This window comes from Suncus etruscus, chromosome 8 (genome assembly GCF_024139225.1).
Source record: "Suncus etruscus isolate mSunEtr1 chromosome 8, mSunEtr1.pri.cur, whole genome shotgun sequence".
Classification (NCBI taxonomy): Eukaryota; Metazoa; Chordata; class Mammalia; order Eulipotyphla; family Soricidae; genus Suncus; species Suncus etruscus.
The window spans coordinates 9,998,766-10,069,814 of NC_064855.1; the positions used below are offsets into that span (position 1 = coordinate 9,998,766).

General features: G+C 45.9%; 3 protein-coding genes across 3 annotated transcripts in view; 1 reads left to right on the forward strand and 2 right to left on the reverse strand.

Annotated features, from left to right (window-relative positions):
- The first annotated feature begins 12,407 nt into the window (after positions 1 to 12,407).
- On the forward strand, positions 12,408 to 28,499 carry ACRV1 (acrosomal vesicle protein 1). Its single transcript, XM_049778358.1, has 4 exons — positions 12,408 to 12,615; positions 23,690 to 24,232; positions 25,757 to 25,876; positions 28,375 to 28,499. The coding sequence occupies exons 1-4, from the start codon at positions 12,408 to 12,410 to the stop codon at positions 28,497 to 28,499; spliced, it is 996 nt and encodes a 331-aa protein (XP_049634315.1).
- A 7,787-nt stretch (positions 28,500 to 36,286) lies between these two features.
- Positions 36,287 to 55,123, reverse strand: CHEK1 (checkpoint kinase 1). The gene is made up of 12 exons (XM_049778565.1): positions 55,027 to 55,123; positions 53,052 to 53,275; positions 51,056 to 51,120; positions 50,901 to 50,970; positions 46,922 to 47,110; positions 45,758 to 45,862; positions 40,925 to 41,020; positions 39,182 to 39,290; positions 38,810 to 38,987; positions 38,117 to 38,248; positions 37,844 to 37,945; positions 36,287 to 36,382 (listed from the first exon to the last, which is right to left on the reverse strand). Exons 1-12 carry the CDS (start codon positions 55,089 to 55,091, stop codon positions 36,287 to 36,289), a joined length of 1,431 nt encoding a protein of 476 aa, XP_049634522.1. The 5' UTR covers positions 55,092 to 55,123.
- A 9,125-nt stretch (positions 55,124 to 64,248) lies between these two features.
- Positions 64,249 to 71,049, reverse strand: part of STT3A (STT3 oligosaccharyltransferase complex catalytic subunit A) — a 23,179-nt gene continuing 16,378 nt past the window's right edge. Inside the window, exons 12-18 of the mRNA XM_049778555.1 lie at positions 69,998 to 70,153; positions 69,503 to 69,691; positions 69,266 to 69,382; positions 69,061 to 69,163; positions 66,412 to 66,600; positions 65,436 to 65,551; positions 64,249 to 64,550 (exon numbers count right to left, since the gene is read on the reverse strand). Of these exons, the coding sequence (XP_049634512.1) occupies positions 64,512 to 64,550; positions 65,436 to 65,551; positions 66,412 to 66,600; positions 69,061 to 69,163; positions 69,266 to 69,382; positions 69,503 to 69,691; positions 69,998 to 70,153 (909 nt within the window). The 3' untranslated portion in view covers positions 64,249 to 64,511. The remainder of the gene's footprint in view (positions 64,551 to 65,435; positions 65,552 to 66,411; positions 66,601 to 69,060; positions 69,164 to 69,265; positions 69,383 to 69,502; positions 69,692 to 69,997; positions 70,154 to 71,049) is intronic.

Sequence of the window (71,049 nt, forward strand, 5' to 3'; positions counted from 1 at the left end):
GTTACTCCTAGCCCTGCACTTAGAAATTGCTCCTGGCAGGCTCAGGAGACCATATGGGATGCCAGGAATTGAACCCAGGTCTGGTCTGGCTGCAGGCAAAGCAAATGCCCTACTGCTGTGCTATCTCTCCGGCTCCTCCACCCAACTTTTTTCTAAGGAATGATGAGAAAGGCCTTAGAGACAATGTATGTGTGGGAACCCTGGCACTCTGGCAATGGTGTGGCAACAGTGACTCAGCACACCCAAAATATTCATGTCGAGACTGCTTTACGTCATGACAGCTCATTTTAAACTTATCTCCTAATTTATGGAGAGAGCTCAAAGGTCTGAGGCACATTCTCTGCATGCAAGAATTCGTGTTCTATCCCTGATTTCCCTCATGGAGCAGTCCACCATACATTGCCAGGAGTAAACTCCACACACCAAGCTGAGAGCAGATAGGTCCTGAGCTCCCCAAAGTGGCCCCAAACAAAACCAACTAATATGTGCCTAGGCTGGGAGCACACATGAGAGCTCATTTCCCTTGTTCCAAGTTGGTTTGCTGGTTTCAGAGCTGCTTCTCCCAACCCCAACCCACTAGGGTTTCCTAGGTGGGGGGCCTCGTGGGGATGATACCAGAAGGGATGGGAGCAGTTGAAGGTTTTTGGCTTCCTTTCCCAGCTTTGACCTTCCTTTAGGTCTTTGCTCCAGCTGCAACCTCTCTTATCAAGTCTTGGTTCCTTCTCAATTCCTGGCTGGTTGGTAGGTCCTGGTAGCCTTAGGCTAGTGACAAGAGCAATTTCTTCAAATTCCACCTCTTGGCCTTATTATGAACCTTTATTACATTGACATGGGGCTGCCCTTCCCTACCTACCTGCCAACTTCACTATGACACAGGTATTTTCCCAAGAATAAGAAACAATTCTCTTTTTTCCGGAGGAGGGGGGGCGCATACCCTGTGATGCTCTGGGGTTACTCCAAACTCCGCACTTAGAAATCACTCTTGGTGGGGCCGGAGCAGTGGTACAGGGCCTAAAGCATCTGCCTTGCACACGCTAGCCTAGGACATACTGTGATTTGATCCCCCCAGCATCCCCTGTGGTCCCCCAAGCCAGGAGCAATTTCTGAGTGCATAGCCAGGAGTAACCCCTGAGCGTCACCTGATTTGGCCCAAAAAACAAACAAAAAAAATCACTCTTGAAAAAGAAAAAAAATTACTCTTGTCAGGGCTGGGGGATCATATGGAAGGGGGATATTGTGGGCCAAACCTGGATCAGTCTCGGGCAAAGCTGCATTCTACTAATGCTTTATTCCCTGGAGACACAATTCACCAGAAAAAGTTCATCCAAAGATTTAGAGCAGTCATTTTCATAAGAATACAAAAGCTAAGTAACTATCTATTGGTGAATGGCTAGTGTTTGTCCACACTGAGTAAGAAAGAATTATCCAAGCAGTAACCTAAATACTAAATCCTTAAAAGAAACAAAATGGAGTGGCGAGAGAGAGACCTTTCAGGTTAGAATGAGCTATTGCTGTAACCCTTGTTTGCAACACCAGATGTGGCTTCTGAGCACAGAGCTATGAATGGTCCCTAAACATGATGGGTCTGTCCACAACCTCCAAATTAAACAAAATGGAGTCACTCATGCTAACCCCCATTTCTCCAGATTTTATAATATAGAATCAAAGGGCATTTTCATCCCCTCCAAGAACTGCAATCTTATCAGTTCTCTCAGGGGATCTGCGTGAAAAAGCCCCTGTCTTCTAAGGGAAGAAGCCTGGGCTAAAACTATCTGCATTTGCTTGTTCACCCCACCCCACTTCCTTGGCCTAGTAGTGCTTAGAAGCTCTTCAGCCCAGAAGTTATCTTTTCCCTTGCTGAAGGCTGGAGCAATAGTACAGCTAGCTGGGTGCTGGTTTGCTTTGTACGCAGCTAATCCTGGTTCAATCCAAGCACTCTATATGGTCCCCTAATACTGAGGAATGATACCTTGCACAGAACTAGGAGTAAATCCTGAGCACTGCAGGATGTAGCCCAAAACCCCTTGCTGAACTCTCCTCATAAAATCCTTCCACGTGAGTCAGGTATTGATTGAGCTGGAAGCACAGACTGGGCACAGAGGAGGCTGTTTCCATCCCTGGTACCACCTGGTCCCCTGAGTATCATGGAGAGATCACCATGAAAATGAGGGCCGGAGAGATGGCACGGAGGTAAGGTGTTTGCCTTGCATTCAGAAGGATAGTGGTTCAAATCCCAGCATCCCATATTGTCCCCCGAGCCTGCCAGGAGCGATTTCTGAGTGTAGAGCCAGGAGGAACCCCTGAGTGCTGTCAGGTGTGACCCAAAAACAAAAACAATAAAATGAGCATAACCTGCAGCCCCATGCCAGCTGTGACTGTCAAACCCATACCACAAACCCCCCAAAACACCTGTTTTGTTTTCAACTTCATGGGGCCTGTCTAACAACAAGGGGACTGCTTCCATCAATGCCTGGTTACAGACAGCACCAGTCCCCTTCAGTGCCTGGTGAATGTACTTATCAGCCCAGACCATTGGGCAGGAGCTGAGGCTCCTGGAACCTCTCCCAGCCCAAAATTACTGTTGGGAGCAGCCCTGGGGACTCCTGGGCATTGACCTGAGTGGTCACAGAATTCTCTGTGAGGTACTCTGAACCTCCTGCACACCCCTTGTAAGGCCACTCCCTACAAAAGACAAAAATCAGTAAAACATGGGAGGGTGGTACTTCGTAGGAATGCTGGCGAGCTGGAGGGTTAAATGCTTGGGGACACACCTTGGGGGGGATGAACAAGGGATGGATATAATGACTCAGTCTGAACTTGAGGCTTTGCATAGCAAAGGGCATGCCCTTCCACTTTGGGCTATGACCCTGAGTATGTCTGAATCTTTTGTCTTAGTGTTTGGGGGTGACATTTGGTGATGGTAAGGTGGCTCAGGGACCACTCAGGGGTACCGTAGGGGGAATATGTGATACAGGATTGTGCCTGTACCTTCCTCATGCAGTGTGCACACCAGTCCTTTGGGGGAGGCGTTTGGTGGGGGTGTTGGCCATGTGGTGATACTCAGAGCTTACTCCTGGCTCTATGCTCAGAGATCACTCTGGAGGGGCTAAGGGAATCATATGGGATGCTGGGGATCAAACCCGGGTTGGCTGCGTCAAGGTAAGCGCTCTACTTGCTGTGCTATCTCTCTGGATCATCGTCTTATTTTTAAGAAACTGAATAAAACCCAAAATGTACACAGAATTAAATTTTGTCATGCAATGTACTATAGTGTAATCACTAAAAAAGTCCTAGAAATAGGGGCTGGAGAGATAGCATGGAGATAGGGTGTTTGCCTTGCATGCAGAGGGATGGTGGTTCGAATCCCAGCATCCCATATGGTCTCCTGAGCCTGCCAAGAGTGATTTCTGAGTGCAGAGCCAGGAGTAACCCCTGAGCACTGCCAGGTGACCCCAAAACAGACAAACAAACAAAAAAATCCTAGAAATAAAATTGGGAAAATATTCATAAGTTGTATATTTTTTGTTTTTAACTTTCGGGGCCAGAATGATAGCACAGTGGTAGGGCGTTTGTCTTGCACTCAGTGGACCCAGGATGAACTTGGGTTTAATCCCCCCGGTGTTCCATATGATCCCCCAAGCCAGGAGTGATTTCTGAGTGCATAGCCAGGAGTAATCCCCTGAGCATCACCGATGTGGCCTAAAAACAAGCAAACAAAAAGCTTTTGTGGCCAGAGTGAAAGCACAGCAGGTAGGGAGTTTGCCTTGAACATGGCTGATCCAGGTTCAATCCCTGGCATCCCATGATCTCCCAAGCCTGCCAAGAGTAACTTCTGAATGCAGAACCAGGAGTATTGCCTGAGTATCGCTGGGTGTGGTCCCCCCAAAACAAAAAGTTTTTAACTTCCTATATGTAAGTGATACATATTTCTGTGTAAAAACTCATGAACACAGATGGCCTACTTCTGCTTTTTAAGTTTTGTTTTTGTCTTTAGGTCACACCTTGGCATGAACCCAGGCCTCCTGTATGCAAATGTAAACACACACACACACACACACATATATATATATATATATTTATTTATTTATTTATTTATTTATGGGCCACACTCAACAGTGCTCAGGGGACCCTGTGAGGTTTTGGATTGATCCAGGTCAGCCACAAGCAAGGCAAGTGTCCTCCTCACTGCACCATCACTCTGGTTCACTGCTGCTGGTTTTAAAGCCTTAGAAAAGGGTTAGGGGAGGAGCTGGAGAGATAGCATAGTGGCGTTTGCCTTGCAAGCAGCCGACCCAAGACCTGAGGTGATTGGTCCGAATCCCGGTGTCCCATATGGTCCCCCTGTGCCTGCCAGGAGCTATTTCTGAGCAGACAGCCAGGAGTAACCCCTGAGCGCCACCGAGTGTGGCCCACCCCCCCCCCAAAAGAAAAGGGTCAGGGGGTATAGCTCATAGTAGAACACATGGGAGAAACCCAGCATTTGATCCCCAGCCCCTCAAGATCTACCTTTTGATAATGTAAAATGACAAGTCATATCTCTTTCACCTGAATTCTATGCTTCTCTGAATTGAATATAGAGTTATTCATATAAAGTTAAACCATAAAAAATTCTAAGCCACACCAACATAAGATATGCAGAATTTATTCCGAACAAAGAGTGGGGATGGGAACAAAGGTGGGGTGGAGCAATCACATGTACATGTCAAATGGAGCAAGGGGTAAAGATGTCCCACATCCCTTGGACTTAAGAAAAGAGTTCAGCATGGCCTCCCATGGGCAGGACCAAGGCCACCGTATTCACTGTGGTATGAGCACCACCTAGCTGGAGTGACCACAGATAGTGACACTTGTGCAGGTGAGCAGGAGATATGGTGGTCATGGGTTAAATGCTTCCTAAATGCAGGACAAAACTGGTCATGGAATGGGAGGAGGGTGGCTCTAAAACCGGTTACAGAAGGAGGAGTCCTTGCAGCAGGAGAGATCCACCTGGGCTGTGGGCCTGAAGAAGTCGAGGGAAATGCACAAACTGCTGCAACCCTGCTGTGCGTACTGCATCCTGCCATCTGCAGCAAGAGACATGCCTGTCAGTACAGAGAGCACTAGCCCAGGAATCAGGGTCCAACTCCCCAGCCCTCCCCAGGTCTCCCACTCTCCATCCTCGCCCACTTCCTGTCTCCCCTGAGCTTTCCAGGGCCCCTCAAGAAGCAGATTCCACCCACAGCTTGTTTGATCAAGGAAGTGCCTGGCCAGTTCAGGCTTCCAGTTTGGGGGAGCCCCTGTAACCTTACCTTCGTAGACCTTCCTCAGAAAGCACTGCTGGTTTCCAGTGGCCTCGCAGGTGCTGACCTCAGTCTCGCAGACACCAGCCTCATTGACTCGTGGACATTCGTGGCAAGTGAGAGCTGCAAAGTCAGAGCAACACAGATCACCTTCAGGGTCAGGCTCTGGGCTGGCTGCTGGTCAAGGGGTACGTGGCCTCCAGCCCCCCTCTGCCCGAGGAGAAGCAGAAAGCAGGTGGCCCCAGCTTGACCTGAACCTGCCTCTACAAGTACTGCCAGGTAGGGGCTCACTTGACTCATGCAAAGGCCCAAAGTCAGGTCCACGCTGCAGCTTCAGGTACCCAGAAGGAATCCCCCGCCCCAGGGCTCAAACCTTTCCCAAGCAACCCACAGGCTATGTCCTCATTGCCCACAGAGAACCTCCCTGGCTCTGATTGACCTCCAAGTATGGGGTCTCAAGCAAGAGAGCTGAAGAGATTCTTGGGGTGAGAGAAAAGTGGGGGATCAGAGCAAAGACAACACACCCATTGCCTGCAGGAGACCCAGACTTTGTCCCTGGTGCCACACAGTTCCTAGAGTACCACCAGGAACAACCCTGTAGAAGAGCCAGGAGGAACCTCCAAGCACTAGTGGGTACCTCTGGGACCCCCCCCCAAAAAAAAAAAAAACAGAAAGACTATGTGCAAGGGGGAAGAAACAGGCTGCAGGAATGAGGAACAGGGGCCAGAAAGGCAGCCAAGGAGAAGCTAGTGGGAGAGGGCCATGTCTCAGCACTTATGAGGTGCAGGTGACAGAGTACCTCTAGTCCTTCCCTTGGAGAATCCCCCGCAGGACAGGCGCTTACTCACCTTGCACGAAGGCTGGCCACAAGCACAAGCCAAGCAGCAGCAGCAGCAGGACACGGGTATCCATGGTGGAGAGAGATGGACAGTTCAGGACAGTGTAGTGGACTCTGGGCCGTGGGCTTTATATCCCAGAGAGGAGGGGTGGGGAGCCAACACGGGATGGCTCGGGGCTAGGACACCTAGGACACCACAGGACAGGGCCTCCCTGCACCTGCCTTCCCCTCGGGCTCTCCCTCCGCCCTGACCCTCCTTGATCAGCACCTTCTAGGCTGGTGAAGGGGGCAACCGGGTCTGCCTCACTCAGCTCCATGCACAAAAGCTTCCTGAGATCCAGCTGAGTGGAGGGGCCCAGGGAGACAGGACTGCACCCCACTGTGCCTTCAGCACTCTCCTGAAATCTTAGTCCAGGGCAGATGGTCAGACTATTGCTAAACAAGACATTAAAATTAAAACTGCAATAGCAGATCTGGGTTTCTCTTGCAGGCACAGAGCAAAATCTAAGCAAATAGGAATTTGTTTGTCCTCCTTTTTTTTTTTTTTATGGGGGAGACCATACCTGGTGGTACTCAGGGCTTACACCAGACTCTGCGCTCAGGAATCATCATTCCTGGCGATGCTCTGGAGGACCATCAGGGATGCTGGGGATGGAACCTAGGTAGGCCACATGTGAGGCAAATGCCCTATTCACTGTGCTATTGCTCCAGCCCTTGGTGAGCCCATGTACCTCACATCTGTGAAGCCCAGGGTTCAAGTGAGCAACGCCAAACCAATCTACAAGCAAAGCAAGTGACTTAAACACGCAGATCCAGAGAGAAAGTTTTGGATCTGAAGCTTTGGATTCAGCCTCCTTCTGCCACCCTTGTTGCTTTTAGGGTGTGGGTGGTGGCAGTAGCGAGGAGGGACATGACTGAAAATATTGCTCCTGGGATAGCGTGCTAGCACAGTGGGGATGGCACTTGCCTTGCAAACAGCCAAACTGGGTTCAATATCCCCAGCCTCCCATATGGTCCCCCAGCCTGCCAGGAGTGATCCCTGAGAGCAGACTTAGGAGTAACTCCTGAATAATAAGGGGTATGGCTCTAAAAATCAACCCCCCCAAAAAAAATACCTCCTTAATGTGCTAATAAAGTTTTGGAGGACAGAGAAATGGTTCACAGAACTGGAGCACATGCTCTCCATGTGGGAAGCTCTGACTCCATCTCTGACACCTCCTGGTCCCCCAAATATGACCAGGAATGACCCCTAATCACTAAGCAAGGAGAAGGCCCTAAGCATTGTTAATGTAGCCCCAAACCAAGCCAACCACAAATAAGGTTTTTACATAAAGATTCTTTGGGATCTCCCATGTCACTGTAACCTAGCATGTTCTAGGGATTTTGTGGGGGGAGAACTGGAAGCCTGCTGGGGTCTTGGCTCATCTCCTAGGGTTTCTTCCCCATTTCTCCTGGAGGCCATAGTTGTCCTTGGCTCCTGTTCCAGTTTCTTCCTACAGGGAAAATGTGCTTAGGCACATCTGAAATGTGGGATGCTGGCTGTATAAGACACTGTGGCCAGGTGGAGGACATCAGAGGTGATGGGGAGTGAGTGCTGTCTTAGAAGACACAATGTTACAAGCGTCACATACTCATATTAGCCAAAAATGTAGGCCACACAGGGGATAGCACATTTTATTTGGGACCACAATTTGGTCATGTCAGGAACACAAATTCAGGTAGAAGCACAAACGGTGCTGTTGGGTAGAGCAGATGGCTGAGAGAAAGGTCACAAGTAAGAGCAGGTGCAAGGTCACTGTCTCGTGACACAAGATCATCCCATGATTTCTAGGAATGTGAGTGGCGTGGTCCCAGCTACCAAAGGCAAGTTTCTGATGCGACTGTTCTTTTTATTTTAGGTTTTTAAGTCACATCCAGTGACGCTCAGGGTCTTTGTTCAGAAATCGCTCCTGGCAGGTTCGGGGTACCATATGGGATGCTGGTAATCAAACTAGGGTCTGTTTGGGGTTGGCCGAGTGCAAATGCCCTACCACTGTGTTATCACTCCAGCCCTTGATGTGGCTGTTCTATAGAGCCAGAGAGCAAAGCCGGGACCTCATATCTATCAGGCAAGTGCATTCCCACTGAGCTACAAACACTACAGCCCCCTTCCCTAGACCCACTTCCAAAGGCCTCTGGGGCTGGAGCGATAGCACAGTTGTGAGGGCCCTTGCCTTGCCTGTGATTGACACGGGCTCCATCCCAGGCATCCCATAGGGTTCCGTGATCCCTGAATGCAGAACTAGGAGTAGCCCCTGAGCATTGCCTGGTGTGGCCCCCAAACAAACAAAAACAAGAAATATCTCCTGGGCCCACAGGAGACATCAAATAACAGAAACTCTGCTTTCTAAAAACTACTGAAGGGGCCCCTTAGGGTCTAGGGAGATCTCCCAAGTACGAGCGTGCAGAAGCCCTAGGTTGGAAGTGATGAGGGGAACTCGAAATCGTGTCGGTGGCATTGCAAACATCTGTGGACTCTAGGCTCACAGAAGGACAAACATGCCTCCAGAGATCTCCTGCATCCCTCCCTGGAGGAGAAGAAACATAAGAAGAAGCGTCTGGTTCAGAGTCCAAACTCCTATTTTCTAGATGTCAAATGTCCAGGTTGCTACAATTTCACCTGTTTTCTGCAGAAGGTTGTTCATTTAGAAGAAAGCAACACTAATGACCTACACAACTTCTTAAATTTGTGTTATATCCCAGGAAACCTTATCAGTTCAGTAATTCTAATTAATCTACTGAGATAATGGAATTACATTCAATTTTGTAAGGTATACCACAATGATCTCCTATTTGGGTGTCAATTTTTCAATAGTTTGGATTATGGACAAAAAAAAGTGATGAGGGGGCTAATCCAACATCCCTGGGAAGATTATACCAACCATCCAAATGCCAAAGATGCATGTCACTTACAGTAGAGCCCACTGACTGTGCCTCTCTAGATACATATAAACATGCACCCCTCACTCATTTGCTGCAGTCCTAAATCCCTCCAAAACCTCCATAGCCTAGTGTCCTTGATGAGCTTAAACCCTAATATTCCTTGGCTGCTTCAGTCTTCTGCCAGAGGATGGAGAGCAAGAATGGCCCAGGCAGTGGGCAGGCAGCATGACAGGGAAGGCGCTGCTCTGCATGCACTGACCATGGTTCTATTCCCCAAGTCCCCCCAGGAGGGGATCCCTGAGCACAAATCCAGGAGCATACCCTGAGCACCACCAGGTGTGACCCAAACTCAAAGGGGGAAAGGGCCTGTCATACAGGTGAACTCAATAAAACAAAATATACATTTATGTAGGCAATTAATGGTGACTAGAAAGGGGTTGGGGGGCCGAAGAGATAGCATGGAGGTAAGGCATTTGCCTTTCATGCAGGAGGTCATTGGTTCGAATCCCGGCGTCCCATATAGTCCCCCGTGCCTGCCAGGAGCAATTTCTGAGCCTGGAGCCAGGAATAACCCCTGAGCACTGCTGGGTGTGACCCAAAAACCACACCAAAAAAAAAAAAAAAAAAGGGTTGGATAAATTGTGGAAGACAATTTGTTTATTATTTTGGTTTGGGGGTCACAACTGGCAATGTTCAGAGATTAGTCCTGGCTCTACGCTCAGAAATCATTTATGGTGGGCTCAGGAGACTATAAGAGAATGCAGGAGATTGAACTCAGGTGAACTGTGCAAGGCAAGCACCCTCCTTGTGTGCTCCCCAATTCGTTCAGGATTTGTTTTAAGTGTCACATGTAGTGTGGTTCAGGGGCTACTCTTGGAATGATGTCAGGGATTGATTGATTTTAGGTCAAACACACACTCATTAGTCCTTTGAGTAGTCTCTTTGGTCCCTGTACTGCAATGTGACAGGCAAATTTCTAATTCAGGCCCTTTGTAAAATTCCTTCAGCTTTTAACAATAACATTTTCACGGGTCAGTTCAAGTGTCTCCAGCTGGATTGAAACAGGGCACAAAAGAGCTGACACATCCCAAGTGACTGACCTGGTGTCTCACCAGACTCACCAAGGAAAATGAGTTTTATTCCCTCCAAGTTCTGTGAAGAGAACACGGCAGACAGAAAGCATGCTTTGAAACCAAATATGTTCGCTGATAAAGAATAGAGGTCAGGAGAAAAGACGTGAGCAACTGAGAAAACCAAGTGAAAAAAAAAAAAAAAAGAAAAGAAAAGAAAAGAAAAAACAAGGACCAATGTTACTGCAGAGGTCGACTCTCCCCAAACATGGAAACGTCCCCACCTCATTTACAGTTCCCATTGATTCTGATAAAGAGGCTCTTTCAACAAATAGGACCTGGAACTCCGCATTCTTTTCTGTTTTTTTACTCTGTTGTTGTTGTTTTGGGGCCACAACTTAGAGTTTATGAAGGGAAGTTTTGCCTCTTGACTCACCACTGGAATATTCCTGGTATCTCCTAAGAGCAAACACAGTCTTGGGCTGGTCAAGACATCAGGGTGACCCCGAGCCCACCAAAAGACATGCCTTGGAACAGCGTTATCAATTTTGAGTGAAATTTTCCTTCCATCAGTGCATTGCAGAGTATGCTCTGAGCAGAGCCAGGCACCCAAACAAAACCAACAAACTAAAAAGAAATTTCTCTCCTAGTGTCGGTGAGTTTAAACTTCTGCTTTTAAAGGTGAAAGATCCGTGCACAGTGACTTCTTCAGGGCAGCCCTATAAGTTCAGAAAACTAAGGTTCTTTCTTGGGCCCGAAGTGCAAAATGAGTAGGGACTGGAGCGGATAGGGCGCTTACCTTGCACACAGCTGAATTGAATTTGGTCCTCAGCATCCCCTCTAAGCCTGCCAGGAATGATCCCAGAGCCCTGCTGGGTATGGCAATAAATGGGACAATAAATAAATACATTTATTATTTATATAATAAATATATAATAAATAAAATTTTAAATAATTTAAAAATATGTCAAGTGTAAATGAATGATCGACAGGAATAACTGACTGCATGGGTGAGACCATGAAAGACCATTTCACAGACACCAGCTCGCCCAGCTCAGCACTGTCACTGGGCCACAGGCAGTGTGGCCCTCCTGCCAGTCACAACCTGCTCTCTTCCCCACTGCTCAGCCTTGCTGGGTGAGGGGGCATCCATCCCCTGCCTGCTCTTTCACCTGGCTGAGTGTTTTGGTTTGGAGGAACACCTGGTGGTGCTCAGGGCCCACCGGGTTCCAGGAACTGATCCCTGGCCTCCTCCTTCGGGCATGCAAAGCATCTGAACTGTCTCCCCAACCCTGGCTAGGTGTTTTCACAGATCCTCAATCTCCTTCTAGTCTCCTCAAGTTTCTCACTTATGGCTGTAATGCTGACATGTGCAGTTTCTAAAGAACTTGTGTGAGCAACTAGGTTCCCCACTCCTCTGAGAGAAATTGGTGGCTTCTCTGTGTAAATGACAATGTGGGTCTCCCAGAGAGGCCCCGGGCTCCGTGCTCAGTGGAAATATTTCTTGCTCAGAGCTGACTGCAGGATCACAGCTGGCCAGACTGGGAGGACCATATAGGGTGCAGGGACTGAAATCAGGTTGGCCATATGCAAAGCAAATACCTTATCCCTATACCAGCGATGGCGAACCTATGGCACACGTGCCAGCTGTGGCACTCGAAAGCCTTGCAGCTGGCATGAGGGAAGGTCCACAATTAATAAATTTATAAAATTTATAAAGAGTTATTTTGGGGTCGGAGAGATAGCATGTAGGTAAGGCGTTTGTCTTGCATTCAGAAGGTTGGTGGTTCGAATCCCAGCATCCCATATGGTCCCTCGAGACTGCCAGGAGCGATTTCTGAGTGTGGAGTCAGGAGTGACCCCTGAGCGCTGCTGGATGTGACCCCAAAACTAAAAATAAATAAATAAGAATTTTTAGATACTAAAATCTTGTTATTAAGGTTTAATTGACATGCTGGCATTTTGAGAAAATTCTTTGGTTTTGTGCAGCAGTTTGAGCACTTGGGCTCAAAAAGGTTAGCCATCATTGGACCTATATTATCTCTCCAGCTCCAGCCAAACGTTCCTCGTTAAATGGTTTTGGAAAAAGCAGACACTGTGGAAGGGAAGACATAAATTTTAAACATTATGCCTCCGAATAACTATGACATTGAGACAGAGGTGGCTTGATGTTGGGCAAATAGTGCAGAGGGTGGAGGCAGATGTGATGTGTAGGCCTGGAGCTGAGAGGGGAACTGGGTGTTGGTTAAGGTCTGGGCATTCCAGGATAAAACCAGGTCATCTGAATGCCACGCCAAGATGTTGGTGCTGAGACAGGTGGGGCAGGAGCGTCCTGAGATTGCCCTGTCCTCGGGGAAGGTCAGGCTAAGCACACTTGTGAAGTCACCTGACCGGAGAGCAACCCAGAGCAAGAAGCAAACAGAGCTCACGGAAGCTGTGGGAAGATGGGCAAAGATGAAAGCCCCCAGAGTATTTTGCTGCCACAGAGCACCCCAGAGAGGCAGAAGTCAGACAGCTGAGAGAGAGAGAGAGAGAGCCCTATCTCTTCACAGCAGCCAACACACTTTCCTGGCCTTCCCCAGGCCTTGGCACCTGACCCACAGCTGGGAGGCAGATGCCCTAGGAATAGGAATGGGGCCGGGGAGATTCACTGTGAATTCTGGAAATTTCTCCAAAAGTTGGAAGTTGAGCTCCCATACGATCCAGCTCTACCACTCCTAGGGATGTACCCTAGGAACACAAAAATACAATACAAAAATCCCTTCCTCACACCTATATTCATTGCAGCAGTGTTTACAATAGCCAGATTCTGGAAACAACCTAGATGCCCCTCAATAGATGAATGGCTAAAGGAATGGAGCCCGAAGAGGGTGGCTCTGCTTGCCCAGATTGTTGGGTCACCATGAGGACCCCAAAGGCTTGGACACACCCACCCGTAGTGCTTTATGCCCCTATAGGAGCCATGGTCAAGAGCAGAGATTTGGAGTAACCTGAGTGCCACCGGGGTGGCAAAATAAAAAAAATAAAAAGTTGGGACCGGAGAAATAGCATGGAGGTAAGGCGTTTGCCTTGCATGCAGAAGGACGATGATTGGAATCCCAGCATCCCATATTGTCCCCGAGCCTGCCAGGAGCAATTTGAGTGAAGTGCCAGGAGTAACCCCTGAATGCAGCTGGGGGTGACCCAAAAAAAAAGGGGGGGGCTTTTTTGTTCTTGGCTTTGGGTCACTCCTGGCGATGCCCAGGGCTGACTTCTGGTCACTGCACTCAGCCAGGGATCAGTCCTGGCCTAGTGGACTATATGGAATGATGGGGATGGAACCCGGGGCAACCACGTGCACTATCTCTCTGTAGAGCTTTAACTTTGACCATCACATTCACTGTATATAAGAAAACTTGGTTTATCTAGTCACCAAGTTGAGAAAAACACATGAAAGAGAATGAGTTACTTGGAAAGCAGCTTGGTTTAAGGGGGGGTAAAGGAGAGAGAGAGAGAGAGAGAGAGAGAGAGAGACAGAGACAGAGAGAGAGAAACAGAGACAGAGACAGAGAGAGAGAAACAGAGACAGAGACAGAGAGGCAGAGAGAGACTAAGAGAAACAGAGAGAGAAAAGAGAGAAACAGAGAGACAGAGACAGAGAGAGCTATTTTGGTGTTCTTTGTCATGTCCTTCTTAGGACCTTTGTTCTGCTCTTCTGAGGCATAGCCTCTGCTAGGCTGGAGGTGCCCAGACTGGCAGCCTCAGTTCTCACGTTTCCAAGGGGTCCAGCTTTGTGCTTTTGGGCTGGTGAGGGAGTGACTTTGTATCATATCTTGGTTTTATTACTTTCCAAAACTATTGCCACCATCTCTTTATCTACCTCCTCCTGTTTCATGTCCTTGTGGCAAATTCAGAGTAGTTTTAGGTACCCAGTTCCTGTTCTGTGAGCCCCTCACACACATCCGGAGAGACGAAGCGTTGGTTCATCTTCACAGAAGGCCCCGTGTGATACTGCTTAAGATTAGGGCTGCTCTGGCTTTTGCTCCCACAGACCCAGAGCCTGTGGTCAGAAGGTGGCAGGTCTGTCTGTCCTCTGTGGTCTGTCCGCATGGACCCTGAGATGCCTCTCCAAAGGTGAGCAAATGTGTCTGGCTGTCCCGGTATATCTGTCCCTTTAGTGACAACTTGTCAAGACAGGGACCAGCTGAATGACAGCATCACTGACAACAGCAAAGTCTCATCTTCCCTGGACTATTGAGAGTGCACCTCTCCCTTCCTACCTGTTTCTGCTACTTTGGCCCAAAAATCCCTCATCCCTTAGGGCTGGAGAGATAGCACAGTGGGTAGAGAATTTGCTTTGCACGTGGCATATACAGGTTTGATTCGCGGCAATCCCGATGGTCCCTCTGAGCTTGCCAGGAGTGATCCTTGAGCATAGAGCCACACTGCTGGCTGTCTTCCCCAAACAAAAACACACACAAAAAAATCCTTCTCATCCTATATGTGAGAGCCTAGCATAACCCTGCAGTTGTCTACTGCACCCATTTGCTCATGCCTCTCAGCCTCACACCCACAAAGCCCAGTTTGTGTTCTGCCTCAGGCTAAGGAAGATAGCCCTCTCTCCGAATCTCTGAAGTGTGAACTGTGGTGTTCTTTTTTTTTTTTTTTTTTTTTGTTTGTTTTTGGTTTTTGGGCCACACCCTGTGGTGCTCAGGGGTTACTCCTGGCTATCTGCTCAGAAATCACCTCTGGCAGGCACGGGGTACCATATGGGATGCTGGGATTTGAACCAATAGCCTTCTGCATGAAAGGCAAATGCCTTACCTCCATGCTATCTCTCCGGCCCTGAACTGTGGTGTTCTTGAAACAGAATCTTCAGCCAGGGACCAGAGAGATAGCATGAAGGTAGGGCGTTTGCCTTGCATGCAGAAGGACGGTGGTTCGAATCCCGGCATCCCATACGGTCCCTCGAGCCTGCTAGGAGCAATTTCTGAGCATAGAACCAGGAGTAATCCCTGAGCACTGCCGGGTGTGACCCCCCCCAAAAAAATTAAAAAAATAAAGAATCTTCAGCCACACTAGATCTCCCTTTGCATGGAGAGAGAGACTAAGAAGGACAACGTAGTCAGACCTTCCATGAGGAAAGTCTGAAGTCCTGCTATGCCACAGGCATGCTGTGAAACACTGCAAGACACAGACAGCGATCTGGGCATGGGACCCTCTTCTCAAGAAGCCTGGAGTCTTACAGGAGAAGAAAACATTCCAGAGAGTTTCCAGAGCAGTGCCCAGGTGTAGTCTAGATCTAGCTATTCGGGCATGCTTGTAGCTATACAAGAGAATTAGCCAGGAAGAAGTCAAAATGGGCCTGCTTCCCCAATTCCTCAACATCTGGCTCAATTCCAGACTGTCCATCTCTTTTCAGCTTGTTTTTCCCCAACTCGGGCAGAGCTACTAACCACCACATTCTAGCCCATTCCTCTGTGTGAGACTCCTCGAGGTCCAACAGAGGGGTCATCGCTTTCTCTCTCAGGTCAATACACTTCACTACCAAGAACTCTTTAGAGCAGGAGTCTCAAACTCACGGCCCGTGGGTTGTTTGCGGCCCTCCATACAACATTTTGTGGCCCGTGGCCGGCCTTCAAATATGGCAGTATTCGCGATTATTCGCTTACCGAATAATCACAATAAAAATCGCATTAGTAAGAAAAAATCGCATTAAACATTTGCATACCCCGAGCAGTTCTGTTTGGGGTATGCAAATGTTTAATGCGATTTTTTGCGATTTTTTTCTTACTAATGCGATTTTTTATTGCAAATATTCGGTAAGCGAATAATCTTGAATACTTTGCGCCTAGCGCAGACATCGTTTCTGCTGTTCCTGCCCGCTGTCCCTTGCATTATCGGAGGCCTAAGGGAGAGAAGTTTATTACAGAATTATATTTTGTATACCTTCATCATGACTTCACCAAAGCCTGCAGTGGAGAGAATGATGACGAGCACAGACAATTTCAGAAAAAGTGGGAGACACAGTATTTCTTTGTTGAGCACAGGGGCATCCCCACATGTCTTATTTGCTCAGAGAAAGTTGCAGTGCACAAGGAATACAACTTGAAACGTCATTATCCAACTAAACATGCTGAGGAATGTGCAAAGTATCAAGGAAATGAGAGAGCCAAGCGGGTTGCCAGTCTTAAAGCATGTCTAATGAGGCAACAAGATTTCTTCAAGAAAGCAACCAGAGAGAATGTTGCATCAGTCAAAGCTAGTTACATGGTTAGTGAGATGATTGCTAAGGCAGGGAAACCATTCACAGGAGAGTTTGTTAAAAAAAAAAAATGCATGTTACAGGCTGCAAGTATTATCTGTCCGGAAAAGAAAGGTCAGTTTAGCAAAATCAGCCATTCTGCCAACACTGTGGCAGAGTGCATTTCTGACATGTCAAGTGACATTTATCATCAACTGTGTGAGAAAGCCAAATGTTTTGATGCATACTCAGTTCCTCTTGACGAGGGCACAGATATAACAGACACTGTGCAGCTCACAATTTATGTCCGTGGTGTTGATTGCAATTTTGAATTGACAGAGGAGCTGCTTACAATAATTCCAATGCATGGCCAGACCACCACTAATGAGATATTTCAGCATCTGTGTGATGCCATTGAGAATGCCATGGAAGTTTGCCATGGAAGAGGTTTGTTGGAATAATAACCGATGGAGTGCCATCGATGACAGGGAGGAAAAATGGACTGGTGGCACTTGTTCAAAAAAGACTTGAAGAGGAGGGTGTAGAGAAGGTCATTGCTCTTCACTGCATTATCCATCAGCAGGCCCTTTGCAGTAAATGCCTGCCGTGTGACAATGTGATGTCTGTTGTTGTGAGATGCATCAACCAAATCAGATCCAGGGGCTTAAAGCACAGGAGGTTCAGTGCTTTTTTAGAGGAAATGGAGTCAGAATATGGAGATGTGCTCTATTTTACCAAGGTATATTGGCTCAGCAGGGGAAATGCCCCGAAAAGATTTTTTGAGTTGAGAGAAGTGAAAACCTTCATGGAGAAGAATGGGAATGCTGTTTCTGAGTTGAGTGATCACAAATGGCTCATGGACTTAGCTTTTCTTGTTGACATCACATAAGCTGAATGTACTAAACAAGATGTTACAAGGCCTGGGGCAGCTTATCAGTGCTGCCTATGACAACGTGAGAGCATTCTCCACAAAACGTGTGTTTTGGGCCTGGAGAGATAGCACAGCGGCGTTTGCGTTGCAAGCAGCCGATCCAGGATCAAAGGTGGTTGGTTCGAATCCCGGTGTCCCATATGGTCCCCCGTGCCTGCCAGGAGCTATTTCTGAGCAGACAGTTTTTGGGTGTGACCCAAAAACCAAAAAAAAAAACAAAACAAAAAAAAAAAAAAAAAAACGTGTGTTATGGAAATCCCAGCTCTCAGACAACCTTTGCCATTTCCCAGCATGCAAGGAACTTGTGGATGCAGGCATACCATTCAGTGGTGAGAAATATGTTGATGCTATTTTTAAGCTAGAGAAGGAATTTGATCACAGATTTGCAGACTTCAAAAAGCACAGAGCCACTTTCCAAACTTTTGTGGACCCCTTTTCCTTTGATGTGCAAGATGCCCCTCCTGTGCTTCAAATGGAGCTCATTGGCCTGCAATGCAACTCTGATCTCAAAGCCAAGTTCAGGGAGATTAGTGGAAAAGCAGACATGCATGGGCAAATTTTGAGAGAATTGCCCCCCAGCTTCCCTGAGCTTTCCCGAATGTTCAAGTGCACCATGTGCCTTTTTGGGAGCACATATTTGTGTGAAAAGTTATTCTCCACATTGAACTTCAATAAGTCAAAGTACAGGTCTAGACTTAATGATGATCATCTTCAAGTCATACTGAGGGTCTCAACTGCTTCCTCTCTAAAGCCAAATATGGTTCAGATTTGTGAGAAGTGCTGTCAAGTCTCTGGCAGCAAGGAATAAGCAAAAGATGCCATGTTCAGAACTGTTCATGATCTTCACTCAATGTTCTATTCATGTTCAGAAGAAATAATTAAAACTGTTAATAATGACATTTGAGGACTTTTTTTTGTGAAATCCCTTATGCAGCCCTGCCTCACCCCGACTTTGCCTCCTGTGGCCCCCAGGTAAATTGAGTTTGAGAACCCTGCTTTAGAGAGTAGATCACTTTGAAACCCTTATTACAATTTGCATGTCATTTTGGCAGTGAGAAAAGCCTTTATTTTTTTTCCAGCAGGGGCAAGCCTCCCAAGCAGTGCTGAGGGCTATCAGATCCACCCTCAGGAGACCAGGGAACCCTGTCCTGGTAACTGAAGCTAAGGTCTGCATGCATATGCTGCAGCCTTTTATTTTTTTATTTTATTGGTGGGGGGGGGGGTTGGGTCACACCTGGCAGTGCTCAGGTTTCTGGCTCTACACTCAGAAAAAAAAACCCACTTTAAATTTGAGGTTAACTTAAGCTAATATGCCTGTACATGGAAATGTAAAAAATACTATGCCTCTAATGTTTAAGGAGTTACGTAAGTTTTATGGCTTTAGATTGCCTTGTGTGCTGTTAAGATATATTATAATGTGTTACAATCTCGGGACTTGAGGGACAAAGTAATTGTACATGGATTGTTTTATTTATCTTAATGTTCTTTGACTGAAAGTTCAAAGTTAAGATATCAGCAAGGGGACGACTTCTGAGAATTATGTTATGGGTGATTGTCCTTCCACTGTAACTTTACCTTGTCTTCTTTCGGTATTTTTTTTTTTTTGGGGCCACACCCGGCGGTGCTCAGGGGTTACTCCTGGCTGGCTGCTCAGAAATAGCTCCTAGCAGGCACGGGGGACCATATGGGACACCGGGATTCGAACCAACCACCTTTGGTCCTCGATCGGCGGCTTGCAAGGCAAACACCGCTGTGCTATCTCTCTGGGCCCACCTTGTCCTCTTTCTTTGCATCTTTGTTCTCATTATTAAAAATTAAAATAAAAATAAATCATATGGTAATTTACCATATAAACAGCATTGTTTTACCACGGTAACATGGTAAACATGGTAGCCTTATGTTATATTACATAAAATAGCTACCTTTTTCCAATGACCTGTCATAATATTTTTCTACTCAAAAGAAAGTTATTCCAAAAAAATATTTTAGAGCTGTTAGAAGTATGAGTTATCAAACCTGTACACGTGTATATCATCTTCTATCTACATTGATGGTTAATACAGTCATTTAAATGTATATTTTTCATGCACTGTATCTCTTGTTTCACAATATGCCAATCTTCCTTGCAACCACCTTTGGTCCTGGATCGGCTGCTTACAAGGCAAACGCCGCTGGGCTATCTCTCCAGGCCCAAGATAGAAAATTTTTAATTATAATTGAATCTTTCTTACATCTACAATTACCGCTTCAGTCACTTTTCTTATTTCCTTTCCTATATAAAATACTTTAAATTCTTCTCTACAGTCTGAGCCTGGCATTGGAGCTCTAGTTTAAATCCTCATTTGTTAACAAGGTTAATATAAATTCATCCTAATTTTCCTTTTATCTTTTAGTCCATATTTTTAAGCAGTGATCAAGATTAAGAATTTATTTATTTTTTTTTTTTGGTTTTTGGGCCACACCCGTTTGACGCTCAGGGGTTACTCCTGGCTATGTGCTCAGAAATCGCCCCTGGCTTGGGGGGACCATATGGGACGCCGGGGGATCGAACCGCGGTCCTTCCTTGGCTAGCGCTTGCAAGGCAGACACCTTACCTCCAGCGCCACCTACCCGGCCCAAGATTAAGAATTTTTATGGGCCCGGAGAGATAGCACAGTGGCATTTGCCTTGCAAGCAACTGATCCAGGACCAAAGGTGGTTGGTTTGAATCCCGGTGTCCCATATGATCCCCCGTGCCTGCCAGGAGCTATTTCTGAGCAGACAGCCAGGAGTAACCCCTGAGCAACGCCGGGTGTGGCCCAAAAAACAAACAAACAAAAAAGAATTATTAGGGGCCGGAGAGATAGCATGGAGGTAAGGCGTTTGCCTTTCATGCAGGAGGTCATCAAATCCCGGCGTCACATATGGTCCCCCGTACCTGCCAGGAGCAATTTCTGAGCCTGGAGCCAGGAATAACCCCTGAGCACTGCCGGGTGTGACCCAAAAACCAAAAAAAAAAAAAAAAAAAAGATTAAGAATTATTAAATTATATTACACACAGCAGCATTTGCCTTGCAAACAGCGATCCAGGACCAAAGGTGGTTGGTTCGAATCCTGGTGTCCCATATGGTCCCGAGTGCCTGCCAGGAGCTATTTCTGAGCAGACAGCCAGGAGTAACCCCTGAGCACCGCCGGGTGTGGCCCAAAAAACCAAAAAAAAAAAAAAAAAAAAAAAAAAAAAAGAAATTATATTACAAAGTCCAAACTTGATCCACCATTGTTGTTTTTTTTAATAAAGTTTTATTGGAACAACAACAACAAAAAAAATCACTCCTGGCAGGATTGGGGAACCATATGGGATGCCAGGAATAAAACCCAAGTTGATTGTGTACAAAGCAAGCAGCCTCCCCTCTGTGCTATCACTCTAGCCCATGTACCACCAGCCTTCTGAGTTAGCGCCTTAACCCAAAACTAGCCTTGGGTGAAAAGGACTAGAGCTATTTCTCTTTGATTCAGGGCTGGTGGGCTGGACCTGCCACTGGACATGGAAAAATGAACCTTCTCAGGCACGATCAGTCAGTGACAGAGTTGGCCTTCTCAATCCACTACATGAGAACCTCAGAGCACAGGCATTGTGAGGGAAGCCGGCTTCTTTCTGAGGTTCTAGAACTTCTTACTTCTTCTGACTCTTACTCAGCACTGGGAGCCTCCAGTCACGGTCTCCGTTCAAGTATAGATGAAGGTGGTTCTGATACTAGTGAGTCTCTTTTGGCTTGGATCCGCCAGAAGTGAGTCCTCTTCCTTGGCTGAGGGGGGTATTGCTGCCCTTGTAGGACAGTGTCTTGGTCCCCTCAACAGCTGGGTTCAGACTCGAGTCCTCTCCTAGGCCTGGCTTTTGGGTCCAGGTAGCCATGGCTTGGACAGGTGTTACTCTCAGGCATACAACAGGCATGCCAGATGCTCTGTAGGGTGATAAACTTAGGTCTAGGGGGTCTGTGGAGCTTTCATAAGGATTTGCCTCAGTGGACTGAGTCCTGAGGACTCGGGTGTTGTGGATAGGTCAGGAGAGGGGAATGCGAGGTGTCTAGAAAGCATCTCAGCACACAAAGCGGAAGTGGATCCAGGTGTGCAAGTGCCCCAGGTTTGCCACTCACAATGGCCATGCTCACTCCTTCCTTCCATGCCCCTGAGCTCAAGCTGTCAGTTTCATGACAAGACATCTTAGATTTTGGGCCCGGAGAGAGAGCACAGCGGTGTTTGCCTTGCAAGCAGCCGATCCAGGACCAAAGGTGGTTGGTTCGAATCCCGGTGTCCCATATGGTCCCCCGTGCCTGCCAGGAGCTATTTCTGAGCAGACAGCCAGGAGTAACCCCTGAGCACTGCCGGGTGTGGCCCAAAAACCAAAAAAAAAAAAAAAAAAAAAAAAGACATCTTAGATTTTGGGGCCAAACCTGGTGGTGCTCAGGGGTTACTCCTGGTGGTGCTTGGCAGGGACTATTTGGGATGCCAAGGATCGAATGCTATACTATGACTTCAGCCATATTAGAAATAATAGAAACAATGATTTTCTTAAAAATTAGAGCTAGATTTTGCTTTCCTAAGTGTCTACGTTTGGCTTGGGCTGCAGAGAGAGCACAAAGAGCATGTTTTTCATGAGAGGAATCCTGGGTTCGATCCGAAGAAACAGTGTCCCCAGGCACCACCAGGTGCAACAAACACTGAGTCACCACCTGCCAGGAGCCCCCTTCTCCCATATCACCCCAGGTGGCTGCCAAATGAAACCAAAGCTAAAGTGGATTTAGGGATGTCAATATACAGCTGCAGATAGGTAGGGTTGCCAGGGATGCTGAGGGCTGCAGACAAGTGAAGGAATGCCAGGGAGGCGGACAGACAGCTGCAGGTGGGGTAGGGAGCACCAGTCCTCTGTGGAAGAGTGAGTCAGAAATTGTCCAAGTAACTGTGAATTCAGACTTTTCAGGTCTCCTTCCCATAGCAGGAAAACCCTTCATTAAAACTCCTGCCAGGGGCTGGAGAGATAGCATGGAGGTAGGGCTTTGCCTTGCATGCAGAAGGTTGGTGGTTGGAATCCCGGCATCCCACATGGTCCCCTGAGCCTGCCAGAAGCCATTTCTGAGCAGAGCCAAAAGTAACCCTTGAGCACTGCTGGGTGTGACCCAAAAACAAACAAACAAACTAAAACTAAAACTCCTGCTGATAGTCAGGGAGCTATCCCTCCAACACGTTTTTGGTAACTTTTTTTTTCTTTTATTAAATCCTGAAAGTCTTACAAAATTTAAGTTGTGTGATATCATTCAAGTCTAACCCTGATGTTTGGGGAAGTCACCGACTGTCAAGAGACAGAGCACCTAGAGGAGGGGTCTCAAACTCAATTTACCTGGGGGCCGTAGGAGGCAGTCGGGGTGAGGCAGGGCCGCATAAGGAATTTCACCAAAAAAAAAAAAAAAAGTAATCGAATAATCGTGAATACTGCGATATTTGAAGGCCAGCCACGGGACACAAAATGTTGTATGGAGGGCCACAAATCGCCCTCGGGCTGCGAGTTTGAGACCCCTGACCTAGAGTATATTCCTGTGCAGGATTCTTAAGATTCTTAGGGACCTTGGTCCCCCTCCATCTCATTCCTCTCGGCTTTCTGTTTTTTGTTTTTTTTGTTTTTTTTTTTTTTTGGTTTTGGGGCCACACCCGGTGGTGCTCAGGGGTTACTCCTGGCTGTCTGCTCAGAAATAGCTCCTGGCAGGCACGGGGGATCATATGGGACACCGGGATTTGAACCAACCACCTTTGGTCCTGGACCGGCTGCTTGCAAAGCAAACGCCACTGTGCTATCTCTCCGGGCCCTCCTCTCGGCTTTCTGCTAGGACTAACAACTTAGTTTACCAACTTTCCCCCAATCTACTCTTGGATTAGCCGAGAGTCTAAAGAGGAATCGAATTGTTTGGTGCTACTATTCAATAAAAGGAAATCATGGCCAAGGAGATACTAAAGAAGAGAAGACCTTTGCTCTGCACAGGCCAACTCGGGTTCCATTTCCCCTAGCATTATATAAGGTTCCCAAACACCATTAGGGGCGATCCTTGAGCACCGCTGCGCTGCGTATTCCCAAATCAAAAGAAATACAATAGGCTGGAGCAATAGCACAGCAGTAGAGCGTTTGGCTTGCAAGTGGTGACCTGGGACAGACCTGGGTTCAATCCCAGCATCCCATATGGTCCCTCAAGCCTGCCAGGAGTGATTTCTGAGTGCTGAGCCCGGAGAAAACAAAAAGAAATACAATAAAGGCTCTATTTAGCACCTGTCTGCCTATCTATCAAGTCGTGGGTGTGATGCAGGAGACTGGCCCAGGGCTTTCTCTGCCTCTACTCTCAGAGCAATAGGCCCATCTGAATTTCGACTCAGTGTGGCTCCCTGTCTCACCCCGTCTTTCAGGTAAGTACATCCAACATGGAGATGTACTTGCAGACGCAGAGGCTCTCTATGAGACGTCCGCCAGCAAGGGTCTGATCAACGACCACACAGCAGGCGTGAGGCACCTGCGTGCCCTGGTGAAACACACGTCGGGCAAGCGCGCCTTGAGCGAGCACACACTGGGCGAGCACACTGTGGCCATTGATCAGACACCCAGCGATTTGTCAGCTGAGCAGTCCACTGAGAAGCCAAAGGCTGAGCAGTCTTCCATCGAGCCGGCTGTGAGCGAACCATCTTCTTCGGGTGACACACCAGCCAGTGGGGAACAGGCTTCAGGAGAAAAGAATTCTGCTGAAAAGCCTTCTGGGGACAAGCCACCTGGGGACAAACCTCCTGGGGACAAGCCTTCTGGGGACAAGCCTTCTGGGGACAAGCCACCTGGGGACAAGCCTCCTGGGGACAAGCCTTCTAGCGACAAGCCTTCTAGCGACAAGCCTTCTGGGGACCAGGCCCCTGGAGACAAAGGTGGGGCTGAAACAACTACAGTCAGCTCTACTGTAACGAGTAAGTCGGCCAGGACCCATCCTTGACCTCAGGTGCATAGAACACATAAAAGAGAACTGGGGTTGGGGTGGCCTTCCCACATCGGTTTCAGGGGACTCCGGGGTCTCTCCAGGTGGCACTGGTACTGGAAGCCACCAGGGCCTCCCCAAGTGCTCCTGCCAACTCAGGTAATTCAAGTGAGATATATAGAAGGAAAAATAGTGCTTGAACTGTTCTCTGAACAGAGTACAGCACTAGGAGGCAGGAATCAAGCTTCATGGGCTCTGGAAGTTAAAACAATCGGGGGCCTCTTTAAGAAATATAACACTGGGCTGGAGCGAGAGCACAGTGGGAAAGGCATTTGTCTTGCACGAAGTCAACCCAGGTTTGACCCCCAGCATCCCATAGCCCACCCCCCAAGTCTACCGAGAGAGTCTTGAGGCAGAGCCCTGAGTGAGACCAGAAACAAAGTAAACAGAAATGTTAACACAAATACAAAAACCACTCATCAGGGACCAGAGAGATAGCATGGAGGTAAGGCATTTGCCTTGCATGAAGAAAGACAGTGGTTCGAATCCCGGCATCCCATATGGTCCCCTGTGCCTACCAGGGGCAATTTCTGAACATAGAGCCATGAATAACCCCTGAGCACTGCTGGGTGTGACCCCAAACCCAAAAAAAAGAACCACTCATCCCTCTAACTCCATGCTTCACAGGATTGAATACCCAGAATTTCCAGGGGTCTCATGGAAGATTTACCTTTCATGAGCTTCATGCCAAAGCTACCCCTTAATATGTTTCCAGCTCTTTATATAGTTCATAAAGAGGTATTTGGCACAGTGGGGCCAAAGGGTTAGTATAGAGGGAAGGGAACTAGCTTTGCACAAAGCTAACCTGGGTTTGATCCCTGGCATTCCACATTTCACATCCCATGAACCCTACCAACAGTAAACCTGGAGTGCAGAGTCGGGTAACTTCTGAGCATCCCCAGTTGTAGCCCCCCAAACAAAAACGAGCAACCAAACAAAAAAAGAGGTATCTGGCTCTTAGGCTAGGCATTCTCCCTTGCTGGGTTTTGCTGAAATAGGGAAAGCAAAGGACATAAATGCTATCTGGTAGGTCCAGGAAAGCGCAATTCTGTATGTTTTCTTGAAGGTTATTTAGGGGGGCCGGCGAGGTGGCGCTAGAGGTAAGGTGTCTGCCTTGCAAGTGCTAGCCAAGGAAAGATTGTGAACGCAGTTCAATCCCCTGGTGTCCTATATGGTCCCCCCAAGCCAGGGACAATTTCTGAGCGCTTAGCCAGGAGTAACCCCTGAGCATCAAACGGGTGTGGCCTGAAAAAAAAAAAAGAGGTTATTTGGGGGGGGGGGGGCAAAAACACCAAGCCCTAGACTCCTAACAGAAACCCAGAGGTAAAAACATTTAGCGTCTCTAGGCTAAATTCTTCCCATCCCCTCCCAAGGTGGCTCCCACTCTCTTGAGCCACATGAAGACCTCACACCTGGTCTCGCAGGGAATCTCATCAGGTGTATCTTCCATTTTCAGACCCAGTGTTAAACTGTCACATATGCTCTTACATGAACGATCAGAAGAAATGTCTTCATGGAGAGGGCGTGTGCACCACCCAGAAATCTCAACAGTGCATGTTGAAGAAGATCTTTGAAGGTTTGTGGGACCTTGATGAGGCAGTTTTCTTTCTTTTTTTTTTTTTTTTTGGTTTTTGGGCCACACCCGGTGACGCTCAGGGGTTACTCCTGGCTATGCGCTCAGAAGTCGCTCCTGGCTTGGGGGACCATATGGGACGCCGGGGGATCGAACCGCGGTCCGTCTCCTAGGCTAGCGCAGGTAAGGCAGGCACCTTACCTCCAGCGCCACCGCCCGGCCCCTAAGAATCAGTCTTTTTTCTTTTTTCTTTCTTTTTTTTTTTTGGTTTTTTGGGCCACACCCATTTGATGCTCAGGGGTTACTCCTGGCTATGGGCTCAGAAATCGCTCCTGGCTTGGGGCGCCATATGGGATGCCGGAGATCGAACCAAGGTCCGTCCTACGCTAGTGCTTGCAAGGCAGACACCTTACCTCTAGCGCCACCTTCCCGGCCCCGATGAGGCAGTTTTCAACATCCGCCAATCTGAGTCCTCGTGGGGACCCATTTAAGTGGCTGGGGCCTAGGGAGGGATTGACGGTGATTCCCCAGGAACTTTATTTATTTATTTTTCCCCCAGAACTTTAAATTCAGGAGAAAATGAATCCTTTCAATAATTCAGAGTAAAGGGGCCAGAGTGATGGTGCAAGCAGTAGGGCATCTGCCTTGCATGCGCTAACCTAGGACGGATCACGGTTCCATCCCCCAGTGTCCCATATGGTCCCCCAAGTCAGAAGCAATTTCTGAGCGCATAGCCAGGAGTAACCCCTGAGTGTCAACAGATGTGGCCCAAAAACCAAATCAAATCAAATAAACCCAACCAAAGGAAAAAACAGTAAGTCAGAGGAGAATTCCAACTCTAGGTGGGGAGATAGACTGTTCTTCCTTAGCAGACCTGATTTCTTTTTTCTTTTTTCTTTCAACATGTACATTTACTTTGTCCCTCGAGCCCCCAGATTGTAGTACATTATAATATTTCTTACACAAAGCAATCCAAAGCCAAAAAATTTATGCAACTCCCGTAACATTAAAAGCTGTAGTATTGTTGACACAATTGAACATAATACAATAATTCATTAAGAATGAGTCAAAGGGGGGCTGGCGAGGTGGCACTAGAGGTAAGGTGTCTGCCTTGCAAGCACTAGCCAAAGATCAGGTGGTTTGATCCCCTGGCGTCCCATATGGCCCCCCCCAAGCCAGGGGCAATTTCTGAGCGCTTTGCCAGGAGTAACCTCTGAGCATCAAATGGGTGTGGCCCGAAAGACCAAAAAAAAGAATGAGTCAAAGAAGCACAGCAAAGACTGTGTTAGTGTGGAAATTGTTTGCATAGGCCCAGCAAAATATAGGGGACATGGAAAGAAAAAGCCTTGGCCTAAATACAAGAAGACCTTACCCCTGAAGTTTTCTGACATAAGACCAACTCTAGGCTGCAGGCATGTTAGGTTGTCCAGACGTGATATCTTTTTTTTTTTTTTTTTTTTTTTTTTTTGGTTTTTGGGTCACACCCGGTGGTGCTCAGGGGTTACTCCTGGCTGTCTGCTCAGAAATAGCTCCTGGCAGGCACGGGGGACCATATGGGACACCGGGATTTGAACCAACCACCTTTTGGTCCTGGATCGGCTGCTTGCAAGGCAAACGCCACTGTGCTATCTCTCCGGGCCCCAGACGTGATATCTTAAAAGGAGGCAGGGAGACCAGGCATGTCTTCCTAAGAACTGTGGAGTCCTGATTCCCTGAGGGACTAAGAGCGGTATCGATCTTGGTCCCCACTTTATATATTCCTTATACTTCACACAATGCTCAGGATGTGGTAGACATTTAGTAAGTAAATAGTAAAAAACTAATACTGTCCTTTGGAGCTGTATTTAGAGGCTGCCAGTTATATCTCACTTCTCTCTTGCTTCACATTCTCCCTCATCTCCCAAATGAAGGTGACGTGTTTTGTATTGTTTTTTTGAAGGGGGTCACACACGGCAGCACTCAGGAGTTACTCCTGGCTCTATGCTCAGAAATCACTCCTGGCAGGCTCGGGAGACCGTTTGGGACACCAGGAATCAAACCCAGGTCTGTCCTGGGTTAGCTGCATGCAATGCAAATGCTCTACATCTGTGCTATCTCTCTGGTCTCTGAAGGTTTCATCCCACAGCCAGAATTCCCTGGTATCCTCATTAGAGGGAGTGAGCAAGTGACAGGAAGGATGGAGGGTCAGGGAGGAAGGTTTCAGAAAGAGTAACAAACCGGGAGCCAGAGAGATAGCATGGAGGTAAGGCGTTTGTCTTCCATGCAGGACAATGGTGGTTCGATTCCTGGCATCCCATATGGTCCCCTGAGCCTGCCAGGAGTGATTTCTGAGCATAGAGCCAGGAGTAACCCCTGAGCGCTGCCAGGTGTGACCCAAAAGCCAAAAAAATAAATAAATAAATAACCGGAGGTGATGGCTGTGCCTGCTTAGGGGGTAAAAGATGAAGGTGAAGGCTAGAGGAAGAAGCCTGCCTAACTGGTCTCTTTCTTGCTCCTTCCAGGTGGAAAACTCCAGTATATGGTTCAGGCGTGCGAAAACATGTGCCCCTCCATGAACCTCTTCTCCCATGGGACCAGGATGCAAATCACGTGCTGTCACCACCAGTCTTTCTGCAACAAGGTCTAGGAAGCTGTGTCTTTGCTTCATACTGACAAGAATAGCAGAAACCTCCCTGTTGTTCTACCAGTTCAAATCCATTTTGTTTCTGCCCCTGCCAATGACATCTGCCTGTGGTAGGAAAGAAAGCACCAATAATATCTCTGCCTCAAATCTCTGTTCTCTCCTGCTCGTCTTCTCTTTTCTCTCTTAGCACTCTTGCCTGTCCTGTTTCTTGATCCCCTGCCCATGTCTTATGCTCTTCTAATAAAATCTGTACATTCAAAAATATAGTCCAGGGGGCCGGAGAGATAGCATGGAGGTAAGGCATTTGCCTGTCAAGCAGAAAGTCAGTGGTTCGAATCCCGGCATCCCATATGGTTCCCCGAGCCTGCCAGGAGATATTTCTGAGTGTAGAGTGATTTCTGAGTGTAGAGCCAGGAATAACCCCTGAGCCCATCCAGGTGTGACCCAAAAACAAACAAACAAACAAACACACAAATAATATATATATATATAATATATAAGCAAGACTTATTTTTATTTGGCTTGATTTTTGGGCCACCTGACCAGGCTCAGGAGTTACTCTTGGCTCTGTGCTCAGAAATCGCTCCTGGCAGGCTCGGGGGACCATATGGGATGCTGGGGGATTGCACCTGGGTCTGTCCCAGGTCTTCTACGTGCAAGGCAAATGCCCTACCACTGTGCTATTGCTCTGGCTCCTAAACTTATTGTTTTATTTTTTTGGAGGGACCCACACCCAGCGGTACTCAGGGCTTACTCCTGTTTGCACTAAGGGGATCACTCCTGGAGGGGCTAGTGTAATCATATGGGGTACCAGGAATGAAGCACGGGTTGGAACTGTGCAAGGTAAGTGCCCTACCTGCTATACTCTCTCCCAAACTCAAAGATTTTTACATTCACATTCATGTAAGGGATTTTTGTGGTGAAAGAAATATTATGGACTTTTATCAGTGTTAATAATTGTTATATTAACATCATAATTTCACAAAAGCAACCATGAAATTAAACTAGGGCCAGAGAGATAGTACAGTGGGTAGGGCACTTGCCTTGCACATAGCAGGCATGGGTTTGATCCCTGATATCCCATATAGTCCCCTGAGCACTGGGAGGAATGATTCCTGAGTGCAGAGGTAGGATTAATCCCTGAGCATTGTCTAGTGTGGCCCTAAAAGCAATAAGAAAAAAAATCCCAAGAAACTAAGTAAATACACAGAATTCAGGGACTTGAGGGATAGTGCTATATGGTGCGTCTGCCTGGCAGGTCTGAGAGCAGAGACTAGATCCCTGATGCCACCTGAATGCCAAGCAGGGTCAGTCACACACACTGTTGTTGGGATCCTTGAGGCCACATCAAGTGTTGAACTGTCCTATACATGTATGTGTGGCATCCTCATCCTGTGCATAAAGAAAAAAGGGGGGGGCCGGAGAGATAGCATGGAGGTAAGGCGTTTGCCTTTCATGCAGAAGGTCATTGGTTCGAATCCCGGCGTCCCATATGGTCCCCTGTGCCTGCCAGGAGCAATTTCTGAGCATGGAGCTAGGAGTAACCCCTGAGCACTGCTGGGTGTGACCCAAAAACCACAAAAAAAAAAAAAAAGAAAAAAGGGGGGAAGCGTCAGAGGGGGATGAATAGATATGCTGTTGACCCAGGTTTTATCCCCAGCATCCAATATGATCCCCTGAGCACTACCAGGAATGACCTCCTGAACACAGAGCTAGGAATAACCCTCTTATTACTGCCAGATGTGCCCCCCAAACAAAGACAAACAAACATAAAAAAAAAAAAACAAGAAGAGCATCTTAGGGGGCTGTAGTGATAGTGCAGCAGGGATGGCATTTGCCTTGCATTTTCTTGACCTGGGTTTAATCCCCGGCATCCCATATGGTCCCCAAGCATCACCAGATGTTAAGCCCTGCCTGTGCAACACTAGGTGTAGCCCTCCCCAAATACAGTAATGTTTAATCATGTTTTAATATATAATAGTATCTAAATTAGAAGAGTTCAGGGCCGGAGAGATAGCATGGAGTTAAAGTGTTTGCCTTGCATGCAGAATGATGATGGTTCAAATCCCAGCATCCCATATGGTCCCGAGTCTGCTAGGAGCAATTTCTGAGCATAGAGCCAGAAATAACCCATGAGCGCTGCCAGGTGTAAACCCAAAATCCAAAAAAAAAAAAAAAAAAAAAAAGGAAGAGGCCCACCTAGGATGACCTGGGTTCGATTCTCGGCATCCAATGATTCCCTGAGCCTGCCAGGAGTGATTTCTGAGTGCAGAGCCTGGGGTAACACCTGAGTACTGCTGGGTGTGGCCCAAAAACCAAAACCAAAAGCCTCTGAACACAAAAACCTACACTAGAATTTTCCATTTCTAAATGGAGTACCACAAGAATCAATGTATCATCAATGAACAAGAAAAAGGGTGTGATTGAAGTTTTGATAAGGTAGGAGCAAACTGTACTATAAATCTTTTACTTAAAATTCCCCCAGGCCGCCAAGAGTGGTGCCTGGGTGCAGAGCCAGGAGTAACCCCTGAGCACCTCCAGGTGTGGCCCCCAAACTAAAAAAACAAAAACAAAAAACAAAAAAACTAGGAAGGGAGAAATAAATTATTTTTAAAGAAAATGCTGAGCAAGACAGAAAAGACAAAAGATTAACCCCAGGGCCGTAAGAGAACACAAAGGGCTAAAGCGAACAATGCAGAAGACCAGATTAGAGGGCAGCACAGAGGCCCTAGTCCGGAGTGAACCCCCAGCACCACCAAGCACTGTGCAAATGTAACCCCCCAAAGTATCACTGGGTGTGGCCCAAAGACCAAAAAACATCCATTTGGGGGTCAGAGAGATAGCACAGTGATAGGATGTTTGCAGCCAACCCAGGACGAACTGTGGTTCAAATCCCGGCATCCCATATGGTCCCCCATAACTGCCAGGGGCGATTTCTGAGTGCAGAGCCAGGAGTAACCCCAGATCGCCACTGGGTATCACCCAAACCCCCCACCAAAAGTAAAAAGAACTGAATCTAAATGTCAGTAATTATTCTGAGTACAATTGCTTCAGTTAAAAGACAAAGATGACTTGATTAAAAATAATTGTGAATAGGAGCTGGAAAAGATAGCACAGCAGTAGGGCATTTGCCTTGCATGCAACCAACCCAGGACGGACCCGGGTTCAATTTCCGGCATCCCATACGATCTCCCAAGCCTGCCAGGAGTGACTTCTGAGCACAAAACCCAGAGTAACCCCTGAACACCACCAGGTATGACCTAAAAACAAGACAAAACAACAAAAATTGAAGTACATTTTACACCTGATAGAAAAGATCCCTGGTAAAAGGCCTAGAAAGAGACTATGCAGGGCCGGGAAGGTGGCGCTACAGGTTAGGTGTCTGCCTTGCAAGTGGATGGACCGCGGTTCGATCCCCCGGTGTCCCATATGGTCCCCCCAAGCCAGGGGTGATTTCTGAGCGCATAGCCAGGAGTAACCCCTGAGCTTCAAACGGGTGTGGCCCAAAAACCAAAAAAAAAAAAAAAAAAAAAAAAAAAAGAGACTATGCAAACATTAAGCACAAGAAAGCATGTGGAGTTAAATAGCAGCCCCAAAGTACTGCTCTATCTTGATCTGTTAAAGGTCACTCCTGAGCAGAGTCTGCACTCATCCTGAGCACTGTAGGGTGTAAGCCTCCCCAATAATATCCATAAAGCAAACAGGATCTAAATTAAATGATTTAATTCATCGAAAAGATATGACAAATTTGCACCTTGATGTGACCTCAGAATATAGCCCCAAAATGCATTAAGCAAAATTGATAGGACAACCAAGGTGAATTCTTTTCTGTCCAGTTACTCATTGACAAAGCAACTAAGATCTAGAAAATGTGGATATGGTTACCAGTTGATCACACACATGCAGAAACTTGTATATTTATGCACACATGGATGGGAGCACAGTAATAACACAGCAAGTAAGATGCTTGCATGTAGCTGACCTGAATTCAACCCCCAGCATTTCTTCCAGTCCCAAGCACAAGTGATCCCTGAGCACTTCTGGGTGTGATCCCCCCAAACGATCAGACTTATTTCCACTGTACACACCAATGGTTGCTGCTGAAACAGGCAAATGGATGAATCATGAATCCCAGGAAGAAGGTTGTGGCCTGGATGATGTCTTCAGACCTAATGCCATGCTGAAGAGCCCTGGTGACGGATGGCACCGCAGAGGACCTTCACTGCCACCTGGTGGAGGAGGCAAGAACAGCACAGAAGCCACAATCACAGCTAGGATCTCTCACCCCCAGCCCTGGTTGTTCTGTGTGGGTCCCACTGCACAGACTGTCACTGACAATCTTCAGAGACCCTGAAGGCCTGTGGCAATCCAGAACCAGGTCTGACAAGGCCAAGACAAGCAAGAGCAATGATTCCAAAGAAGTCACCACTGTTTTTATTCCCATCCACCTTTGGCTGCTGTTGACGGCGTGATGATCCAGGGTGGCTATGTCCCAGCTGCCATCCACACCGGGGCTGCTGGGGTGGCTACATCTGCCTGCAGGGGCTCTTCCTCTCCAACCATGGGGCAAACATGCCATTTTGGTGCTTGCCAGGTGCTATACTTTTGTGGCGCAGGCCTCCAGCTGGCTGTGGTGAATGCTCCTGTGGTGCCAGAGAGCTGCCGAGGGCTCAGGCTTCAGACAGGGACCACTGTTGGCACAGGTGGTAGCACTGGATATGTGATTGTGGGAGGGGGTTTTGAGCCAGGGGGCTATTCCTTTGGGGCTGGAGGCTGAACCTGGACATCTATTTTGTTACATCATCAAAAACAAAGAAATTCAAAACACTAAATCAGATAAAGGAAAATATGACATGTCAAAGTTTGTGGCATGAAGGAAAGGCGAGAGGAAGAACCATGATTTTTTTGTTGTTGTTTTTTGGGTCACACCCGGCAGTGCTCAGGGGTTCCTCCTGGCTCTAGGCTCAGAAATCGCTCCTGGGAGGCTCAGGGGACCATAGGGGATGCCCAGATTCGAACCACTGACCTGCATGCAAGGCAAACACCCAACTTCCATGCTATCTCTCTCTGGCCCAGAACCATGATTTTCAATACATGTATGACATACTTAACTCCATAAAAGTTGGAATCCCCAAAATCACAGAATAGAGGAGACAAAACAGTCACAATGATGCAATCAGCAACTTCAGACTAAAGGAAAACTGTAAACTGGCTAGATTCAACATCATGTTTATTCAGTACTTCCCACAGACCGGAACCCCTCTCTGTATTTGTCCAATATACAAAACATACAAGGTTGAAAAGGAATGACAAAAATCTAAGTTTACATTTGTACAGGGACACAGACAATAAATAAATAATTCCCAGCGGTGATCAGCTCTGGAAGAAAGCAGAATATGAACATGATGATTACCAGGAACATTGGGACTGAAGTTTGAGAGCTACATCGGTCATGGAAACTTCTCAGAGAGGTTTCAGGGAAAGAGCCAGAGTCACAAAGGTCCTGAACTGGAGAATATTCTGGAAAGGGAGCCCTGGCACAGAGGAGGAAGAGAGAGAGGGTTCCTTTGCCTGCAATGCAGTGAGCGAGGAGGACAGGAGAGCGCAGGCAAGGTCTGTCAGAGAAGCACTTAGATCCAGACTTGACTAGAAGTTTCTGGAGATTTCCAGCAAAGGCACATTAGGACAGTTTCCTTGGTGACTTAGGACCTATGAAAGATACAACTGAGGGAAAAAGAAGTTGAAAACTGAAAGAAAAGGAGGAAGACAGGTTTGACTATAGAAATACAGGAAAGCGATGGAATTGAAATTCAGGTGAGAGTGAGAAAGAGCAAGACTGCTAAACTCCCATGTGTTGCTTGACAGGCCAGATCAAGTGAGCTCCAATTCCATCCAACAACTGCTTCAAGCACGGTTCGAGGTTCTGGGGATGCAGAACTGAATAGAACAAATAAAGTTTTTGACCTAGAGAAGCCTATTTTCTCAATGGGGAAAGCAAACATGAACAAGTGCCATGAAAAATAAAAAGAAGAGTGACAGAGGAATAGCAAATTTAAGCCAAGGAATGATCTACCACAAAGAGCTGACAAAGCAGCAAAGACGGAAAGTGAAACACAAGTTATAGGAATAATTGGGAACCGAGTGTTCCAAGTACAGGGACCGGCAAACCAAAAGAACGAGAGGTGAGGCTGTGCTTATCGTGAGCAGACAGCAATGGCAACAAGGCCAGAGCAAGGGGAGTGGGTGAGGGACACACAAGACCAACAGGTGGGCACCCCACAGTCAGGGAGGAGACAGAACATTTGGAACCATGTCAAGTGTGACGAAAAGTCTGGAGAATTGACAAGCAGGGTGTGGACACTTGACTCCCATGTTAGAAGGATCCTTCTGAACTGACAATGGACAAATCACAGGAAGCGGGCTAACAGTGCCTCTGACTGAGCCGTGGAGAGTAGAGGTATGAGGTAGGACACACTTTGACACATCTGCTGAACTGACTGTAGGTGGTTAATCATTTTAATGATGATCTGTAGAGTTTGGGCTTTCCAAGCTGGAGCACCCAACAGAACAGTTTCTGAGATGAGGGAGCCCAGTGAGGAACAGGCTGAAGAGCAAGGCTCCACATTGGTTTTGGTCATGGTGGAAAAAATACCAGGAAAGCTAAAGCTCTGAATGTCTGAAGCTCACAGAAGAGATGAAAGCCAGAGGTAACTGTGACTAGACTAGCTTGAGAGCATTTCTCTCACACTCGACAATTTACTGGTTCTAATCTTAGGAGCCTCCCACTAGTTTAAATGGATTCCTCCTTTGCCAACATGTCAGCATTTTACCAGCAAACGCTAATAGACAATAAACTGTAATAACCACAAGACCTTCATGTTCTTGGCTTCAATGACATGATTTTATGAATTATCAAACAAAGGGAATACAGAAATTGAAGCCAATGTTAAAAAGTTAATGAAATTTCATGAGGACATGTTTATAAATCTCAGAGAAATGAGAATCAATAATCAGATACATTAGCCTTATTCTCCCTCTTCTATTCCTTATAATCTAAAACCTTAGTGACCAATAACTTCACAGAAGTAGCTATTCATTTTCCAAAATACAATTTATTTCTAGAATGAAGAACTAAAATATAGCTGTGAAGGTAGAAAAAAAGTAGAAAAAAAGTACTTTCAATATGCAGCAGTAATTTTAGGGGAATAAAGGGTCAAGCAGTATTTTACACATTATTAACTACACTGGAAAAAGCATAGCTACTTGTCATTGTAATTAACAGTCATAATCCAAAACCAGTGTATCGGTACCCAGCCACTGGCCTTTTGAAGACATCAATACAAAGTCTATGTCTATATTATTTTGAAGTCTGCTTTACTTCGGAGACGAACAAATTGGACATCCCCAAAGTCTTAAGGATTGTCTTTATGAATTCATACAGCCAGGAAGAAAGGTATACTTTCTAGTATGTCAGTAGAAACAGGACCTTCTTTCATGATCTTGGTCTAAAAACTGGTAAATTCACATGCCTTTAAAGCTTATGTTTCTATCTGATGGATCTCAAATTTAGACACTAATCGAAGAATTATCTAATTCTTGAATCTTCTTCATCCTCTCCCCAAAGTTTTACTTACAGTAAAGACATAGGTATCACACGTATGCAAGATGTATGTAAAGAGTAGACAGTGTTTGGTTAACAAGGGAGATGTCTTCAGGGCCCACTGCTGGCCTGGCTGATATCCATATAGCAGCACTCAATTCACCAGGAAACCCCAGAGTCAGTGAATCTATCATGTGACAGGAAACCAAACCTTCTGGCTGCTGACAACATCACTCAGCTTCCCTTTGATCTTCAGGAAGTGTCTCTTGAATTCCAATCCATCCCCCTAAATCAGGACAACATCAAAAAATAATGTAAAGGCAAAATCTCTGCCATAAAATCAAAGTGATCGTTAATGACAAACTCCTGCTAGAAGAAAGGACTACCTAAAACAGTTCTGTCTGGATTCTCAGTCCATCACTACTTCCCTACACTGGGCTCCCCGCAGAGAAACAAAGGAGCCTTCTCAGATCCAGACTCTGGACTTCTCATTCATTCATGGTTTTCAAAAGCCATTAGGGAGGCTCAGGGAGACAGTACAGCAGGCAAGGTATGTGTTGTCCCCTGGGAATTGCCAGTACAAAGACACACCCAGCTGTGCTCAGGGATCATCCTGAACACAGCTGGGTGTAACCCAAAAACAAAACACACCAAACGAGAACAAAAGGCACCAGGGGCTTCAACTACACAGTTGTGCTGAAGTCTTGCCAAAATACTATAATAAGGTAGAGCCATGGTACAACTGGAAAGATGATTTGCCTTGCACAGTGGTAGGGTGTTTGCTTTGCACGCGGTTAACCTAGAACAGACCACGGTTTGCTCCCCCGGTGTCCCAGATGGTACCCCCCAAGCCAGGAGCGATTTCTGAACGAATAGCCAGGAGGAACCCCTGAGTGTCAATGGGTGTGGCCCCACTTATTGGCCCCCCAAAATTCATTAAGGCACTAATTTTTTTTTGGGGGGGGCACATCCAGTGATGCTCAGGATTCCTCCTGGCTATGTGCTCAGAAACCCTACTGGCTTGGGGGACCATATGGGATGCCGGGGGATGGAACCAGGATCCATTCTAGAGTGATTCCTGAGTGCGGAGTGGGGAGTAACCCATGAGAATCACTGCATATGGCTCCAAAACCAAATCAATCACAAAACTACCCTAAAATAAAACAAAAATTCTGAGCACCTCCAGTAGCAACCCCATCCTCCAAAGCTGTAACTCCTGAGCACCAGCAGGTGCTCCAAATTAAAAAAAAAAAAAACTTTACACAAGGGGCTGGAGAGATAGCATGGAGGTGGAACGTTTGCCTTGCATGCAGAAGGACAAGTGATTCGAATTCCGGAATCCCATATGGTCCCCTGAGCTTGCCAGGAACGATTTCTGAGCACAAAGCCAGAGGTAACCCTGAGCATTGCCAGGTGTGGCCCAAAAACCAAAAACCAAAAAAAAAAAAAAAAAAAACCAAAAAAAACCAAGTCTATCAGGGCTGAAGAGATAGCACAGTGGTAGGGCATTTGCCTTACACAGAGCCCACCAGGACAAACAGTGGTTCAATTCCCGGCATCCCATATGGTCCCCTGAGCCAGACATAACCCCTGAGCATCACTGGGTGTGACCCCCAAAAGAAGTCTATATTCTCTCTAAATTTTAAGATTGTTTCTTATTTTTCTTTTATACTTTTTTAAATATATTTAAATACCTCTTTAATAAAGGCAAAAACAAAGTAAGAAAAAAAAGTGCTGTCCTACATACCTTAGAAAGTCGAAAATCAACCAAGATCTTCTCATCCATTTCTACCAAATTCACTTTGAAAATCAGTTTATTGTTTCTCCTATCGGTTGTTGATACAGTAACCTAAGGCAATAAAAAGGAGATCGAACAGATGTGGAAGCCGAGGAACTCTTAAAACTGACGATAAACTCAGGTTAATGGCACAGTGGGGAAAATTTTCAGAGTTTCTGCCTTGCCCTACCAGATCCAACTTGGGGACCATACCCAAACCCTAACTCATCGATAAAAACATACCTGATTCATACAACTTTTCTTCCACTGATAACCCAATTTCTCACAAGTCTCTTTGAGGCATTGATACGACTTATTGGCATCCAACTTGGTAAAGAATCGAGTCATTCTTTTCACTAAGCGCTGCCAGGGGTTCTGCAAGGGAGAAAGGGAGAAGCAGAATGGATCTCAGATCCCCCAAAGAAGTTAGAGGGAAGCCAGGTAGCCTCAACATTCTTTCGTGATTATGGATAGGCAAAGGCTTCCTCTAATTCCCTCTTCCTTATAGTACAGTGGGTTTGCCTTTCATGCGACCGACCCAGGTTCAATCTCCAGCATCCCATGCGGGTCCCCCCGAGAACCGCCAGGAGTGATTCCTGCGTGCAGCGCCAAGAGTAACTCCTGAGCACTGCCGAGTGCCACCCCAAACAACAACAAACCTCCCCCCCCCCCCCAAACCCAACATAAGCCGGAAGGGCACTTAGCTAGCACATGGTCAACCCATATTCAACCCGACACCACAAATAACCCCCCAAGTCCTACCAGGGGTGATCCCTGAGTACAGAGGCAGAAGTAATCCTTGGTACTGACAGTGTGGCCAGGTACCCCCCAAAATAATAAAAATAAATTTAAAATCGTTTTTGTCCTTATTATTATTTTTTAAAATCTTAAAAAGGATATAAATGATTTGTTTGAAACACCAGACTGTCTTCTTACCTGTGAAGATCCCGGGGTGCCAAGCAGTTGGCTATTGAGAAGCATGTGGTCAGGGCACGTGGGCTGGGAGAAGCTGATGCCCTGGACCCGTTTGCTGAGGTCGGAGGGGCTGCTGTCCCACAAGGAAAGGCCTGTGCGTGGTTCTGGCTGGGAACTGGAAAACTTCACATTTTCTTCACTGAAGCATTACCATAAGGGAGAGAGCAGATCTTTAAAAAAAAAAAAATCCACCAGCCCTCTCATACACCACATTAGCATTCTCACACAGATTAAAATCAGGATTATAATAAAAACTGGGTTCATTCTCAGACTCCACTTGCACAGGGAATAATTACAGGGAACAACGGCTTGCCTTCCATTAATCAACATTACCTGGAAGCACTGTTCACTGGGGAGAAGTCCAAATTGGACCGAATATGCTTCGAGAACCCACTAGGAGAGTCTGGAACACCACCTGAAGTGACCCGAGGCCTCTTGGCCCCTGAAAAAAGAAAATAGAAAGTCAAATACTTTCAAATCTTCTATGCACGTGCCTTTCAAATTAGCCCAATGAAAGAGTAAGACCATATCTCCATCAATACGACAAAAAAAAAAAATCTTCCAGCATGATTTTGACAAGAAATGCAGTGGCTGGGAACCACTTGGACTTCCGTGTCAAACTGGTGAGAATGTCAAATATGGGGGTCACGCGACTCAGGCTTTAGTTTCAATGGTACCACCGATGGCAGCAGCGCCATGTCCTAGGAAGGCAGAGGTCCAGCTAAAGGATGAAAGTGATGGAGCAAACATTAGTTAGCACCCTGCTATGTAATCACTCAAGCCAGCCAATCACTATATATATGGTCCTGAAAAGCTGTCACTCTGCTGAAAGCTGTCCACTAGCTCTGGTCTCCAGGGCACCATCACCCAAATTTGTTATTTTTGTTGTTTATTTGTTTGTTTGGGGGCCACATCCAGCGGTGTTCAGGAGTTACTCCTGGAGGAGGTTGGGGGACCATATGGGATGTCAAGAATTGAACTTGGCAGCATGCAAGGCAAATGCCCTACCTACTATGTTATCATTTTGACCCCTGATGTTGTTTCTGAGCCACTGGCAGTGCTTAGGGCTTACTCCTAGCTCTGCACTCAGGAATCATTCCAGCAGTGATCCAGTGACCATGTCAGGTACTGGGGATCAAATCGGGATTAGATGCATACAAGGCAGGTGCCCTATCTACTGTACTATTCTCCAGCACCCCTCAATTTGTTTTGTAGTAAAAATTGTATGCGGTCGGAGTGATAGCACAGCAATAGGGTGTTTGCCTTGCACGAAGCTGACCTGGGTTCTATCCCCAGCATCCCAGATGATCCCTTGATCCAGGAGCGATTTCTGAGCGCATAGCCAGGAGTAATCCCTGAGCATCTCCGGGTAAGGCCCAAAAAACAAAAAAAGAAAGAGAAAAAAAGGCCCGAAGAGATAGCACAGTGGTGTTTGCCTCACAAGCAGCCGATCCAGGACCAAAGGTGGTTGGTTCGAATCCCGGTGTCCCATATGGTCCCCTGTGCCTGCCAGGAGCTGTTTCTGAGCAGACAGCCAGGAGTAACCCCTGAGCATCGCCGGGTGTGGCCCAAAAACCAAATAAATAAATAAATAAATAAATAAAAAGAAAGAGAAAAAAAAAGAAAATTGTATTTTTTGCCATGCAATTTATTGTGCATGCATATATGTAAGGAAGGCAAAAATTTTAAATAAACTTGGCTAAAGTTTGACCAGTAATAAAATAAATAGAGAATGGAGAGAGAAATGAAAAAAGAAAACAAAGACGCCTTATGACTGACCTTAGAATTTAAAACAGTGAGGCTGGAATAAAGAACTCAGTAGAGGCAGACTAACAGTAATGAGGGGGTAGGAGAATGAATGGACTGAAAACCTAAATAGGGTTAAGGGTAACTGGAATTAGTATACTAGCAGGATAAAGCCACAGGTCAGAGAGATAAGACTTTGTTACTTAGCTCTAGGACCCTGATTTTCCAACACTTTATAGGAGAGGGGGTGGGAGGTGAGAGAAAAGAGAGAAGAGAAAGAGGAGAGAGGGAGAGAGAGAGGGAGACACCTGGGCTTACTGAGGACATTACCTTTCTTGAGTGGCTTGTTGTACCATCGATCTTTTTTGATGTCTGGGATGGTGATCCTTACCGATGGATTCTCAACTAGGATCTTATGCAGCAGAGCTGAAGACAAAACATTAAGACAAATGATTTCTTGCAGAGTCCAGAGAGATAGAACAGCAGTAGGCCATTTGCTTTGCACATGGCTGACCCAGGACAAACCCAGGGTCGATTCTGGTATCCCATACGGTCCCCCCTGCCTTCCAAAAGCGACTTGAGCGCAGAGCCAGGAGTAACCCCTGAGCATTGCTGGGCATGACTCAAAAAAAAAAAAAAAACAATTGACCACAATCCGTCCTAGGTTAGACTTGTGCAAGGCAAATGCCTTACTGCTTGTGCCACTGCTCTGGCTCCTAAAACCAAACATTTCTGAGAAAGAGGAAAGATCCTGTACCTGCTCTGTTTTTTTTTGTTTTTGTTTTTGGGTCACACCTGACAGCACTCAGGGATTACTCCTGGCTCTACACTCAAAAATCGCTCCCGGCGAGCTCGTGAGACCATATGGAATGCCGGGATTTGAACCACCATCCTTCTGCATGCAAGTCAAACGCCTTACCTCCATGCTATCTCTCCGGCCCCTGCTCTCTGCTCTTGACCATTACAGAACATTCATCTCAGGTCTGATTCCCAATTTTATTTTGTTTTCAAATAAAAACCAAGCCTCCAAACAAGTCATTAACAAAAATGACACAAAATACCCTCATTACTTTTGAATGTCACCGCTATTGGTGCTCAGAGAACCACATGCAGTACCAGAACTCAAACATCATTGAAACGGCAGCTATATTCAAGGCAAAGTCCTTAATTTCTATGATCTCTCCAGCTCTCCAAACCCATCTCTAGTCAACCAAAGGTTTTCAATGGAAAAACAAAGCAATTAACATTAATCTTTTGACTTTCACAGGGTTGACCTGCATTCATTCCCCAGCACCCCATATTACTTAGAGTAGTCCTGAGACAGGACTTACTCCTGAGATAGGAGTAAGCCCGGAACAAAGCTGGGTATGAATCCAATAACCCCGCCCCACAGAAACACACTGACAAAAGTGAAGTCATTAAAAAGAAAAAAAAAAAAAAAAAAGAGGGGACAGAGAGATAGCACAGCAGTAGGGTATTTGCCTTGAAAGCAGCCGACCCAGGATCAACTGTGGTTCGAATCCCAGCATCCCATATGGTCCCCCATGCCTACCAGGAGTAATTTCTGAGCACAGAGCCAGGAGTAACTCCTGAGCACTACCAGGTATGACGCAAACCCCACCCTACCAAAAAAAGAAATTTTAGTGGGAATTTCCCACTAAAATTCTAAAAATTCTATAATAGAAAGGACCCTTCCAAATATGATAATATATTCAGAAACCGCAAGGGACAATAGATTGAAACAAAAAGAAATATAAAAATATTCTAGGTCAAAATAGTATTAATAGAATAAATGTAAATGGCAGGGCCAGAGTGATAGCACAGCAGTAGGGCATTGGCCTTGCATGCAGCCGACTCAGGACAGACCCAGGTTCAATTTCTGGCATCCCATATGGTCCCCCAAGCCTGCCAGGAACAATTTCTGAGCACAGAGCCAAGAGTAACCCCTGAGAGCTGCCAGGTGTGGCCCAAAAACAAACAAAAAAGTTTCAATCATTTAAAAACTGGTGAAATTGGGGCCGGAGCAATGGCGCAGTGGTAGGGTATTACCTTGCATGCAGCTGACTGAGGATGAACTGCAGTTCGATCCCCTGGCATTCCATATAGTTCCCCCAAGCCAAGAGGGTTTTCTTTTTTTTTCCCCCAGGAGGAATTTCTGAGCACATTGCCAGGAGTGACCCTTGAGTGTCACCAGGTGTGGCCAAAAAAAAAAAAATCAAAACAAACAAACCTGGTGAAATTGTAAATAGCAAAAACTTTCTGAAAGGCAATTTGGCATTTTATTAAGGCAAATCTTAATAACAAAAACTACATATCAGGGGCCAGAGAGAGAGCAAAGCAGTAGAGCATTTGCCTTGCATGCACAAGGACAGTGGTTCAAATCCTAGCATCCCATATAGTCCCCGAGCCAGGAGTAGCCCCTGAGTGTTGCAGAGTGTGACCATAAAAAACAAAACAAAACAAAACAAAAAAACAACCTACATATCATTGTCATACAACGCTACTACTGGAATTTCATAATATCATTTGAGTCAGGAATCGAGCTCAAGCAGAAGAGAGTGCCTGGCATATTCAAAGCCTGACCCTAAGGTCTGGCACAACACGCCACTCTCCAACCACATCATGGGGCACAGCCCTGTCACCTCCAGGTACCAGTGGCCCAAGCACACCTGGCCACAATGGGTCAACCCCTGCTATCCATGGCATCGACTCAAATCATTGTTCATTTATTTTTAGGCCATCCCAGTGTTACTCTTGGTTCTGCACTCAGATATTACTCCTGGCAGGCTGGGAAGACCATCTGGGATGCCAGGGATCAAATATGAGTTGGCTACATACAAGGCAAACACCTTACCTGCTGTGCTACTGCTTCAGTCCTCCACTAAAATTTTTTTTGTGTGTGTGGTTTTTTGGGTCACACTCGGTGATGCTCAGGTTACTCCTAGCAATGCAATCAGAAATCACTCCTTGGGGAGGAGGGATATTTGGGACATCGGTTGTGGGAATGTTGCACTGGTGATGGGAGGTGTCCTCTTATATGACTGAAACACAACCACAATCATGTGGTTGTAACCAAGGTGTTTAAATAAAAAATATTATTAAAAAAAAAAAATCACTCCTGGCTTGGGGGACCATATGGGACGCTGGAGGATCAAACCGTGGTCATCCTAGGTTAGTGCTTGCAAGGCAGATGCCTTACCGCTAGCGCCACCACTCCGGCCCTCACTAAAATTTCTTAATTTAAAATATATATAGGGGCCGGAGAGATAGCGTGGAGGTAAGGCATTGCCTTTCAAGCAGAAGGACGGTGGTTCGAATCCCAGCATCCCATATGGTCCCCTGTGCCTGCCACGGGCGATTTCTGAGCATAGAGCCAGGAGTAACCCCTGAGCACTGCCGGGTGTGACCCAAAAACCAAAAATCAAAAACCAAAAAAAAAAAAAAGGATAAAATATGTACAAAGATTCAGGATCTGCTCTCAAAAGTCACTCCTGGCTTGGGAGACCATATGGGATGCCGAGGAGCAAACTTGTGTCTGTCCTGGGTCAGCTGTGTGCAAGGCAAATGCCCCACCACTGTGTTAACACTCCAGCCCCAGTGCTCATGATCTTCAAGTGAAAATATTTTTTTAAATTTTAATTCTCCACAACATGAACTAGAGGAATACATTGTAAGACATATCTACACAACCCCTAAAAACATAGATGTAGAGGCCAGAGAAATAGCACTGCAGGGAGGGATTTGCCTTACATGCAGCTGACCTGGGTTCAATCCCTAGCATCCCATAGGTAAGCAGCACTGCCAGGACTGATCCCTAAGTGCAGAGACAGGAATACCCTAGGCACTACTGGGTATGGCCCCCAAAACCCAAAATTAATAAATACTATAAATAATAAAAATATAGAAACATGGGGCCAGAGAGATAGCATGGAGGTAAAGCGTTTGACTTGCATGCAAAAGATCATTGGTTCGAATCCTGGCATCCCATATGGTCCCTCGAGCCGGTCAGGAGCAATTTCTGAGAATGGAGCCAGGAGTAACCCGTGAGCGCTGCCCAGTATGACCCAAAAACCAAAAGAAAAAAAAAAAAAAAAAGAAACAGAGGCCAAAGAGATAGCACAGTAGTGGGGCGTTTGCCTTGCATGCGATTGACCTGGAAGGACGTGGTTCAATTCCCGGCATCTCATATAGTCCCCCAGCCTGCTAGGGGGATTTCTGAGTGCAGAGCCAGGAGTAACCCCTGAGTGCCCAAGAACCAACCAATAAATCAATCAACAAATAAAGTTAAAAAAATATAAAAACAATGTAGACCAGGGGTCTCAAACTCAATTTACCTGGGGTGATCCTTGAGTGCAAAGTCAGTAGTAAGCCTTGAACATTGGGGAGGTGTGACCCAAAAAACTAAAAGAAAACAAAACAAAAATGATTCCTCTAGGGCAGGGCCACAAAATGTTGTATGAAGGGCTGGAAATGGCCTGCGGGCCGCGAGTTTGAGACCCCTGAATTGTAGACTAACAAAAAGTCATGAAAAAATGTTCACAGGACTAGAGAAATAAGCTTCCCTTGTACGCAGCCAACTTAGTTTTGATCACCAGTAATGTATATAGTTCCTGAACAAATATGATCCCTCCCCCCACTCCAGTTTGGTTCCGTCTCCCAAAAGTGATGCCAGAGCTCAGGGCCAGGAGTAGCCCCTAAGTATAGCCAGGGGTGGCCCAACATCCCCAATTCCACCCTCCAAGAAAAATCCTCACCAAAAAGAAGAAAAGCAGTGCAACATAACAGGTTACAAAATAGCATATAAGTGCCACCTCATGTTTTAGGAAAGCATAAAACATACATGTGTAACATCTACATAACATACAAATGTAACATAATGCTAACAGCAAAGTCCAGAAAAGTGAACATAAGAAGAGAATTCTGGTTGTTGAGATAGCAGGGCTGCTTTTCAGGGTGCCAAGACAGCTCACTGCTAGGGCACCTGCTTATAGCCCCAGATTTGTTCCCCCAGCGACACACCACAGGCAAAGGAGCATGTAGGTGGCACCACACTTGGGACCCCTGGCACAGCGCTAAGTGTGCAGTTCTGGCACCCCATAGCCAAGTACATGTAAGCGCCACACACAAAACACGATGTCTGTCAAATAAGACAAACCAACTTACCTAGAGGAGCAGAATCGATTTTTTTCCAAGGGTTAAGGTACGTTTTTTTTTCTTTCCAGTCAGAATATTCCTGACAACTGTCACTGGGCTGGTCCCATGGCAGTTCTGTTAAAAAAAAGAGAGAGAGAAATTATGTCCTATATTTTTGAGTGTTCATAATACTATATAAACATTATTTTAAGGAAAACAAATTGACAAAACTGACTCCAAATTAAGTCTATGTTTTTCAAATTAAGAATGCCAACTTGGGAGCCGGAGAGATAACATGGAGGTAGGGCGTTAGCCTCGCATGCAGGACAGTGGTTTGAACCCCAGCATCCCGTATAGTCCCCTGCGCCTGCCAGGAGTGATTTCTGAGCATAGAGCCAGGAGTAACCCCTGAGCGTTGCTGGGTGTGACCCAAACAAAACAAAACAAAAAATAAAGAACTCCAACTTGGTAGGGGCTGGAGCGGTGGCTCAAGAGGTAAGGCATCTGCCTTGCACGCACTAGTCTAAGATGAACCAAGTCCGATCCACTGGCGTTCCATATGGTCCCCTAAGCCAGGAGCAATTTCTGAGCTCAGAGCCAGGAGTAGCCCAAGCATCATCGTGTCTGGCCCAAAACAACAACAACAACAACAAAAATGCCAACTTGGAGCCTGAGTGATAGTATAGTGGTTAGGGCGTTTGCCTTGCACATGGCTAACTGGGTTTGATCCCGGGCATCTCATATGGTCCACTGACCCTACCGGGAATGACTCATGACCACAGCACCAGGAGTAACCCTCGAGCATGGCCCCCAATCAAAAACAAAACAAAAAAATAACCAATCTTTGGGATTAAAAGGTCCATGTTCAATATTCTTTTTTTTTTTTTTTTTTTTTTTGGTTTTTCAGGCCACATCCGTTTGATACTCAGGGGTTACTCCTGGCTAAGCGCTCAGAAATTGCCCCTGGCTCGGGGGGACCATATGGGACGCCGGGGGATCGAACTGTGGTCCTTCCTTGGCTAGCGCTTGCAAGGCAGATACCTTACCTCTAGTGCCACCTCGCCGCCCCCCCCCCCATGTTCAATATTCTTAAAATATTGTCTTGTAAATACAGATTCCCAAATTTTATCTTCTGTCATAACAAATCTGATTTACCACAGTCCACGAGTTTAACCAGGACTCAGCAGCTCTTACCTCCAGCCAACATTGCGGTGAGCACGATCCCACAGGACCAAACGTCAACTGGCTCTGCGTGAAACTCCTTTCTCTTGAGAAGTTCGGGGGCAACGTAAGGTAAAGTCCCACACATCTTGTTCAGTAAGCGCTCCCGGTTGTTGTGCCGGAACACCGTCGCCAAGCCGAAGTCGGAGATTTTGAGGTTATCTAACCGAAAGAGGAGAAAGATGACAATACATAAAAAAAAGGGTTTTGGGTTGTTTTTATTAAAAAATTTTAAGGCACCGTGATTTCAAAAATTGCTCTCGACTGAGTTTCAGCACACACTGATCCAACAATGCCTTCACCAGTGTTAATTTCCCTCCCCCAATGCTAGAAATGCTTTGTAAAATACTTAAATAAGTTAAATTTTATTGGAAAGTCATAAGTATTTGCAAAACCCTATCTCAAAATAATCAAAAAGAAATTTCAAGAGTAAGAAGTAAATGATAGCTTTATCTAGGTCAAACTAAAAATTGGCCTCAACATTTCTCATTAACTTAATGAACCAGAAATGCATGAAACAGTCTGCACTGGATGAAGAGGCTCTAAGAAGGTGGAGTCAAGCCCTTCAGAGGTTATGCAGAAACATCAATGGGATACATCAGAACCAAAGACCCAAGTTGTCAAGGCAGCTGAAAAAAGGAGAAACTACAAAAGGCAAATCGCCGAGAGCAAACTTCCACCCTAACTTCATCTTCAACCTACAAAGGGAAGTCTTTCAGTTAAACTACTACTTAGCTACACGAATACTTTCCATTCAACCATCTCCCATGCAAAGTTGGCGATTAACAAACAGAACTGTTGTGAAGGTTCTACAAATACAGACCATTACATAATCCTTTGGCAAGAAAATCGAGCCTACTTTTGGTAACTCAAGTCTAATATGAGCAAGAATGTCAATGGGCACTTTATTTTTGAGGGCAAAAAAAAAAATCCAAAAGGGTTTGGCTGGAAAAGATCTTATGTCCAAAGAGTCAAGCAATGTTAAATATTCCTAATAGGGGCTGAAGAGATAGCATGGAGGTAAGGCATTTGCCTTTCATGCAGAAGGTTGGTGGTTTGAATCCCGGCATCCCATATGGTCCCCTGAGCCTGCCAGGGGTAATTTCTAAGTGTAGAGCCAGGAGTAACCCCTGAGTGCTGCCAGATGTAACCCAAAAAAAAAAAAAAAAATATTCCTAATAATTCAGTTCTATAATTACTACATTCAAAAGCAACCTATTCAGTTTTTTAATATATTAACGTGTGTGTGTGTTTGTGTGTGTGTATCTTTGTACTAATCCAAATAGCTTTTGTATAATTTGGGCTGGGAGGTGTTGGTCTTTTTTTTGCCGTTTGTGTCACACCTGGTGATGCTCAGGATTTTCTCATGGCTCTGAATTCCTTGGGACCATAGAGATGCCAGGGATTAAATCTGGGTCAGCTACCTGCCAGGCAAGTGCCCAACCTGCTATAGTACTCTGTGGCGCTGGGGACTGAACACAAAGCCTCACACGTGAAGCTTGCGCTCTACACTGGGCCTGGCCCTTCCCACATAGATTCTGAAAGTCTGAATTTAGAAAACAGCCTCCAGCAACATGTTTCCTGTATTGCTTCCATGACTTCTTAGTTTACACAGCTTGTAGCCCTCCCATCTTTAGGGTCTCTGCTATAAAAATACTGTGTTGTTGACTTGCACAAATGACCTGGGATCAATACGCAGCACCCCCCATATAGTGCTCCCAGCTCCACCACCGGAATTCTTGAGCACGGAGCCAGGACCAAGTTCCAAGCCTTACTGGATGACTCAAAAACTAAAGAAAGTACTGCAGTACTCTACATGCCTTTTACATTATTCCTACTGTGGCCTCACCTGGGTTGGACTGTTTCCACATTTTTCTTTTTCCCTTTTTTTTTTTTTGGTTTTTGGGTCACACCCGGCAGTGCTCAGGGGTTACTCCTGGCTCTAGGCTCAGACATCACTCCTGGCAGGCTCAGGGGACCATACGGGATGCTGGGATTTGAACCACCGTCCTTCTGCATGCAAGGCAAATGCCTTACCTCCATGCTATCTCTCCAGCCCTATTTCTACATTTTTCATCCTAAATAAGATCACCTTAGTTTTCTAATGACCAAATCACACTGGTGATTAATATAAGCTTATACTACCTAGTACAAGTTCTTTTAAGTCTCTTTTACTTCCAAAGATAAGCAACATAATTATACTTAACTAGTTTGTTCAATCTAAATTTTATTTTTTTTATTTTATTTATTCTTATTATTATTTTTGATTTTTGGGCCAAACTGGCAGCTTTCAGGGATTATTCCTGGCTTCTGCTCGGGAATCACCCCTGGCAGGCTTGGGGGACCATATGGGATGACGGGTATTGAACCCGGATCAGCAGTATGCAAGTCATATATGAAGAAGAACCCACAGAACGCCAATAAGGTTCCTGGTATTCCAACAGGATTGTCCTTTAGCAATCCACTAAAGCACCGCTTAGAAAAAGTCTTCCATTTAATTATCCAGGGGATGGAGTGATAGCCTAGCTATAGAGCGTCTGTCTTGCAGGCTGCCGACCTGGGAGAAACCTAGGTTCGTTCTCCAGCATACCATATGTTCTCCCAAGCCTGCCAGAAGTTCTCTTTTCTTTTTTTCTTTTAATTTTTATTTTTAATTATGAGAACAATGATGCAAAGAACGAGGACAAAGTAAAGTTACTGTGGAAGGACAATCACCAATAAACAGAGTTCTCAGAAGAAATCCTGTTACTGACACCTTAATTTTGAACTTACAGTCAAGGAACATTAAGAAGAAATAAAACAGGCCCGGAGAGATAGCACAGCGGCGTTTGCCTTGCAAGCAGCCGATCCAGGACCAAAGGTGGTTGGTTCGAATCCCGGTGTCCCATATGGTCCCCCGTGCCTGCCAGGAACTATTTCTGAGCAGACAGCTAGGGGTAACCCCTGAGCAACGCCGGGTGTGGCCCAAAAACAAACAAAAAAAAAAACAAAAAAAAAAACAAAAAAAAAAAGAAGAAATAAAACAGAACCCAGAGCCCATCTACAATTTTTGTCCCTCAAATCTTTTTTTTTTTTTATAAAATCTTTAAGCACCATAATTACAAGTATGATTGTTGTTGGATTTCAGTCATAAACAGAACACCCCCCTTCACCAGCGTAACATCCCCACCACCAATGCCCCTCACCCTCCACCCCTGCCTATATTCGAGACAGGCATTCTACTTCTCTCACTCATTAACATTGTCATGCTAGTTGTTAGTGTAGTTATTTCCCTAACTGCACTCACCACTCTTCGTGGCGAGCTTCATATTGTGAGCCAGTCCTTCCAGACCTCATCTCGATTGTCCCTGGACATTATTCAATAATGCCTTTAATTTTTCTTAAAATTCAGATGAGTTAGACTATTCTGTGACTATCTCTTTCTCTTTGACTTATTTCACTCAGCATAAAATTTTCCATGTACATCCATGCATAGAAAAATTTCATAACTTCATTTCTCCTGACAGCTGCATAATATTCCATTATGTATATGTCAGGAGTAATTAATTTTTTACTTATTTGGGGGGGGGGCACACCCGGCAGTGCTCAGGGGCTACTCCTGGCTCTACACTCAGAAATCGTTCCTGGCAGGCTCAGGGGACCATATGGGATGCTGGGATTCGAATCACCATCCTTCTGCGTCTAAGGCAAACGCCCTACTGCTTGGCTACCTCTCCAGTCAGGAGTAATTTCTGAGCTTAGAGCCAGAAGTAACCCCCGAGCCCGAGTAACTGGGTGTGGCCCCAAAAGCAAATATTTAGTTCTCCATGTGGCGAGCAGCCGCTGCTAGATTTAGTCTCTAGAATTTTCTTAATTTTCCTAGCCTGAAATTTTAGCAGGCAATAGTCATGACATGACCTTGTATAACTGATTATAATAACCCAAGAAATGAGGAAAAGAGCAGGAAACTTACCCCTCTCATCCAAGAGGAGATTTTCTGGCTTAATATCTCTGTGTGTTATCCCAATGCCATGTAGATAAACCTAGAGGGAAGCATACCAGGTTTTGGTTACTAGTGTCATTTGGAATGATTCTTAGTAAGGAAAAGAGACAATTAATTGTACCTACCACCCCTGCCATGAGCTGATGGAAGAATCTCTGAGCTTCTTGTTCAGGCATGCCTATATCTGGTTCTAAAACAGACAATTATGAAAGTGAGTTTACCAATAAATACAATCATGCATCAGTCATACTCTGTTGACTCGAAGAATAAACACTGCGGCTATAGTCCAGCACACAACGTTTTCATAACAATGAAAAACTAGAGCCCACAAATCAAATAACAGCTCTTTTTTCATGTTTTACAATGTTCAAGGATGATGCTATTTCATAACAAGATGGCATCAGCATCACAGAATGAGAATAAAAAAATGCTATGAAAATTAATATACTATCATCAAAATGAAAAATGCAAATCATACAAATGAAAATGCAAACAATGAAAGACTTGCTTATCCATGATTTATTGGATAACTTCCAAAATGTCCTATAATCTCTTCTAAATTCTATGCAAAATTTCTCCTTTTCCTGGGTCATAGAGCTAAAGAAACTTCACAAAGTACATAGCAACAGTTTTAAAATTTAATGTACTATCTCATATTACAAAGTTGCAAAAGCTTGTTAAGTTCCTTCCATCAATGTCTGTTGTTGAAGCAAAAGTACAGCAGTCAGGGCAATTTCTGAACCAGGTTCAGTCCTTGATGCCCTGAGCATAGCAGAAATAAGCCCTGAGAACAGCCAGGTGTCTTGAAAACCAACCAAACCAAAGTATTCTCTTGAATCTCAGTTTTTAACCTAATTTCCCTCATTATTCATTTTTGCACTCAACTCTAAGTTGAGATACATATTGAAGTTTCTAATAATTTGGGGGGTGGGAGACAATTTGGTTTAGGGATACATTTAGGTCACATCCAGTAGAGCAATAGCAAGTGACAATGTGGTATGCAGGATAGAATTTGGCTCCCACATAGCAAAGCAGACACTCTCTATCCTCTGAGATACTTCCCCAGGCCTAATAACCAGTCTTTAATTACTTAATGGCTTTAAACAAGAAATGCAAATTCACAGAAAATATTTTGTGTATTCCTCAGTAGTCTGGAAGTATCAAGCCTCTGACATTACAAAAAAAATCCATATCAAAATCAAAACGCACCTAATATAAGAGCAATTATAGAAACTTATCAACTATTTTACATTTCTGAATGTCTGTAATAATTTTACACAACTAGGATGTTTACAAAGGAAAAAATGCACAGGCAAACAACATACTGCACTATTTTACTGTGAAAATTAGTTTCCTTTTTATGTTTGTTTTGAAGGCACACTTGGGGATGCTCAGGGCTTACTCCTGGTATTGTTCAGAGGACCAACCATCAGTGGTGCCAGGATTGAACCCTTACCAACACTCTTCCTACTCTCTAGCCTCTGGTTTATGATTATTAAATTCTACAGAATAGCAACCTTTCCAAAACCACCAAACAACTTGGGAAGGTTTTTCTTTTTTTTTTTTTTGGTTTTTGGGCCACACCCAGCATTGCTCAGGGGTTACTCCTGGCTGTCTGCTCAGAAATAGCTCCTGGCAGGCACGGGGGACCATATGGGACACCGGGATTCGAACCAACCACCTTTGGTCCTGGATCGGCTGCTTGCAAGGCAAACACCGCTGTGCTATCTCTCCGGTCCCGGGAAGGTTTTTCTTTGGACAACTCTATATATGCTTTTTTTGGGTTTACATAACCTACATAAAGAAACAAATTTACCCAATTTCACTGCTGCATAAGAAATTATGAATATGGGGCCGGGCGGTGGCGCTGGAGGTAAGGTGCCTGCCTTGCCTTCGCTAGCCTAGGACGGACCGCGGTTCGATCCCCCGGTGTCCCATATGGTCCCCCAAGAAGCCAGGAGAAACTTCTGAGCGCATAGCCAGGAGTAACCCCTGAGCGGCACAGGGTGTGGCCCAAAGAAAAATATTTGAAAAAAAAAAAGAAATTATGAATAGACAGTGAATGACCAAACATCAGACCCAAGATCAAATTAACAGCAAATAGAGAAACATTTTCCATACCTATTCTATCAAAAAGCTCTCCCCCGCTACAGTACTCCAAGAAAAGATACTGGATGCTGCCTTCTCTCCTGTGACCATAGAATTTCACTACGTTTTCATGATTTAACATTTTATTGATACAGATCTCTTTCTTAATGTTGTCCGGACAGTCTGCAGCGCGCTTCATGTCTACGATCTTCACTGCAACTGCCTCTTCTGTTCTTCTATTCACAGCAAGTTGAACTCTAAAAGAGAAAAAGCAAAAGTTTAAAGTGTCCAGGGCACTGCACTTCTTTGAGGGGACGGAGCCTAACTGAGCCTTACCAATTCAACCATCTCTAGGGGTACCCAAGGGGGAACTCGCAAGCAACCAGATTTCAGCAGAGACAGCACCCCCTTCCAGAAGTCTGCAGTAGGACAGAAAGAAAGTTACTTGATGAAATCAGACAAAAGGCCCCTTGGGGCTGGAGCGGTGACACAGGCCTTAGAGTGTCTGCCTTGCAAGCGCAGACCTAGGATAGACCACGGTTCGATTCCCAATCGTCCCCTAAGCCTTACAGGAGCAATTTCTGAGTGCAGAGCCAGGAGTAACCCCAGAGTATCACCGGGTGTGGCCCCAAAACAATAACAATAACAACAAAAGACAAAAGACAAGTGCATTCCTACTGTTGATTTTGTTTTCTTTCTTGTTGTTTTGCTTTGGGGCTACACCCAGTGACCATTGGGTGGTTTTTTTGTTTTGTTTTGTTTTTTTACTCCTGGCTCTGCACTCAGGCACCTGGAGATGCTCAGGGGTCGTACTCCTGGCTCTGCACTTAAGAGGAATCACGTCTGCGAGGGTCAGGGGAGCAACTTGGAGGCAGGGGATGGAGCCTGGGTTCAAGGCGACCAGACCTAACTCTCCAGCCTCATGCTGGAGTATAAAACAATATGCTTGGGCCCGGAGAGATAACACAGCGGTGTTTGCCCTGCAAGCAGCCGATCCAGGACCAAAGGTGGTTGGTTCGAATCCTCGTGTCCCGAATCCCGGTGTCCCATATGGTCCCCCGTGCCTGCCAGGAGCTATTTCTGAGCAGACAGCCAGGAGTAACCCCTGAGCACTGCCGGGTGTGGCCCAAAAACCAAAAAAAAAAAAAGAAAAAGAAAAAAGAAAAAACCAATATACTATAAAAAAATAATATACTATCATCAAGATGAAAAATGCAAATCATACACGTGAAAATGCAAACAATGAAAGACTTGCTTATCCCACACTAACCATGATTTGATTTTAATAGCATCACCCACGGATCACTGGTGCATGCCCCGAGCACCTATGGGCAGGGCTACTTTTGCCAACACCTCGGGCTCCCATCCAATGGGCCACGAAGGTGGGCATTTTTTTAATTTTATTGTTTTTTATTGATTGACTGATTGGCTCTTCCTCTCCTCCTGTTTTATTTGTTTTTGTTTTGGGCCACACCCAGCAGTGCTTAGGAGTAAACTCCTGGCTCTGCATTCAGAAATCACCCCAGGCAGGCTGGGGGAGAGGGGGAACCATATGAGATGCTGGGGATCGAACCTGGCTCCATCCCAGGTAGGCTGCATGCAAGGCAAATTCCCTACCACTGTGCTATCTCTCCAGCCCTAATGCTAGAGGGAATTAAGAGGCATCAGAAGGCTGGGTGCTGGAACGTGGAACCCCAAAGCCACTAGAGAGAGCAGAGAAAGGACTGGAGCAGCTGCTGCAAGCAAATGCAAAAAACAAAACAGCATATAAAATAAAATAAAGCAGAGATAGCACAAGGGCATTTGCCTTGCATGCAGCTGATCCAGGATGGATCTGAGTTCGAACACCAACATCCCATAGGGTTCCCCCCAGAGCCTGCCTGGAGCAATTTCTGAATGCAGAGCCAGGAGTAACCCCTGAGAGTGCCAGTGGGTGTGACCCCAAAAACCAAAACATAAATAAATAAATAAATAAAAATAAAACAGCAGAAGTGGCCCCGCCACTCACTCTCCGTAGGCGCCTTCTCCCAGCGTCTGCACCAGGTCCCAGTCTTCCACGAAGGGCACAGCCATGGTGCAGGACCTCCTCTTCCCACCGGGCCACCTCCCCGGGACAAGCTTTTCCCGCCAAAACCCGGCGGGGACGTGCGCGGTCGCAAACGCGCGTTCCCGAGCCGTAAAGCGCGAACGTGCGCGTGTCCGCGCCGTAAAGCAGGAGCGTGCGCGTGCCCGTGGCTAGCGCTCGGTCGGCGGCGCGCGCCTCCAGCCACCCGCCGGGTCTCCGCGCGTGGAGCAGGGGTCAAGAGGAGGTCGAGCCCGGCTGGGCCGGAAGTTGGCGGAGGAGGTGGGGGCTTTGCGAAAGGACCGTGTTAGCCCCATTCTGCAGCGTGGTTCTTCTTTGGTGGTGGTGGTTGTGACTGTTCTTTTATGCAAATAGCATGAGTCCCTATGCAAATAGCACAAGTCCTTATGCAAATAGCTTAAGTCCTGGGAGGAGAGGCCCAGAGTGAGCAGGAGACCAGGAGCCAGGTTCAAGGCCCACTCTGGCCTCTAGTTATTTCAGCTGAGCATCAGTTCCAAGGAAGACTGAGTGTGGGGTACCTTGCACCCCACACCCAGGAGTTGGAGAAGTCAGAGACCAAAATGATTATCAAGTCCAGAACTCTTTACAGTGCTGACCTAAAATATTTTGCATTGATTTTAATTTTGGGGTTTTGCTTGTGTGTTTTGGGGCCACACCTGGTGATGCTCAGGGGTTACTCCTGGCTCTGCACTCAGAAATTGCTCCCTGGCTTTGGGGGACCCTGTGGAACCCCGAGGATCGAACCCAGCCAGGTCTATCCTGGGTCAGCCACATGCAAGACAAATGCCCTACCACTTGAGCAACCCCTCCAGCCCTTGAGCTAAGTTTGTGTGTGTGTGTGAGTTTTTAACACTTTTAGCTTCGTGTAATAAAGTTGCCCTTGTCATTGAGTGAGTTTTCTCTAGTTCCCATGCTGCAGTGTCAAATAGAAGGCGAGGAATTGCAAGTCTCTGTGTGTTTGTGAATTTAACATCTTTTCCCGTTGAATAGGTGAACCGCAGACAGTATTTGAGGCAAGATGCACAGTAGGAAATCTTTCTTTAAAATAAGACATCTTACTAGTAATTCAATTTTAGATTGAAACACTAATTATAATGGAAACACTAATTCAATAATGATAGGTTTCACTATTTTGGGGTGGGGGTTCTGGGCCATACCCAGAGATGCTCAGGGGTTACTCCTGGCTAGGAGTTCCTGGCTTGGGGAACCATATGGGACACCAGGGATCGAACTGAGGTCCATCCTGGATCAGCCATGTGAAAGGGAAATGCCCTACCGCTGCACTAGGTTTCACTAGTATGAAATGAAATAAAATTTAAAAAATTAAAAAAAAAGCATGCAGAGATAGCATGGAGGTAAGGCGTTTGCCTTTCATGCAGGAGGTCATCAGTTCAAATCCCGGTGTCCCATATTGTCCCCCGTGCCTACCAGGAGCAATTTCTGAGCCTGGAGCCAGAAATAACCCCTGAGCACTGCCAGGTGTGACCCAAAAAACACCAAAAAAAAAAAAAAATCTTTCTTGGGGCCGGGTAGGTGGCGCTGGAGGTAAGGTGTCTGCCTTGCAAGCGCTAGCCAAGGAAGGACCACGGTTCGATCCCCCGGCGTCCCATATGGTCCCCCCAAGCCAGGGGCGATTTCTGAGCACATAGCCAGGAGTAACCCCTGAGCGTCAAACGGGTGTGGCCCAAAAACCAAAAAATAAAAATAAAAAAAAAAAATTGGGGCTGGAGAGATAGCATGGAGGTAAGGCGTTTGCCTTTCATGTAGGACGGTGGTTCGAATCCCAACATCCCATATGGTCCCCCTGCCATCCCACATCATCCCCCGCGCCTGCCAGGAGCAATTTCTGAGCATAGAACCAGGAGTAACCCCTGAGCACTGCCGGGTGTGACCCCAAAGCCAATAAAAATAAAAATAAATTAAGTGGGGGAACCATATCTAGCGGTGCTCAAGTATTTCAGGAATAACACTTAGTCTCTTAGTGATTCTCAGGGACCCAAGTCATACATATGAAAGACAAATGCCTTACCCACTGTAGTACTGCCTTCCCAACAAACATTTTTCTTCTTTCTACACACACACACACACACACACACACACACACACACACACACACACACACACACACACACACACGCGATTCTGGCTCTGTGCTCAGAAATCGCTCATCACTCCTGGCAGGCTCAGGGGATGATGTGGGATGGGAATCAAAACCAAGTCTGTCCCGGGTCTGCAGCTGTGCTACTGCTCCAGCCCCCACCCAACAACATTTTAAAAAGCAACAGTCCCATGAGAAAATGTGAAGAGCATTTGTAAGCAAGATAATCTGTTGGTGCAAGGAGTGATAGTACAGCAGGCCATTTGCCTTGTATGCAGCCCACCCGGGTTCAATCCCCAGCATCCCATAGGGTCCACGGAGCCTGTCAGGAGTAATTCCTGAGTGAAGAGCCAGGAGTAAGTCCTGAGCACAGGCAGGTGTGCAAAACAAATCAAAACAAAAGGGAAAAAAGTATGTGGGGAGGGACACAGCTAGAAGAGCTATGGCTTTATTCCTGGTTCTGTCCTCAGAGATCACTCCTGGCAATACTCAGAGTTAGGACAGTTGACCACTAGCAAGGCAAGTTCTTTACCTGATGTACATAGTGCTATCCCTTAAGTGAAAAGTCTTTATGGGGCCTGAGAGAAAGCACAGCAGTACGTGTTTTTCTTACATGCACCGACCTGGGATCGACCTGGGTTCGCACTCCCAGCATCCCATATGGTCCACTGAGCCTGCCTGGAGCGATTACTGAGCACAGAGCCAGGATTAATCCCTGAGCGCTCTGGGTGTGACCAAAAAAAAAAAGGAAAGTCTTTAGATAAATGTAACTGGCTGAAGTGAAAGGTGAAACTGAATCTCTTTCACTGGACTCAAAAGCAACATGGTTTCCATCAGAAAAACCCAAAGGGCTTCACTTTGCCTGACGCAGATGACTTAACTTGGAGGTGCTGGTGGGACTGAATGACTATAATGAATGAGGGCTGCAAGGCTACTTTCGAGCCCAAGGCGAGACAGGGCTTTCTCCTCCCTGTCATCTCAGTACTGTTCCTCCTCAATGTGGTGCAAGACTTTAAGATAAACTATAGAATTTATAATCAATTATTAATTTCTTATGATTTATGTCAGACAAATTAGATATAGTTTTCATTGTGTCTTCAGAAATTGATATTCTGGTTTGAAATAATTTAACGTCTTTGATTTAAAGTGAGCCATTTAACTTTTATTGTTTCTTTTGTTTCAGGGCCATATCCAACAGAGAACAGAAGAAACTATTCAGGTACATTCTCTGGAAACCTAGTGGGTAGTAGGATCAAGCCCAGGGCCCTGCATGAAAATTGTGTGTTCAGCCAGTTGAACTATCTCTCCAGTCCAGGATATATATTTTAAAGCATAGCTTAAGTAGCCCTATGTATTTCTTTGATACATGGGGGTCGGAGAAATAGCATGGAGGTAGGGTGTTTGCATGCAGGACAGTGGTTCAAATCCTGGCACCCCATATGGTCCCCCAAGCCTGCCAGGAGCGATTTCTGAGCGTAGAGCCAGGAGAAACCCCTAAGCACTGCTGGGTGTGACCCAAAAACAAACAAACAAAAAAAATTAGATATATGAAAATTTTTCAGTACTTTCATTTGAATCATATGTCCTAAGTATTATATATACATTTTATATCAATATTTTGGTTATTTATTTCTTTATTATTACAACCATTAATACTGCTTTGTATCTTCACTATATTTATCTTAAGTGAACTTAGATTTCTTTTTTTTTTTTTTCTGGTTTTTGGGCCACACCCGGCGATGCTCAGGGGTGACTCCTGGCCGGAATTTGAACCAACCACCTTTGGTCCTGGATCGGCTGCTTGCAAGGCAAACGCCGCTGTGCTATCTCTCCAGGCCCGAACTTAGATTTCTATTCAGCTATAGTAAATATCTAAACTTACGTTTAGAATGGGGCCGGAGCGGTGGCAAAAGGCGCCACACGTGCTAGCCTAGAATGGACTGAGGTTCGATCCCACAGTGTCCCATATAGTCCCCCAAGCCAGGGGTGATTTCTGAGCATATATCCAGGAGTAACCCCTGAGCGTCACCGGGTGTGGCCCAAAAACCAAATAAATAAATAAACAAACAAAAAATACCCTTATGTTTAGAAATCAAACTTTTTTTTTTGGTTTCTGGGTCACACTTGTCGGGTTGCGCTCAAAAGACGCAGGCTCTGGGGACCATATAGGATGCCGGGAATCGAACTAGGGTCCGTCCTGTGTTGGCATCGTGCAAGGCAAATAAATGCCTTACTGCTGTGCTATTGCTCCGGCCCCGAAATTAAACATTTTTATATTTTGCTAATCACATTAAATATTACCAAAATTAAAAAAAAAACTACATAATAGAAACCAACAGCATCTTTAGAGGCTTGGGTACCTCTCAGGATCTAAATTCACGTCCTGAAGGGGTGAACCTCTGGCCTAAATCGTAAGATCCCAGAAGGCTTCAAAGTCAATGTTTAGTTCAACCTTGTTTCCTTAGAACAGAAATGAGGGGAAAACAAGCCAGCTGCACAACTTAACCTTATCCAACTGCTAAGCCACCATTTAAATTTGTTCCAGATCTATAGATCCTGGACCACACAGCCTCAATTGGTTGCACAAAACCTCAAGGTTCTATAATAGATTCAGCCCAGTAGCATCACAGGAAATCTGATGTAAAGTTTACACAGAAGTCTACCAAGTTCACTGAGCTTCAACAGTAACACAGAATGGGGCTGGAGTGGTGGCCGGAGGAGATTCCCCTTTCTGCCTGAGCCACGGCAACCCAACTCCACAATTTTACCTTATCCAACTGCTAAGCCACCAAATTTGTTCCAGATGTATAGATCCTGGACCACGCAGCCTCAATTGGTTGCACAAAACCTCAAAATTTTATAATAGAATCAGCCCAGTAGTATCACAGGAAATCTGATGTAAAGTTTACACAGAAGTCTACCAAGTTCAGTGAGCTTCAACAGTAACATAGAATGGGGCTGGAGCGGTGGTGCGGAGCGGTAAGGCATCTGCCTTGCGGGCACTAGCCTAGGACAGACAGGGGGTTCGATCCCCCGTCATCCCATATGGTACCCCAAGCCAGGAGTGATTTCTGAGCGAATAGCCAGGAGTAACCCCTGAGCATCACCAAAAACAAAAACAACCCAGTAACACTGAAGGCTTAGCTAGCACCAACCAATACCCAGGAGATCCTGGTACTGAGCCAGTAGTAAGTCCTGAGCTCAGGCAGGTATGGCCCAACAAAACAAACAATAAAACAGAAAAAAATCTGTTGGCCCTAGAGGGGCACAGCTAAAAGTTCTATGGGCTTATTCCTGGTTCTGTCCTCAGGGATCACTCCTGAAGTGATAGGACCACGGAAAGAACAATTACTTTAAATGGACCCTCAGTTGATCTTTCTGAAGTTTTGATCATTCCATTTGCCTTTGTGTTGTAACAAACAATATGAAGTACATTTGTTTCTACCAACAAGAGGGCAGGCTAGGGTGATGGGTGGAAAATTGGGGACTCTGGTGAAGGATAGGTCACACTGACTGTGATGTCTGATTGGTGTCTGATCATTTAATGCCTGAAACAACCATATCAATAACTTGGTAAATCAGTGTTATCAAAATAAAAAAATTTTTTAAACAATGCCTTTAGGGCTAGAGCAATAGCACAGCAGGTGTCTGCCTTGTATGTGGCTGACCTGGGACCTAAAACTGCCAGGAGTGATTTCTGAGTACAAAGCCAGGAGTAACCGCTGAGCACAGCTAGGTGCGGCCCAAAACAAAATAATAAAATAAAAACAATGCTTTTAATCCAACAAAAAACAGACTTACTATAACCCTGTCACCCATCTCCTAAACACCAGACTGCCTATGGTAGAGATAGAATTTGAATTATGAAATGTGAAAAAGGAAAGATGAAGATATGCCAGCACCAGGGCCTGACAGACTGGGAGAGATGAAATTCTTTCCTACGAATTCCATCTCACCCAAACAGGCTCTCCAATCCCTTCTTAGGATCCCACTCTTTAAGAAGAGCAGATAATTAAGAACCTGAGAAAGCCTTTAATATGAAGACTTCCACTGTGTTTAAATAAAATAATAAGGTGTGGGAGAAATAAAGTAGACTTTGGTGAGAAATGAGTGGCAAGCACAAAAATAACACTCCTCCCCCTTCAAAGGCCTGACGACATAGTAAACTGTGTTAAGGTGCTTGCTTGCACAGTCAACCTGGGGTTCAATTCCTGGCACCCCTTATGGGTCCCTGAAGCCTCTCTAGATAGGAGTACATCAGTGGGCCAGGATCAGACTAGAAGATAGAGCACGTTTCAATCACAATCACTGCAAATGGGAGAGATCAACTGAGCTCAAAGTGGTCTTCTGTGGGAACTCAAAAATGGTACTTTTAGGGGCTGCGGATAATAGAATGAGGGCACTTGCCTTGCACATAGCCAATTCAAGTTCTAATTCCAGCATCCCATATGGCTTCCCAAGCACCATCAGGAGTGATTTCTAACTGCAGCAACAACCCCTGCCCATTTCCATCTCTGACCCAAAAACCAAACTAAAAAAAGAAAACATAGGGGCCGAAGAGATAGCATGGAGGTAAGGCGTTTGTTTACTTTGCATGCAGAAGGATGGTGATTCAAATCCCGGCATCCCAAATGGTTCCCCGTGCCTGCCAGGAGTGATATCTGAGTGTAGAGCCAGGAGTGACCCCTGTGCACTAGCAGGTGTAACCCAAACTAACCCCCCCAAAATTGTCATGTAGCCTAGAAAGTAACCAAATAAAAATCATGAGAACTATATAACAGTATTACCAAGTACACTGTCTAAAATTAAAAAATTAAATGATATATAAGCTAAAACAAAAAAGAACTAGAGAAAGAAAATAGGGAGTTCCATCAGAGATGACAAGAAGGGCCAGAGAGATAGCGCAGTGATAGGGCATTTGCCTTAGATGCAGAAGGATGGTGGTTCGAATCCCGACATCCCATACAGTCCCCCGAGCCTGCCAGGAGTGATTTCTGAGTGTAGAGCCAGGAGTAACCCCTGAGCGCTGCCGGGTGTGACCCAAAAACCAAAAAAAAAAGGAAAAAAGAGATGACAAGAGGAAGAACACTAATGAATGATCTCTAAGATCAACTATGCTGGTACAAACAACCTCTCTGTACAGATTAAACCAAGCCTAACCTGGCACGGCCAAAGGACTTGGAATATACAGATGTGGCATGTGTCACAAGAAACCCCCTTTGGAAACATGGTTTTAACTTCTCTAAAATTGTTTCTTGACCCGTTAAGACAAAACAGTTACCTTGTTCTTTTAAAAATAACTTAGGATTTATTGATCTACATCGTGAATGCATTTACACTGATACACCTTTGTTGCAAATTAGGTCCTATTGTCATCAACATAAATGTTTTATTTTAATGTATGTTTGTTTTGTTTTTATTTGGGGAGGCACACTTGGCAGTGCTCAGTGGTTACGCCTGGCTCTGCACTCAGGAATCACTCCTGTGGGGACCATATGGGATGCTAGGGATCAAACCAGGGTTGGCTGCAAGCAAGGCAAACATCCTTCCCACAGTGCTATTTATTGCTCCAGCCCCCACACAGCTGTTTGAATGTTGACATTAAATGTCCACTGGGCTACTGTGCTTTGAATTTTTTTGTTTTGAACCACACCCGGCAGTGATCAGGGGTTACTCATGGCTATCTGCTCAGAAATCATTCCTGGCAGGCACGGGGGACCATGTGGGATGCCAGGATTCGAACCACCTTTGGTCCTGCACCAGTCGCTCTCAAGGCAAACGCCCTACCACTGTGCTATCTCTCTAACCCCTAGAACAATTTTTTTTTACATTTATTTCCACCCAAATCCCATCCCCTTCAGTCAGGCCAGAATTTCTCCCTACGTACTTGTTAAAAGAAATTCTGACTTCTTCTAATTTGCAGTTTATATGTCAAAGTCTTCCAAACTAATCATTAGAACGTCTTTGTAGTGTATATTAACAAGTAAGCAGAGACTAAGGAGGCAAAAACTCCACTTCAACCACACGAGTGTTAGGAGCACACCGTAAAGAAAATGTGCAAGGGACATCTACTCTGATGTTCTACTCTGATGTGTCAATCTCCATGGGTAACATTCAGGTATCAACCAGAGAAAGAAAAGCTGAATTTCAAAGGCATGTCTGATTTTGATGAACAAAAATATGTACTCACCATCACCCATTCACTCTCTCCCTCTCTATATACACATACACATATTGTAGAAAATATTGGTCGCCTTGAATAAATTTTTTTGGGGGGTGAGCCCACGCTTGGCAATGTTCAGGGTTTACTCCTGACTCTGCACTCAGGGATTACTCCTGGCAGTGCTCAAGTGACCATATGGGATATGAGGGGTCAAACCCAGGTCAGCCGTGCGCAGGGAATCTTTAAACTACTAGTTTAGGGGCCAGAGTGATAGCATATTGGTGAGAGCATTTGCCTTGCATGCAGCTGACCTGGGTTTGATCCCTGGTAGCCTACAAGATCCCTTACTAGAAGTGATTCCTAAGTACAGAACCAGAAATAATTCCTGAGCACCACCAGATGTGGCCCAAAAACCAAAACCAAAACCAACAGCCTACTCATTTAGTCTCAATTTATTTCTGCTCCAAATAAAAGTATCGAGCTAGTCCCGGTGAACATTAGTGAGAGCAACACCTCCTAGTCCTCACCGAAGAGCTTCCGAGGACAGACGATGCTGAGAACAGAAGCGTGCAGGGAGCCCAGCAGCCTGTCCCCCAGAAGTGCCCTCCTTTGGTCCCACAAACACTGACTCATTCAGTACAAGTTTATTGAGCACCCACTCAATGTGCGAGACATCGAACTAGGTGCTACGGTTTGGAAGTGACAAACTGCTAGTATCTGAATCTGAGCTAGTCCTTGATGATGACTGTAACCCAAGAGAGGCACAACTCCCAAGTGCTCCTTTTGAAAGCCGAGAGCTTGGGTCAGTGAGGTCTGCTTTCTGTCCTGTCAGCCTTCCTCACATCACTCAGAGTCGAAACAAATAAGGCACGTAAAAAAAAAAAAAAAAAAAAAAAATCCCCCCTTTAATTGACCAAAGTAAAGCCATGACATTTCATTTGGTGACCTGCTCAGTATTATAAAAAAAAAATCATTCCGTTTGGCCCAGCCCATAATGCCCAGAGCAATAAAACAAACAAAAAACCAAAATACAAATTTCTGGACAATCCTAATCCCATCATGCTGCTCTTGGAAACTGCATACTTCAAAAAACATCTTTAGCGTCCTCCATGTGACGCACTCAGTGCCGAGTGGAGCTGGATGTGCCATTTATGTCCTGGACAGGCCTCGATTATCCAAGTCCTTTACCTGTAACACAAAGAGATGGGGGTCGGAATTCGGTGAGATCGGGCCTAATCCAGAGTTTCCCCACTAAGCTGACTCACCCAGGACTCTGCTGCCTGGTCTAGCCTCACACCTAAACGAGCATGGGTGAGAGACTTGCTCCTCTGTGCTGAGCATCTCTAATCTATCGAAGGAACTTTTAATGGGAAAGTATGTGTATGACGATGCCTGCACCAGAAAAATCTCAGCTGGAGAGAAGAATTCACCACTTAAGAGACAAACACATGGGGCCGGAGAGATAGCGCATGGAGGTGAGGCGTTTGCCTTTCATGCAGAAGGTCGGTGGTTCGAATTCCAGCATCCCATATGGTCCCCTGAGCCTGCCAGGAGCGATTTCTGAGCGTAGAGTCAGGAGGAACCCCTGAGCGCAGCCGGGTGTGACCCAAAAACCAAAAAAAAAGAAAAGAAAAAAAAAAAAGAGACAAACACACATGTTCCTACCCTTCTCCATCTAGACTCCACTAATCACAAAAAGAGATTAAGTCTGACCTGCCCAAACTGGGGGTAAAAAATGACACTGTAACCTACAGCCAGAATGACAGTGCACTTGTATGTCTTCTTTCTAATAAGATGTAAAGGGCCAGAGTGATAGCATAGCGGGTAGGGCATTTGCCTTAAATGCAGCCAACCCATGTTCGATCCCTGGCATCCCATCTGTTCCCCAAGCCTGCCAGGATTAACTGAGCTGGAACCAGGAGTAATCCCTGAACAAGACAGGTGCCCCCCCTCCCAAAATTCATAGGGAGCTCCCAGCCCTATTTCAGACACCTGAAGCGCTCCTTCTTGAGACCTGACTTCCAGGTTTCTGGGCAGACTTAGGGATGGGGGGCTGGGGGCAACATGGCTCACCTTGTATATCCTTACTAGCCAGTGCTCTGTGGTGTAGGCTTCCTCCAGGACATCGAGCTCAAAGTCTTTATTCCCAATCTCAGCATTCCGGACTCGGTCAAAGCCCGGGGGTCGCTCTAGAAAAAAGTAAAAGAAATAAACACATGCGTATTCTGCCTGTACCCATGCATGTCCCATGACTGTGCCAGGTTCCCAAGGAAACAACGAGACCATCATGCAACAATCTACTAAATAAATGTATGGTTATTCCGGCCAACAGTTTATCCAGAGTAAGCCACACAGAAAAGGACAGCGGGCAGCAAGGGAAAATATATGTCCCTTTAACCAAGTCCTCTGCAAGATGAGGCCAGCAGTTTGTGGAACTAACCCCTCTGGAGGGGGGCTGATACCCAGGCAGCCCTCTTCTAAAGATTACCTCCTAGTGCTCTCTAATGCACAAGATTCTGTTTGTTTGTTTTGTTTTTTCCATCACGCCCGGCAGCGTTCAGGGGTTCCTCCTGGCTCTACGCTCAGACATCGCTCCTGGCAGGCTCGGGGGACCATATAGGATGCCGGGATTCAAACCGCCATCCTTCTGCATGCGAGGCAAACGCCCTACCTCCATGCTATCTCTCCAGCCCCATGGACAGATTCTTGCAGCAATCAGAAAAGAACCCACGGAAAATCAGAGACCTGCCTCTACTCCAGGAACTGGCCCCATCTCACCAATATTCTCCCTCCTCCCCGACACTCTTCTACTTCTAGCCATTCCTTCCTCCAGTTATCTGTAAGTGACAGGTGACAGAAAGGTTACAAGAACCCGGAGCCAGACTGCTTGAGCTTAACCTGAGAGATGCTAGTTCCATGACATTGAACAGGTAGACAAGCCATTCATAACCTCCATCTTCGTAGGCACACTTAAAGGGGAAGTTACACGGAGTTAACAGTCACAGCACAAGGCACCGAGTGCAGCGTCCCAAGCTGCAGAATCACTCACTGGCCTCCGTGTAGACCTGCCCGAAGCGGTAGTAGCACATCTTGTACATGAGGCAGTTGAGCAGCACCGGGGAACCTTCTCGGTCCACGCGGAACTCCCCAGTGGGCGTGTAATAGTCGTGCTCCTTGATATGTTTGCCCGTGTCTGTGCTCCCTCCGATCCGCACCATCCACAGGAACTTGTTGATATCTAGGGGGAAACCATTTTTTTTTAAACAATGGCATTCCAATGCCCCATAGAATCTGCATTATCAGTAATGGTGTTCTGAATTTCATGACCACCTCATTGGTTTGATGCTGTCATCCCTATAGGAACACCACAATTTAACAGAATGACAGCTAACATGAGCTTACTAAGCCTTCTCCCATTTCACTAATGACTTCATTGGAGACAAAATAATTTTCACAAATGTGCTACTGTACGTTTTCTTTTTTTTCTAAACTTTCTTCTCTTCCTTTTTTTAATTTTTTTTTTTTATTATTTGTTTTTAAATAACTTTGCTCAGGCCGGAGAGATAGCACAGCGGTAGCGCGTTTGCCTTGCAAGCACTGACCCAGGACCAATGGTGGTTTGAATCCCAGCATCCCATATGGTCCCCTGTGCCTGCCAGGAGTGATTTCTGAGCAGAGAGCCAGGAGTAACACCTGAGTGTTGCCGGGTGTGACCCAAAAAACAAAATAAATAAATAAATAAAATAAATCTTTGCTCTCACCTGGAAACAAATGTATTATGGTCAACTATGTGATGCATTTTCTTTAAGTAAAGTAAAAAAGTAAATAAACTACAGCATTTCAACAACTACTGGAACAAAATGGCTGAATAAAGCAGTCAATATTCCTTTCCTTTCTTTTCTGTTTTGGGGTCACTCAAGGAGGTGCTTGGGGGAGCATGTGGTACTGAAGACCAAACCTGGATTTTCCACTTGTAAAGCCCTTAATTTCTCCATTTTTCCAGCCCCCAACACTCTTTGTTTGCTATCTAATACTGGCAATTCCAGGTGGGAGATTAAGGAAAGAAGGTTCAGAGAGAGCTCAGAGGCAGAGCACCTGCCTGACATAAAGGCTGTGGGGCTGACCCCTGGCACTGCCCCCACATGTACAGAGCAAGGTCCTGTCTGGCAGTGCTATTTGGGATTCCCCACATGAGGACAAAGTGTACGGTTTCATTGCACAATAAGTGTCAATTCCAAGTAGCACAACAAAAAGGGAAGGGGAATTCAAAACATAGTACTAAACTAAAATATAAATGCAGCCCCAGGGAGATGGCTCAAATGGTGAATGTTCATGCTTTAATGCAGATCTGGGTTCAATCCTTGCTGGGCAGCACCACACTGATCATCAGAAGCAACCCTCCCAAGCACCAGGCCAAGCATAGGACCCGGCCAACAAAAGTATAATGCAGGCAAAGGGCTTCAATAGTCATGTTTCCAATAGCTGCATAATGAACAGGATACAAATAGCAGGAACACTAGAGAGTGCGCGGAGCTGGCTGGTGGGTCCATGAAAAGATGTTCTGTACTACAGTGATTAAACTCGCATTATCTCTGAGCGTTGCCTGCATTTAAGGCCACTAACTGAGACTGGAAAAGTTCTTATGTGTCTAATGGGCCTCGTGATGACTTTATTATGAGGAATAAGTGCCTCCACCTGCATGAGAGCCTGGGGTATATTCTACCTGGGGGTATGTCACAAAGGGCTGCGTCGCAAGGCATAAGGCATATCTATCCCAGCTCCACATGGTCCCCCAAATCCACCAGGCACAGTTACAGCGGCACTGTGCCCAGGCAGCACCCCATCACAGGGCTCCATATTTCAACTCCCATCTTCAGGCCAAGAGCTGCTGGGAATGACCCCTGGGCTCCCTGAGCATTGCACAAGCCAAATAAAGAAACAAGTGACATCAGAGGCTGAGACATTCTTGGGAGATGAGAGGAATAGTTCTAGGACACTAGTAATATTCTATTTCTTCATTTGGTTTTTCTTGAGAAAAGTCAAACTATTCACTTTCTATGGCTACATTGAAAAATAACTCCAACTTTTATTTTTGGGCCACACCGGTGGTGTTCAGGGGTTATACTTGGCAGGTTCAGGGGATAATATGGGATATCAGGGATTGAACCCAGGTTGGCTGCATGCATGGCAAATGCCCTACCCACTATATAATCACTCTGGCCACTCTTCTTTTTTCATTTTTGCCCTGGTGGTGCTCAGGAGTTACTCCTTGACTTTTCACTTAGGGATCACTTCTTATTTTTTTCGTTTGCTTTTTGGGCCACACTCAGTGACACTCAGGGGTTACTCTTGACTATGTACTCAGATACCACTCCTGGCTTTGGGGAACCATATGGGAAACTGGGGTTCAAACCCAGGTCTGTCCTGGGACAATGGAGTGCAAGGCAAACACCCTACCACTACACTACCGCTCCGGCCCAAGAATCACTTCTAGAGTGTACAGAATAAAAGCCAATTTGGCCATGTGCAAGGTAAGCTCACCACCCACCCCCACCATGTATCTCTGAGCCCCAACTCCAACTTTTAAAAACTGTCTCATCGATGGGGCAGGAGACAGTCTATACAGCTTGTGCCTTGAGGGTGCTATTTGGGAAATATCTACCTTTACCCCAAAATGAGAAAGAACCCAGTACATTACCGTCAGAGGAATACCCAGTCAGGCCTCCAAAAATGACCAGCACATAGCTGACGTCCAGCTCCCTCATGATCTCATAGGCTTTCTCTTCTGTGGATGCCATTGCCTAAAAATTCCAGGCACATTTCTCAGATTCTGTAAGATCGTCCATCTAGATACATTTCCCACCCAGAGCCTGACACAAGGCGGGGATGAGCTGTCACCTCACCTGTCCCACACGAGAGATGTGAGTGTTATTCCATGTGTTATTGTCCACTAAAATGGTTCGGTTCGCCATAGCTGTGATTTGGTAGCCGTAATCCCACCATGACATTACTTTTGAGTCCTGAAGGAACAGGCAACAGAAATAACAAGCTGTTTTGTTTTGTTTTATTTTTTGTTTATGGGCCATGCTAGGAACAAAAAATGCCCCCTTTGACTCCAGCAGAACTCCCTCAAGCTTTACCTCTGGGGTGTTGTGGCGCAGCCAGTAGTAAGCTTCTCGGAAATCATCGAAGATGATCCGGCTGCCGTCCCCGCCGCGAGCCGACAGCACAATGGAGGGTGAGGAGTAGGCCTCGCTGGTCACCCATGTGGAGTGGAAGGTGTAGGTGATGAGGAAGAAAGCCATGACTAGTACCATTCCGCTGGCCACCTGAGAGAGAAACACACACACATAGAGACAGACAGATAAGAGCGAGAGCAGTGTCACGGCCACATCCCAGTTACACAGCACAGTACCATTTTTTACAATGTAGATGTGATAAACCCATAAATCCATCACCTGACTGGGTGCGTTCAACCTTGCTCTCACATTCTCTCTCACCACACAGACACAGACACACACACAGACACACACACAGACATTCTCTCTCACCACCCACATCCATACCCACACACACACCCACACACACACAGCTTCCCAATCTGAAGCCGCCTCTTAATATCACAGGATCCTCACTTCATTCTTAATAGGATAGGTCGAATCCTGTTGCTTCTTGCTCTTCTTGTCAGGCCGACTAATGTCTAGATTCTTCATGTATGTGGACAGCACCTGGGAGACACCGATGCCAGAAAGGATGCACATAACAGGCGCCAGGACAAGCATCAGTCGCACCTGAGACAGGAAGTCAGGCAAAGTATAAGCATTTCACAATAACAATTTTAATCTATTAGATTTATGACATTAATTTAGGGCACTTAACATAATTTTTCTATGAAACAGAACAGAATATATGACGTTTACAGCAGTTATTTGTTTATCAGTATCAATGTGTATGCAGTGTGTGATAAAAAATTCATCTTTTTGTTGGTGGGGAGTCCACATCCAGTAATGCTCGGGGACTACACCTGGCTCAAAACTCAGGGGCTACTCCTGGTATACTTGGGGAAACTATATTCAGTGCAGGATTTGAACCCCAATCACAGCCACAAGCAAGGCAAATGTCTTAGTCTGTACTATTTCTCTAGCCCTAAAATCCTTTTTTTAATTTTTGTTTTTGTGCCACACCTAGCAATGCTCAGGGATCACTTTTCCTGGATCAGTGCTCAGGAATTAGTCCTGGCAGTGCTTGCCAGACAACATGGAATGCCAGGGATGGAACTGAGATCAGCTTCATGCAGGCCAACCAAGTACACTACGTGCTGTACTATCTCTCCAGCCCATTACATACACTTCTTACTAATAGTTTCTAATTTCGAAAAATGGAAATCATTTTACAACAATGTACAAAAATCTCCCCTCGCCTTTAACAACCTAGCAGTCAAGACAGGAGTACCAGATCTAGCTCTTATTACCAAATATTTAAGGGAAAAAATAGGTAATCTCCCCTTTTTTTGTTTGCTTTTTGTGTTTTCTTTTGTTTTTTGTTTTTGGGTCACACCCAGCAGTGCTCAGCGATTACTCCCAGCTCTATGCTCAGAAATGGGTCCTGGCAGGCTCAGAGGACCATATGGGATGTCAGGATTCACCTACCTGCATGCTATCTCTCCGGCCCCTCCCTTTTTAAGTCA

What these genes read in the sequence shown, in the direction of transcription:
- ACRV1 (XM_049778358.1), top strand. Translation starts at nt 12,408, where the DNA reads ATGTTGGTGCTGAGACAGGTGGGGCAGGAGCGTCCTGAGATTGCCCTG. An exon ending in AGCACCCCAGAGAGGCAGAA is followed by an intron (nt 12,616 to 23,689) that starts GTCAGACAGCTG and finishes CCCGTCTTTCAG; the next exon opens with GTAAGTACATCCAACATGGA. An exon ending in GTTGAAGAAGATCTTTGAAG is followed by an intron (nt 25,877 to 28,374) that starts GTTTGTGGGACC and finishes TGCTCCTTCCAG; the next exon opens with GTGGAAAACTCCAGTATATG.
- CHEK1 (XM_049778565.1), bottom strand. Translation starts at nt 55,091, where the DNA reads ATGGCTGTGCCCTTCGTGGAAGACTGGGACCTGGTGCAGACGCTGGGA. An exon ending in CCAGTGAACAGTGCTTCCAG is followed by an intron (nt 38,988 to 39,181) that starts GTAATGTTGATT and finishes GTAATGCTTCAG; the next exon opens with TGAAGAAAATGTGAAGTTTT. An exon ending in GCACCCCGGGATCTTCACAG is followed by an intron (nt 38,249 to 38,809) that starts GTAAGAAGACAG and finishes TCTCCCTTGCAG; the next exon opens with AACCCCTGGCAGCGCTTAGT.